This window comes from Balaenoptera acutorostrata, chromosome 4 (genome assembly GCF_949987535.1).
Source record: "Balaenoptera acutorostrata chromosome 4, mBalAcu1.1, whole genome shotgun sequence".
Classification (NCBI taxonomy): Eukaryota; Metazoa; Chordata; class Mammalia; order Artiodactyla; family Balaenopteridae; genus Balaenoptera; species Balaenoptera acutorostrata.
Genome location: NC_080067.1, coordinates 82,982,630 through 83,054,569, shown reverse-complemented (window position 1 = coordinate 83,054,569; position 71,940 = coordinate 82,982,630). Strand labels below are relative to the sequence as shown.

Here is a 71,940-nt window from a genome sequence, read left to right as displayed (position 1 = left end):
ATGGCATTTGTTTAGATAAATGATTTCATTTTTCTTGGGTAAAAACCTAAGAGTGAGACTGCTGGGTCATATAGTAAGTACATGTTTAACTTTACAAGAAATTGTCCAACTGTTTTCCAAAGTGGCTGTAACATCATGCATTCCTATCACCAATTTATTATAGCTCCAGTCGTGTCATAGTATTGAGATATATATATATTTTTTAAATCACATCTAAGTACCACCCATCCATATCTATTTTACTGAAGTTTTAAAAACCTGAAATGTGTGTTGAATTAGATCAAATGCCTTTTTGGCAGTTATTAAAATGGTCACTGTTTATCCCCTTTGACATATTAAATATGGTGATATATTAATACACTTAATAGTCAATGATTTTTGACTCTTGGAATAAACACACTTGGTCACAGTGTATCATTCTTTTTAACTCTATCTGTTAGTTATCTTTTTTTTGTTTTACATTATTTTAAATTTTATTTAATTAATATACATTAAAATTGACTCGTTTTGTATACAGTTCTATAAATTTAACACATGTATAAATTTGTTCAGCCATCACCACAATGAAGATACAACTGTTCCATCACCTCAGAAAACTCCCTTGTGATATAATTTTGTAGTCACACTCTCCCCAACCTTTAACTCCCAGCAACCATGGATCTTTTTTCCATCACTACAGCTTTGTCTTTTTGAGATCATCGTACTAATGGAATCAAACAGTATATAACTTTTTAAGACTGACTTCTTTCCCTCAGAAAAATGCCAAGTTGTTTCATGTTAATAATCTATTCCCTTTTATTGCAAAGTAGTTTTCTATTGTAGACTTGGACCTTTTTTTGGATATCATAAGTAGAGAAGATATGAACATTGATGTCCAGGTTGTTGTATGAAGATGAATTATCATAGCCTAAGCAGGAGTGGCATGCCTCAGCCACACGGCAAATATATGTTTTAAATTGATATTTTTTTAAAAACCTGCCAAATTGTTTTCAGATTGTCTATACTCTTTTGCATTTCTACCAGTAATGCATGGGATTTCCAGCCTCTCTGCATCCTCAGCAGCATTTGGTATTTTTATTTTAGCCATTCTAACAGGTTGTATAATGGTATCTTGCGGCTTTAATTTCCATTTCGCTGATGGCTAATGATGATGAACATCTTTTTATGTGCTTATTTGTCACCCATATATTTTCTTTGGTTAAACATTTGTTCAATCCTTTCGCCTACTTTTTGATTGTTTTCTTATTGGTGAGTTTTGAGAGTTCTTATATATTCTGAATATAAGTACATTATGAGATAAGTGATTTTTAAATATTCTTGCAGCCTATAGCTTGCCTCTTCATTCTCTTCATAATATCTTTCACAAATTAAATATTTTAATTTTGATAAAGTCCGATTTATTATTTTTATTTATCTTTTATGCTTTTGGTGTCACATCTGAAAACTCTTTTCTAACTCAGGTCATCAATATTTTCTCCTACATTTTCCTCTAAAAGTTTTACGGCCTTAACATTTTACATGTACATCTACGAGCTATTTTGAATTAATTTTTGTTTAAGGTGTGAGGTTTGGGTCAAGTTTCAGTCTTTTGCATATGCATGTTCAAGTGTATCAACACCATTTTTGTTGTGTTTTTCCCAGCTTTATTCAAATACAATGGACAAATAAAAACTGTACATATTTAAGGTATATAATGTGATGATTTGATATACGTATACATTGTGAAATGATTACCATAATCAAGCTATTTAAATTATCTATAACATCACATAGTCTTCTCTTTTTTGTGGTGTGAACACTTAAAATATATTCTCTTAGAAAACTTCAAATATACAATACGGTATTATTTGTTATAGTGTCCACGATGCACATTAGACCCCCAGAACTTACTCATTTTATAACTGAAAGTACGTACCCTTTCACATCTCAGTTTTCCTCCCCCTCAGTCTCTGGCACCCACCATTCTACTCTTTGCTTCTGTGAGTTCAACTCTTTTATGTTCCACATATAAGTGAGATCATACAGTATTTTTCTCTGTCTGATTTATCACCTACCATAGTGACCTCGAGGTCTATTTATACTGTTAAAAAGGCAGGATTTTCGTATTTCTATGGCTGAATAATACTCTATTTTACATTTATGCCACATTTTCTTTACCCTTCCATCCATCTATAGACACTTAGATTATTTCCTTGTCTTTGTTATATCGTGAATAATGTTGCAATGACATGGGAGTGCAACTCTCTCTATGAGATAACTGATTTCCTTTGGATATACGGCCAAAAGTGGAAGAGCTGTATCATACAGCAGTTCTAATTTTAATTATTTGACAAAAGTTCATACTGTTTTCCATAGTAAGCTGCACTAATTAACATTCCCACCAACAGTACAAGAGAGATCCCTTTTCTTCATATCTTTGTCAGCACTTATTATCTTCTGTCTTTTTGATAAAAGATCTGTGGGCTTCTCAGATATGGCCTTTATTATGTTAACATACATTCCTACTACACCTAATTTGTTGAGAGTTTTTATCATGAAAGGATGTTGAATTTTTGTCAGATGCTTTTTCTGCATCTATTGAGATGATCATGACATTTATCCTTCGTTCTGTTCATGTAGTGTATCACATTTATTGATTTGAATGTTGAGCCATCCTTGTACCCCAAGGATAAATCCCACTTGCCTCATTGCGTATGACTTTTTTTTTTTCTAACATCTTTATTGGAATATAATTGCTTTACAATGGTGTGTTAGTTTCTGCTTTATAACAAAGTGAATCAGCTATACATATACATATATCCGAATATCTCTTCCCTCTTGCAGTCTCCCTCCCTCCCACCCTCCCTTTCCCAACCCTCTAGGTGGTCACAAAGCAGGGAGCTGATCTCCCTGTGCTATGCGGCTGCTTCCCATTAGCTATCTATTTTACATTTGGTAGTGTATGTATGTCCATGCCACTCTCTCTCACTTTGTCCCAGCTTACCCTTCCCCCTCCCCGTATCCTCAAGTCCATTCTCTAGTAGGTCTGCGTCTTTATTCCTGTCCTGCCCCTAGGTTCTTCATGACCTTCTTCTTCTTTTTTTTTTTTAGATTCCATATATATGTGTTAGCATACGGTATTTGTTTTTCTCTTTCTGACTTACTTCACTCTGTATTACAGACTCTAGGTCCATCCACCTCACTACAAATACCTCCATTTCATTTCTTTTTATGGCTGAGTAATATTCCATTGTACATATGTGCCACATCTTCTTTATCCATTCATCTGTCGATGGACACTTAGGTTGCTTCCATGTCCTGGCTGTTGTAAATAGAGCTGCAATGAACAATGTGGTACATGACTCTTTTTGAATTATGGTTTTCTCAGCATATATGCCCAGTAGTGGGATTGTTGGGTCGTATGGTAGTTCTATTTTTAGTTTTTTAAGGAACCTCCATAGTGTTCTCCATAGTGGCTGTATCAATTTACATTCCCACCAACAGTGCAAGAGGATTCCCTTTTCTCCACACCCTCTTCAGCATTTATTGTTTGTAGATTTTTTGATGATGGCCATTCTGACCAGTGTGAGGTGATATCTCATTGTGGAGATTTTTGCATATGTGTTCCTCGAGGATAATGGCCTGTATTTTTTTTCTTATACTGTCCTTATCTGGCTTTACTTTTTTTAATAGTCACAGTGTATCATTCTTTTTAATTCTGTTAGTTTTCTTAAAAATTTCTAAATCACTATCCATACATAAGATTGATTATTTAATAAAATACCCTCCTCTTTGGGGGTAGGGGTGGATATTGTATTTGTCACATGATTCCAATTTTATGACATTCTGGAAGAGGCAAAACTATGGAGAGTTAAAAGATCAGCGGTTGCCAGGGGTTTAAGGGATGAATAGCAGAGCACAGAGGATTTTGGAGGCAGTGAAACTATTCTGTTGGACTATAATGGCCGATACATGTCAGTATACATTTGTCAAAACCCACAGAATGAATGTACAACTCCAAGAATGAACCCAAATGTAAACTATGGGCTTTGGGTGATAATGATGTGTCAGTGTTGGTTGGATTATAAGAAATGTACCACTCTGGTGGAAATGTCAATGGTGGGGGCACTGGGTGTACAGGGGTAGGGAGTAGATGGGAACACAGCAGTTTCCATTCAATTTTGCTGTGAACCTAAAATTGCTCTAACAAACAAAGTCAATATTTAAAAAAAAAAATCAAAGATTTCTTCTCTGATATTCATAAATGAGACCGGGTTCCCCTCTTAGCAGGAGAAAGAGATTATATTTGCCAAGTGGGAGAGCTTTTTGAAAAACAGACACCTCAACTGTCCTTCCAAAGAGTTTGATTAATAGGTCTGAGGCAAACACGAGGTCTCTAGTGTTGTTTTTTCTTTTAAAGATTCCCAAGTGAATTCTGAGATGCATCTGCATGCAACTGAAAATCACTATAGCAGAGCAAAAGTTTTATCAGAAAATAATGCAAAATACAGCTGAAATGTAGGCTTAAGTTGGATTGAAGAGAGCTTAGATAACAAATGAAATAAAATCTATAGAGGTTTATGATTTTAAAAAAACATGTAATAGTATGAGAAAATTATATTTATCCTAAACAAATATTTTTAGGATATTATCACCTAAGTGATTAATTGAAAAACTTAAGTTATTGTCAATAACTTTTCACTCTCTCAGGAAGCAGAAGCCTTTAAAATTAAAGCCATTATGCCCCATTTTCCTCTTGTTTTCTAGGGAAATAAAGCCAAAAAAGCAATAAAGTTAAAAACAAGATGCAATACTGGTGGTAAAATAGAAATGTACTCTACTCTTCCAAAATGAAATCTCCCAATTTCCCCTTCATGTCTATTTAGTTAAAATTATCAAATTTTGCTTACTATTCCATCCAGAATGATTTTATCTATTCCTATCTATTCACACTGCCACCAGTCTGATCCAGGTCCCTGTCATCCTACAGCTAGATAACTGCAACAGCTCTAACCACCCTTCCTTAACCTCAGTCTCTTTGCTCTTCAATTCATCCTTCACACAGCTCTCAGACTAATCTCAACACCTTTTTCACTATATAACTTCAATGCCTAAGGACCTAAAATGAGTTTTTAGCACTACTTAGATCAAATCTGAACTTCTTTGTCCTACAAGTTCCCTTCGCTTTGATACTCTTTCCATTCTTCATCAATCTATACCCAAAACACACTGAGTGTAGATCTTTTTATATTTTTATTATATTCAAGATGGTATATATATTCAGTGTGCTGAGTCAATCCAAGCAGTCAGTAAGCCCCTAACCATTGTGAATATTTAACATTCACAATATTCTTTGTGCAACACTATAAAATGTTAGTATACTTAATTCCATCATATAAATTGAGTATAATTTTATTAGAAAACATGATGTGTATTTAATATTAAAAAAACCAAAAACCACAAGAAAGTATGACTACAAAAAAAGCAAGTTACAGGTTTATAAATTTAAGCATAAATGAATTTTAAGTATAAAAAATTTTCAGTTCAGTTGTGAATATTTTTTGAACCTATTTTTTCATTAGAGAATGGAGAGGTGTGAGCCTGCACCCCAGAGCACATGCTCTCCCATTTGTAAATATTAATTACTCATCTACTGTTAACTTCTAGTCAAGTAGTAGTGGGTCCCTTTAAAATATTTTAATAAAAATTAGGAAAGAAAAAGGAAATTTAAAATATCCTACCCATTTCTTCCCAGTAAAATTATTAGAGTACCTTTATTTTAGTGACAACATTCTTGCGTTCAATGGAGGCAAGGTTTGAAAAACCCTGCAATAAGCCTCCTCTGTGAGAAGTCAACGCTACAGATATGATTCGTAGGTGCTCACCTCTGATTACATCTCATAGCTCTAACTCCATTAACCTAATAGAAATCCCTACTTTCTTTCATGTCCCAGCTTCAGACCTTCTTCCACTGAGACGTTTACTATAACCTTTGACCCTGAATTCTGACCTCACCTTCCAGTATCTACGGGTTCCCAACATGCAAGGTTCCCCAGAGACATTCTCAATATCCAAACATTTAAAGGAAAATATTTACCAAAGATTTGGAGAATTCACACCCCAAGATTCAGTAATTCCACTTTTGGAATGTACACTAAGGCAATAAAATCAGCAGCATGTAGAAGAATATTCACAGCAGCATGACCGTTACAGCGAAAACTGTAAACCTAAAAATTCCATAGCACAGGGAGATCAGCTCGGTGCTTTGTGACCACCTAGAGGGGTGGGATGGGGAGGGTGGGAGGGAGGGAGATGCAAGAGGGAAGAGAAATGGGAACATATTGTATATGTATAACAGATTCACTTTGTTATAAAGCAGATGCTAACACACTATTGTAAGGCAATTATACTTCAATAAAGATGTTTGAAAAAAAAAAAAAGAACACCTGCTATGTTCCCTTCAAAACAGTCAAGTGATCCCATTAAACAGGGAAGTGAGATGAAAAAAAAAAAAAAAAAAATGTATATCTCAGAAATAACTAATAAAAAAAAAAAAAAAAAAAAAAAAAAATTCCAAAACGGGGGCTTGGCTATGGGACATAATCATAACATACTGCGAATTAAGAAAAACAGAACATTAACACATGAAAAATCGGGGTGGTAGGAACAAAACCCCAATTTATACTATTCTCTATACTTTTAAAAATATTTTATAACTTAGAATACAAAAATCTTAAGTGGAAATTAATATTCTTCTTTATCTTCCAAATTTTCTACAGTAAGCAATATACTACTTATACAATGAGAAAAACTTTCAAAAAGTAAAGCTGGAAGCATATATTATATTTACTACAATGAGACTTCCCAGCCTAACTAAAACCTTAAATTTCTTTACTTTTGGCTAGAATTTTATCAACTCAACATGCTGTTATTTCATCAAAGTTCTAATTGAATACTTCAGGTCTTTATGAAAGGGAAAAACTACTTCCCCCTTATAGCTGGATATTTTTAGAGAGAAATCTTTCCCCAAAAATGGCATAAAGGACTCCTTCATGGGGAAAAAAAAAAAGCGCAAACTTGCCTTTATCCAATTCATATTCATTACTGAATCTAATATATCTATTACATGTACACTTATAAAGGTTTTAATGTTTTACATTAAGATTTAGCACCTACAGGATGTATGTGCTTTCCTCCCAAAACATATTAACAACTTAAAGCTCAGAAATTTAATTTTAATCTTCAATACTAAACAAAGTACTGAGCGTACAACACTCAAATGCCATGGAAAGAATGAACAGACCAGAAATAAAGAGTTCACGTAAAGAAATAAAATGATGGATTTGGTAGATTAATCCATACCAAAATTATAACTTTTTTAAAAAAAGGATGAACTACAAAGATAGAACACAAAAGGAGAGAATCAGAGGTGACAGATGAGATGTCAAAAACTTTTTAGAAGCCTTAAAACAGATGGCCCTGGGACTTCCCTGGTGGTCCAGTGGTTAAGAATCCATCTTGCGGGCTTCCCTAGTGGCGCAGTGGTTGGGAGTCTGCCTGCTAATGCAGGGGACGCGGGTTCGAGCCCTGGTCTGGGAAGATCCCACATGCCGCAGAGCGGCTGGGCCCGTGAGCCACAATTACTGAGCCTGCGCGTCTGGAGCTGTGCTCCGCAACAGGAGGGGCCGCGATGGTGAGAGGCCCGCGCACCGTGATGAGGAGTGGCCCCCGCTTGCCACAACTAGAGAAGGCCCTAGCACAGAAACGAAGACCCAACATAGCAATCAATCAATCAATCAATTAATCAATAAAAAAATAAATCTTTAAAAAAAAAAAAAAAAAGAATCCATCTTGCAATGCAGGGAACACGGGTTCGATCCCTGGTCGGGGCACTAAGATCCCACATGCCGCAGGGAAACGAAGCCCGCATGCCACAACTACTGAGCCCGTGCGTTCTGGAGCCCGCTCACTGCAAGGAAAGATCCCGCACGCTGCAGCAAAGATCCCATGTGCCGCAACTAAGACCCAACGTAGCCAAATAAATAAATTTTTAAAAAAGATGGTCTAATGATATTTTACTAGTGAAGTGGAGAACTCTGAAGCCTAAGCACCTGTACAGAAGCTGATTCACACTGCCCACAAGCAGGAGGCTTCATAGACAGGAGCACCCCCCCCACCCCACCCCACCCCAGGCATCTCTGAATGTAGAGTGAGGAACAGGACTAAAAACTAGAAGATTAGTTGAAAGTCTACAAAACAGTCATCACATTCAGACTTCCTCCTCCGTTGTGCACAGCCAGGCAACAGTCCATCCCCAAGCCCCTATGGATGTTGAGAGCATTACTCTGAAGAAACTAAACTAGAAAGACTCTAAAATGAGGGACTCCAGTGTAGGTGATGTGCTATACAAAAGACAGGATTACATGAACACAATTAACAGTGAGAACGCCAGCTTCTTTTCTAAGATGAGTTCTCAGAACATGGCATCCAGGTGTATATCCTCCAGGCAAGACTGGAGGCTCTCTTTTACTTTTTTTTTTTTAATTTTATTGAAGCATAGTTGATTTACAATGTTGTTAGTTGGAGGCTCTCTTTCTCAAGGAAATTGACAAGCCCAAGAGAAAAGAACTATGAGAGTTCCCTCCCCCCATAAATGGCCACCAGATACCCTGTCCACCCTTTTAACAAGCCACACCTATAGTTTCCAATTCAGTTTTTAGCACTTCACTCTTAAATAGGAATGGACAACCGTAAGTTTACCAGACATCCAGGGAAAGCCTCTACAGAGAAAGACTGCAATGGAAACAAAGGAACTTTGAAGAAACAGAGCAATGAGGGGGTACAAAACTTTAAAAAAAAAAAAAAAACTATCATTAATACTGTCCTCAAGAGGACTATAGTGTCTATAAAATAATATATAGATATCATAAGAATGAGCTCTAAGAAATTAAAATATGGATAGGAATTAAAAATTCAATAGAAGGGCTGTAAGATAACATTAAAGAAATCTCTCAGGAAACAGAACAAAAAGACTAAGTGATGGAAAACAGGAAGGAAAAGAAAATTAAAAGAACCACCTAAGAATTCTAATACCCAAATAATACAAATTCCAAGAAAGACAAAAAAATCAAATGAAAAAGAGATTATCAAAGAAACAATGCATTAAATTTAGAGTATTCATTCAATGAAAGACACCATGGACAAAACTAACAGAAAGATGACAGGCCTATAAAAGATATTTTCCAATCCTAAAACCAACAGACCTCCACAAGGAACTCCTGCAAACCAAAAAAAAAGACAGGAGGAGTTCCCTGGTGGCCTAGTGGTTAGGATTCCGGGCTTTCACTGTTGTGGCCTGGGTTCAATCCCTGGTCAGGGAACTGAGATCCCACAAGCTGCGCAGCACAGCACGGCCAAAACAAACAAACAAACAAAAAAAGACAGGGACCGGAAAGGAAAGATAGACAAAGGACAAAACAGACAATTAACAAAAGGGAAAACCTGAATGGATACAAGAGACGCTCGAATTCATTAATTATCAGAGAATGTAAATTAAAACAATGAGATACCACTTTATACCCGACTAGCAAAAATTAAGAAGTTGGATAAAACCAAGTACTGTCAAAGATGGGGGCAAACAAGAAAACTCCTCACTGCTAGCAGGCACATAAACTAGTTCTCCTATTCTATGACCCAGGAAACCCACTCCCGGGCATACATCCCAGAGAACTTCTCACACAGGTCCACAAGGATGTACAAGTAAGAGTATATTTACCACAGTGTACTTGTGATGCCAGAGAGGCAACTCAGGTGTCAGTGATTAGGGAATAAAAAGTAAAATGTGGTAGATGCACATTATGGAATTCTACATTATACACAACTATATGTACACACAACGAAACAGAAAAGGTCTCCAAACAATGCTGAGTAAAAAGAGTAAGAAACAGAACAAAGTCTATAACACAATATATAAACTAAATACACAAAACGCACTACATATTTCACAATGATTCACATATAATCAAGGAATGTATCAGCCACAATGCAGTGGGTGCCTACTAGAAAGGGTAATGGAAGTAGGGCTCAGAAATGAAAGAGAAAAATTTAAAGGACCCTGTATAGTTTGATGATAGTGTCAAGAACTGGGAAGCATAATTAACTCTAAAACTCTTTTTACCTAAGGCCCCAATAATAATAATAATTAATAAATAAATTTCCCAAAACTAAAGGACACAAATCCCCAGCTTGTAAGGGTCCATCCAGTGCCCTTAAATGAAAAAAAAACAAACAAACAATCAAATCTAGGGACATTATGGAATTTCAGGGGTTAAAAATAATACCCTAAAAGCTTCTGGAGATTGGAGAAAAGACAGGGAAGGTCACATACAAATGAAGAATGAGAACGCCTTTGGACTTCAACAGCAACATTAGAACGCAGAACGCAGAAAACAATGGAGCTATGACTTCCAAACTTTTTAAGCCTAGGTTTTTATACCCAGCCAGATTACTGATGAAATGTTAAGGTAGAATATAGATTTTTTTCAATCATGCAAGATCACAGAAAGTTTTCGCTTCCCAGGTACCCTTTCTCTGTAAGTTAAGAAAATACGGGAAACAGGAGATCCAATACAGGAGAAGGGCAAAGAGAATTTTAAGGGCGACATAAAGAAAAGTTCCAGGATAACAGCTGTGAAGTAGACCTAGAAAGTAACCAGTCCAGATTGCATTAAAAGGACAAAAGGTTCCAGGACAGCTATCTCATGGAAACGGAAGTGGGAAAAAAAAGTATTACTCCTGGAAAAACAAAAATTGGTTAAGAGAAGAAATGATATCATAATATACTACATGGTTCAGCTATAAACATTTACATAGTTATAACTGAACGTTGACTTAATAAACACCTGTGATAACTATATTAAAAGGATGGGAGAGGCAGTGTGTAAATGTGGAGGTAAGTCAATAGATAATGTCTAAAACTGCTGTATCAAGAAATAGCAATAGAAGCAAGTTATTTATAAATATGAAAGAGGAAACAGCTAAAAGAAAGAAATTGGTGGCCTCTAAAGTGCAGAGGCTAGGACAGGGGACAGTTGTTTTCAGAGAATATTCTAATTTAAAAATTGTATTTTTTAATGGCAGTAAAGCAAGGATCTCCAATAGCCCTTCAGCTTTTAGTAAATTAGATCTTCACAATGTCATTTCATGATGTTAAACAAACTGCATCTAGTTTGTTCTGCTGGAGACTGCACTGCAAACCAAGACAAAAATCAAGCTTTAATGACTGATGTGAACATAGTACAAATAGCCCTGTGATTGAATACCAGCTCCACCACTTATTCTGTGAAGTAAGGCAAGTTACCTAACCATCCTGTACGTGTAGCCACTTTCTCAAAGTGGTTTTGCAACGGTAATTAAGTGAAAACACCTGATGCAGTGCTTGAGCCATCAATAGATGTTAGTACTTTTTGCTTGTCTTTCTGCTCCCTAGCTAAACACCCCCATTTTGACCCCAAGCTGCCTTGCTGGTCACAGAATACGGAGACTCATGGGCAACTCAGCACATATCCCTCCTCATGCTGAAAAATCAATCATGATGAGTAAGCAGACTTATCTTTGTATATGAAGAGCAGCATTATTCTTGTTATGTGAAGGAGATTATCCCCATTATCCACATTTTGGATTATTGCCTGCTTTCAAGAACTGTCCCAATTAGTCTACTACACTAGATCAGAACCATTTTGTCACTAAGGTCTGTCGTGTAGGGTCGTTATCATCTTTAAAAACAAACAAACAAAAAACTGTACGTTCCACGAGTCTTCATCCCTGCTCTTCCACTGCAAGGACTTAAAATTTCCTAATGAAGGTCCTATCTGGTCCCTCACTGTCCTGGGGCCACCTCCTGCTCACTGCAGCAAAAATAGAGGCAAATCAGCCCCAATCAGCTAATTGAATTGTTTACCATTTCCAATGTTTTCTTCCATTATTATGGCTGAATTCAGAATACCTTGCAAAGTACAGAAACCTTAAAACAAAGAGATTAACAGGGAATTATCTTTATCATCACTATGTCAGTCACCTTTACTTGCATGGCCAAAAGTCTTAGTTGATTTTATACAAAGCATACATACTTCTAAAAACAATCTGACAAGACTTAAAAACACTAAATCATAAATCACCAAGACTTTACCATTAATTCAACAAACACTATGCTAAAATACTAGAGATAAAAATAATATATAATCCCTACTTTCAAACGAGAGGGAAAACGTAAAGACAAAATCAAGAGCAACAGAGAATAAACAGTCCAGGAAACAACTGAGAGCAGTAATTCCAGACTACCTGGTATAGTTTATAACAGTTGAGGCTAAGGAAAATTATGAAAACTATGAAAGCTGAACACAGCTCTGAGCCTCCTGATAGCCAAAGTACAAAGAGAAACAGGATAGCTTACAAATACAAATGATCTAATAAAAGCAGTCATTTGTTTAAATTAAAAAAAAAAAAGCAAAGGAAGAAAAAAAGGCCTATCACTGAGGTGTTAAAAGAATTTGTAAGGTTTCTACTTTATAAGGATCAGTAAATAAATTAGAAACGGTGTCTTAGATAGCAATGAAGAGTTCTTTCATGTTGCCTTTTTTCATGTTCCAATCCTAGATAAAAGTCAAGGTACAAAATATTATTAATTCATAGTTCTGTGAAGAAACTTCTATGAGGATCTAAAGTAACATAATGCAAGTATACTGACTTCAGGTGAAGTGTTAATTTCTATCATTTAGCTTAGTCTAAGTTTTTATAAATGTATGTTTTGTTTCCCTACTAGACTGTACACTCCTCAAGGCTTATGTTGTCTGATTCCATTTGAACTTCCTTTGCTATTTAGTACAGTTTCTGCTCAATTATGACTGATAAAATGTCATGCAGTCAGTATTTTTACTCATTATTTGTTAGTCTTCCCTGCAACACTATAAATTCCATGACACAAGAACAGTGTCTTCTAGGGGCAGGACAGGAATAAAGATGCAGATGTAGAGAATGGACTTGAGGACACGGGGAGGGGGAAGGGTAAGCTGGGATGAAGTGAGAGAGTGGCATGGACATATAGACACTACCAAATGTAAAACCCATAGCTAGTGGGAAGCAGCTGCATAGCACAGGGAGATCAGCTCGGTGCTTTGTGTCCACCTAGAGGGGTGGGATAGGGAAGGTGGGAGAGAGACGCAAGAGGGAGGAGATGTGGGGATATATGTATACATATAGCTGATTCACTTTGTTATACAGCAGAAACTAACACACCATTGTAAAGCAATTATATTCCAATAAAGATGTTTAAAAAAAAAGAAGTGTCTTGATCATGTCTACATCCCCAGTCTCAAGGCCTATGAACACTCCAAGTATTCGCTGAATTAATGGACCAAATAAAGTAAACACAACCAAGAAGTATGAAAGGAGAGGAGAAATAATTCCTAAATTAGCAGTGATTCTGGTTCTAAGGCTGGTTCTAACAAGAGCCGGAACACCTTAGATAAGTTACCTAACTTCTCTGACCCTCGAAGCTTTAATCTGTAGGAAAGGAAAAAATATACTTCAGAGTTACTGTAAGCATTAACGTTTTACTGTACAAAAAGTATCTAGCACAATATCTGGAAAGGAGCTTAATAAATGTTAATTCCTTTACCTTTCCTCATGTTCTCCACCTTAAAATCCGGTATTACACATAAAAGTGCCTTCCAAGAATAAATTATTTCAGTAAAAGTACACTAGAGTTCATTCTCCCTTTGCTTTGAAAAGTTAAAATTTCATCTCTTCAATCTTTAAAATGGAGGGGGACTAGCTTGTGAATTACTTTCAAAATATCACAAACGCAAGAACAAGTTAAGAAAAAAACAATGTCAAGAATGAGCCTTGAAGCAACGTGGGGGGGCGGCGGGGCGGGGAATAACTTACTCAACTACTGCGAATAGGGGTTTTTAAGAAAGTGCTCACTAAAGGAAAAAAGGCTTGAAAAAGGTAGAAACGTTATTTAATAGTATGTTTTAGAAAAAAAATACTTCCCAACTGTTTATTCTGAATTTAAACCTTAAAAATCAATTATTTTGACATCGTGAGCTTAAAAGTGGAACATTAAATATACTTCCATTCAAACCTAAGACATTCCTTCATGACGACTTCCCAGACTCCAGTCATCCTTCAGTTTCATCCTCCCATTTTGAGCTTAATCGAATACCTCGCCGCTTCCCTCGCATCACCACTGACACACGCTGTGTGCAGATGAAGTTCTGTCATTCCTATAATTACCACACCCCTGTCAGACGCTTCAGGCCCATGTTGTTATGACATCTGTAAACTGCAGTCCTCCGTCTGTCTCCACCCGCACCGCCCCCCCACCCGCGCTTCCAAGCCACCGGCTCCGGCTCGGGCTGTAACTTATGAATTCCCGAGACGGTCCCCTCCAGCCTCGGTTAGGATTTTTACACGCCCCCTACCCCTTGCTCTTTCCTGCCTCAGTCGCCGCACTCTGCGCGGCCCACCCACACCCCCGGCTCGCTCGCGCCGGGCCGCGGCGCTGGCTCCGCACTCCCTCCTCTCCGCCCCGCTGCCTCGGCGCCCCGCAGTCCCCGACGCTGCTTCCAGCCCCGCTGCCGCGCCGCCCCGCCCCGCCTCGCCTCGCCTCCACCGGCGTTCCCGATGGCGAACCAGTGCTCCCCACCCCCACCCCCACCCTCCTCTCCGCCGGCCGCGCGGCCGTTGGGACTGCCTGGCCCGTGACGCACGGACGCGCAGCGAGCGCCCAGGCCCCGGAACCCGAGCTCGAGCACGGCCGGCGGCCAGCCCTCACCGCGGGGCCTCCCCCGCACACAACCGGATCCACCGGATCCCCCGGCGGGAGGGGGAGGGGCCGGGGGCCGCCGGGGCCCCGAACTCACCAAGCTCAAGGCAGCCGATCCCGGTGCCACTGCTGGGGTGAGCCTCTGGCTCGCTCGCTCGCCTGCCGTGCCTCTCCCGCACACAACCTCGAAGACCCAGCTCGCGCCTCGGCGGTGCTCACCAGGCCTCGCTCGCCGACACCGCCGCGCACCCAGCACAGCGAGACCCAGCTCAGCCGGCGTTCGCAGTACGCCTGCGCGCGGGGGCCGGCCCGCGCGCCTGCGCGCGCCTCTCCACACCCTGCTGCAGAGGCTGCCGGGAGATGTAGTCTTCCAACCGTCCTCCTCGCGAAGCGCTAGCGGTTAGCCGGGAACCAGTGGAGAGTCCGGAGTCGGTAAGGAGGTCCGGTTGACAAGGTTCGCAGTTAGTGGCAAAGGTTAGAGAGTCATGCTGGAGTGACAATGAAACGGTACTTCTTAGGCTGAATTGAAAAGTTATGTCTACAAACTTGTCTTCGAAGCTCTTCCAGGGCGGATCGATCCTTGCTCACCTCTGTCTATAGCCTCTGACAGGGTTGTTACCTAATACACGTTTACTGAATAAATAATGGAATGAATGAAGCCTGAGGGATTACTAAAAAAGAGTTATAAGTCACCGCTTCATGTCTAAGGCATTCACATGCAGCATGTTTGAGAAACTTCTGGGTATTTCCTTTTTTAGTTCTCTCCCGTCCCCTTTGCCTCATAATGTATATAAGCAGTATCAAAAATCATTAAGAAATTAAATGAAACACAAATGCTTGCTTTACTCTCAATAAATGCTCTCAAACGAAAATTTGGGACAAATAGTTGTTACTGTTAAATCTGATGGAATTCTCTTTGAGCTTAATCGAATTCTTTTTGAGCAGTGGCTTCAAAAGAAGAAAGACTGAAGCCAGACAAGCAGAGGTCACAGAATACAATGGCTCACATGCGACCAGGTTTATCAAATCAATCTAAACACCCACGGAGAAGCAAGGTGAAAGAAATGGGGTAGCTCTATAACGTAAGTGTGGGAGAGAGGACCTCACTGCCTGAATCCTAGGCTATGCGATGTTCATTTGTTCTGGATCTCTTTCTGCCACGTCAGTATTCCCCACTAACGGTGCGTTTTCTAGGATGAGCTGAGTTTGAGCAAGGGCACTGGGGAAAGGGAATGTGTTCTAAGGGAGAGACTTGGAGGCAAGTGTGCGTGACCGCAGCTAAGCTGAGGACAGATCACTTTATTCCAATCAGGAGCTAATATTATTCAGAGCTGGACTTTAGTGTTTGTGAAAACTAGTTTCTTTCCAGTTCACCCTTACTCCTAGTTAGGGACCAAAAGTCTTGGGTATTTACTAGGGCCTCTCTTCCTTGACCCAACCTCTTCAGCCCCATGAGACAGTCAAAAGCTCTACTCAGTTTTTCAGCCACTGCTTTCAGAATTAGCAATCACTTCAAGTGGAAAAGTAACAGCAAACATCAGGCTCACCTCTCACGGGTTCCCTTTCTTTTCTTCCAGATCTTGGACCCACAGATTCTCACTGCTGTGGTAGCTCTTTAGTGCCTTAATGTTTTCTATATTTTGTCCGGCTATTCTCTGTGGTGGGAGGATTTGTTCAAGACAACAACAGTAGCTCATTGCTGAAGCAGAATTCCTATATATGTGTTACTTTTAGAAAAATGTTATCATACCATACATGGTGTTTTGTTAGCTAATGTCTCTCTGACTATATCTTTTTGTATTAAATTTTTTTTTAATTTTAAATTATAGAACAGTAGTTTTGCTATTACAAACAACACTGCTGTGAACGTTCTTGTACGTATCTTTGTGTGTACAGGGAAACTGCTAGATCCTAAGACATTGCATCTTTAACCTTACGAGATGTGATAGGCAGAATTCTCAGATGGCCCCCATGATCTTTGCCCCTTGCTGTTACCCTGTATAATCCCTACCCCTTGAGTGTGGGTGGGAGCTTTGACTTACTTCTGGCCAATAGAATATGGCAAGGATGATTACATTTCACTATAAGTCTCTGTCTTAGCAGACCGGAGCTAGACACTCTCCTGCTGGCCTTGAAGAAGCGAGCTTTCATGTTGAGAACTGCCTATGGAGAGGGCCACGTGGCAGGGAACTGCAGATGGTTTCTAGCACCTGGGTGCAGCCTCCAACTGACAGCCAGTAAGAAGCCAGGGCCCTCAGCCCTACAACCACAAGGAAATGAATTCTGCCAGCAACCTGAGACGGCTTGGAAGTGGATTCTTCCCCAGGCAAGCCTCCAGATGAGAAGACAACGTGACTTACACCTTGATTGCAGCTTTGTGAGACCCTGAGCAGAGGAACCAGCTCAGCTGTGCCCGTAATCCTGGCCCACAGAAACTGTGAGATAATAACTGTGTTTTAAGACACTAGGTTTCTGGTAGTTTGTTCCACAGCGATGGAAAAGTAATATACTAGATATTGCCAGATTATTTCACAAAGTGGTTGTGCCAGCTTATGCTCCACAAGCAGCTGATAAGGTTTTCTTTTCTAAACAACCTTGCTAACATTTGGAAATGTCTTTTTCATTTTTGCCAAATGGATGGGTGTGAAAATACATAATAATTAGACACATATATTAACATAAAAACACGAAAAATAAGTTTTTACTTGCAATGATGTATTCCCTTGTATTTTTTTCTGTTGCATAAATGCTATTACTTACAATAGCAATAGGACTCATTAAAAGTGGCAACTAATAATAATTAATAGAAGGACTAATTAAGAAAATAATTTGTGAGAAAAATACAACCTTTTATAGCATAATATATATATATATTTAAACATCTTTATTGGACTATAATTGCTTTACAATGGTGTGTTAGTTTCTGTGTATAACAAAGTGAATCAGCTATACATATACATACATTCCCATATCTCCTCCCTCTTGCGTCTCCCTCCCACTCTCTCTATCCCACCCCTCTAGGTGGTCACAAAGCACCGAGCTGATCTCCCTGTGCTATACAGCATAATATTTTTATGTTTCTTTCTGTCCTCTGGTTCAGCAACTTATTTTAACTCTTTCTTAAACTCTTTATCACATATTCAAATTTTGTAGGCTATATTATTCTATATTCTATATGTATATTAAGATACATAAATTAGGAATTTTATGAAGGAGAGTATAAATACAGTAGAACTAGTTAAACAGATATTACTCCTATTACAGTTTTAAAGAATGATGTGTTTCTGTCCCATGATACAGTGGGATATTTTTTATTCTTTTTGTTTCCTTTTTCATCAATATTTCTCTGAACTGCCTGGAGCCTTTAAGACATCTTTTCTTTTATGTAATGGTAAAACCAAATACAGCCAAATATAAAATTAGTTTTGACTTGCAGCTCTGTTCCTCAGCCTGCATTGCACTGATTCTTGTTGTTGGCACAGATGACATCAAGCTAAACATTCCCTCAACAAAAGTGTTTGAGCATCGAATAGTTAGGATTTTAATTACTAATGCAGCAGGTTTTTAAACTTGTAGGAATTTGTTTCTGGTTCTCCAAAATGTCCACCCATTTTGTATCTACAGACTTGCTTTGGTAAACCAACTGTTTGTCAATCAGGTCCTTTGCATATATAAATTAACCATTTCTGTATCTAAAATGCCCATTGTTTTTAAAACATTCTGAAGCACATTGTATGTTATCATAAGTTAAACCTCTCTTCCCCAGCAAAAATGGTTTTAAAGCATAGAGGTAATTTGAACTTGTGAAATTGAAGTTAGATTCCAAATAAATTTACAGTTTTAGTGAAGAAATTCAGAAAGTCCTGTTTAATTTGGTTACTTTTTTCTAGGGACATTTTTTTTTAAGTTCTGAAACAGTCTTATTTCCAAAAATTAGTCTTTTTTTTTCTGTTTGAAGTTTTTGTCGCAACCTGCATATAACATTGAATAATTGAGATTCAGATGGTTCATCCTTTTCTAGACTTCTTACGACCTCTTCAAGGATTATCAGACAGTTTTGGAGAACCAGCATGTTTATTTCTGTTTCACTGTAATTCTTCTCTCCGTTCTCATCCTCAATGTATTTCCAAATTGGAGCAGGACATTCTTCTTGTTCCACGCTTTGAAAATATGATTTTATGGCAGGCTGACATTATAACGTCTTTTCTATGGCTGGCAACAATGATCGCCATCTTGTAGGTACATGTTTAAGGAAGCTGTCTCCTGCCATTTCTATAGTCAAAAATGTCGTTAAATGCTTCCGCACATTTTGAGGAAACTGAAATGCCCAAACACTTTCATTATGAAAACTTCTGTATCGCAGGTAAGCAAACCACACCCCTCTTTAAACAGTGTTCTGTATAAGATGTTTAGCCGATGAGATCGTTTCATTTTCTTTGATAAGAAGTTTAGAGAGTGAATAGAATTTGTCAAAATTAACATTTGCCCTGAAAGCAAATAAATAAGCCAAGTCTACTTTGTCTTTGGACAGATATAACACACTTTGTTTTATGTGTTTGTGGTTTCGTTAAAATCTTAGACATCAAGAAGTCAATTTGAAACTCCATTTTTCAAGTCAAATTACCTTAAGAGCTAGGGGAGACATTTTCTGAATCAGGAAATAAAACCTTACTCTGTTCGGTAGAGCAATGAAAGGCACGATACAATAATGCATATTGGTTCATGTGATACGCCCAAGATAATTCAGCAGCCACTATTTTCAACTGAGCATTGGTGTCTTTGGGAGAAATTAAACAAACTTTTGATTGATTTTGAAGTACTCGTCTGTCTCATCCTGGACTTGTAAATTTCAGTCTCCATATGTGCTTTTTTTTTTTTTTTTCCATATGTGCTTTTACGTCCCCTTCTCCGCCATACCCATCTCAAACTCTTTTCTGCATATTGCACAGTATGCTCTGTTTTTGTTATTTACCTTCATAATCAGTTACATTGTCCTTCCATATGTAATTAATATTACACAGTCGTTGAGCTTTCTTTCAGTGATGTCATCATGCTGTTGCTGGTATTATAATCACTTTCTTATAAAACATGATCATCACACTCATAATGTTAAAATATTTAACTTGTATGAGGCACAATGGTTAGTCCGTAGGCAAAGCCAAAGATGTATTGCTAATGTTTATGATTACAATACACTTAAACTGCACACTTTGGTCGCATCCCTCAGAATGATGCAACAATGGATGATCATTACTGTGAACTGCAAATCATGGTTACCAATATCAGTGAACAGGGGAAAAAAAACAATGACAGAGACTATAGAAGTCGAATAATCTGTGCTGTAGCCATTTGACACAATAAGCAGTGTTGCTTTCAGCCTCTATTTTTGGGGATGTATGGTTTTGTACTTTTCCCCCAACTTCCCAGACCCATCATAAAAGATCAGGATTTTTTTGTGTGTCCTGGGAGGTTTCCCAGGATGTAGGAATTTCAGTGCTAAAACCCAGAAGGTCAGGCAAATCAGAACAGTTTGTCCCTCTTTCCCACCTGTACTGGCCAAATGTATTCCATTCATCTGGCCAGTACACCCATTCCCCTACCTGCTGTGAGTGCTGGCTGATAACTTTCAGCTGCCCCCTTCTCTGAAGAATTGCAGGGCTAACAGGAGCCAGCTTGCTAGAAGGCTCCCACTCCTTTCCCCAAGGACAAACCTCAGCCAATAACTGACATCAGAGTAAAAAAAGGCCAACCATTGCTACAGTGTGCGACTTACTCTAATGGTACTATGTGTGCTCTGGAGCCTCCCCATGTAATCAGACTGAAGCTAGTCTTCAACTGAGACAGCACTCTTACTAGCTTTTCCCCCTGCCTTAGACTGTCTCCTTTATTCCCACATTCCTGAGAGCACTCTCCCAATAAGTCACTTGAACAAGAATCCCCATCTCAGGCTCTGCATCTAGGGAACCCTCCCTAGGCCATGATCCTAATGTGCTGTTTTCCATTTCCTTAATCAGTTGTCCAAGACCACTTACTGAGGTTGGTCCATTGTTTTCCCAGAGATCTGCAATTTTACCTCTCTCATTCATATATATATACACACTCAGGGCTCCACATTGAGAAGAGTATGCATATAGTCACGTGATACTCAGAAAATAAAAAGAACCAGTGAGCAAAAATTCAAGAAACAAATAGTTTAGACTTGAACATGGAAACTTGAATAAGAAATCAATTGTATTCTTTATCACATAAATTCTGATTTCTAAATGGTACTTAGCTTCTAATTGCAAATATTTACTGAAAATATTTTAATGCATCATGAAAGTATTGACACCGTAAAACCTGCAGTGTGAAAAAGTGCATCATAAATTTGCAGAATTTTTTATATATTTATAAAATTTATATAGTATATATAAACTTGAGAGATATATATCGCGACTATACAAATATATAAATGTACTATATAAATTTATGTATTTTGGGGGGTATTCAATACATATATATTTGATATATATATTCGAGATACATATATTCTCAAGTTTCCATATAGGCACAGGTCTGTTTTGGAGCTTTCTATTTAGTTGGTCTGTTTGTCTATCCCTACCCCAATAACACATCTTAATTACTGTAATTGTATAATAAGTCATAATATGTTGTAGGTCAAGTCACCTCCACTTTGTTTTTCTTCTTTAAATTGCTTTGGTTCTTCTTAGACCTTTTTGTTTGATATGTTTTATAACTACTCCATCAGTTTCTATGAAGAAAATCTCCTCTGATTTTTTTTTTTTTTTTAATGTCTGAAACATTTATATTAACATATTTCCATACATATTTCCATACAAATACAAATATAAGATTTTTAGAAATTTCATGTAATGTCTGAAACATTTATATTAACATATCTCCATACATATTTCCATACAAATACAAATATAAGATTTTTAGAAATTTCATGTAATGTCTGAAACATTTATATTAACATATCTCCATACATATTTCCATACAAATACAAATATAAGATTTTTAGAAATTTCATGTACTGTCTGAAACATTTATATTAACATATTTCCATACATATTTCCATACAAATACAAATATAATATTTTTAGAAATTTCATGTAATGTCTGAAACATTTATATTAACATATTTCCATACAAATAACCCAATGAAAGTTTAGTATTAGTTGTTTTGTTTGTTTTTTTATACTGCAGGTTCTTATTAGGCATCAGTTTTATACACATCAGTGTATACATGTCAATCCCAATCGCCCAATTCAGCACATCACCATCCCCACCTCATCACAGTTTTCTCCTCTGATTTTGATTGAAACTATATTGAATTGATAAGATTAATTTTTGGAGAACAGACATTGCTAGTATATTGTCTTCCTCTCAGTGAGGATATAGTATATCTCTCCAGTATTTAGGTCTTCTCTAATGCCTTTCAATGATGTTTTGTCATTTTTTCCGGGAAGTTTTTGTACATCTTTTGTTAAATTTAATTCTAGTTACCTTATTTTTTTGCTGTTGCTATTATATTGGTTAAAAAAAAAAGCCTTTACATTTATTGTTTTTCATGCATAGAAATGAAATTGATTTATATAAATTTCTATTTAGAATCTTGCAGAGTGCTTTTACTAATTCTAATAATTTGTCTCCAGATTTTCTTGGATTTTCTATAGATAATCATATTTTCTGTGATTTAATGACATTTTTGTATCTCCATTTTGTATCTCCATTTTTTATGTTTTATGTTTGTTTGACAGGAGCTCTAATACACTGCTGAAGGTGAGGTGATAGGAAGCATCCAGTGTCTCATTCCTGATTTTGTAGGGAATCACTCTAATGTTTTACCATGAAATACGATTCTTGCTCTAGGTTTTTGGTAGATATCCTTTTATGAATTCTTTACCAAATGATTTCTCTATATATATTGAAATGAGCATACCCTTTAATATATTTATATGGTAAGTTACATTTTAGGTTTTCTAAAGTTAAACTATCTTTGCATTTCTGAGATAAACCCAACTTGACCATGATTTATTTATACAGAGCTGAATTACATTTATTAATACTTTGATTAGAATTTGTGCATCTATTAACATAAAAGAATCAGTCTGTACTTTTCCTATCTTGTACTGTTGTCTATTTTTGGTATCAAAGTTAAACTAGCTCTGAAAAATTTGTTGGGGAGGGTTCCCTATTTCTGTTCTCCAGAAGATTTTATGTTTATAATTCCAGAAGATTGGAATTATCTGTTCTTTGAAGATTTGGGAGAACTCACTAGTTAAATCATCTTAGCCTGTTGTATTTACTTGTTTACTTGTTAGGAAAAATTTTAATTACTAATTTAGCTTATTTAATAGATATTAGGAAATTCAGGATTTCCAGTTCTTCAGTCAATTTTGGTAAGTTGTTTTTTCTAAGAAAATCTATATTGTGTCTAAATTTTCAATGTATTAGCATTAAATTGTTTTGTCTATTTTTTTTAATTTTTGCAAAGAAACTGCTATTGACTTTATTACTTTTCTCTGTTGTATGTTTTTGTTTTTATTTAATTATTTTCTGTTTTTATTCAAGTTTATTTTCTTTTTTTTTAACTTTTTAAAAATTTATTTATTTTATTTATTTATTTTTGGCTGTGTTGGGTCTTTGTTGCTGCATGTGGGCTTTCTCTAGTTGCGGTGAGCGGGGGCTACTCTTTGTTGTGGTGTGCAGGCTTCTCATTGTCGAGGCTTCTCTTGTTGCAGAGCACAGGCTCTAGGCACACGGGCTTCAATAGTTGTGGCATGCAGGCTCAGTAGTTGTGGCACACGGGCTTAGTTGCTCCGCTGCATGTGGGGTCTTCCCAGACCAGGGCTCAAACCCATGTCCCCTGCATTGGCAGGTGGATTCTTAACCACTGCGCCACGAGGGAAGCCCCTGATTTTCTTTTCTTACCTTAAATTGGTTACTTAACTAATTAATTTCTGCCTGTAGATTTTCTTAATATAAGCTTTAAGGTTCTATAACTTAAGTACTATTTTAGTTTTATGTCAAAAATTGTATTAGTAATATTTTCATTAACATTCAGTTCTAAATATTTTCCAATTTCTGTTAAGTTTTCATGACCCATGAGATGTTATTTTGAAGTGTATATCTTATTTCCAAATGTATTTATTTTTAAGCTATTGTGGTTTTTTTTATTGATTTCTAAGTTAATTACATGATGGATGATGGTCAGAGAACACAGTCCAATAGAGAATATCTTAAAACTGTTGAACTTAGAATATGGCCAATATGTATAACTGTTCTGTGTATACTTGAGAAGAATATATATTCTCTAATTGCTGGGTGGAGGGTTCTGTTTATGTTCATTAGGTTAAAACTGTGTTCTTCAAATCTTCTATAGTCTTGCTAATTTTTTTAACTGAGTGTCTACTAGGTCCTGAGAGAGCTGTGTTAAATCTCTAAGATAGTGGATTTGTCAGTTTTGCCAGTAATTCTGTCAGTTTGTGCTTTATATAGTGTGAGGCTATGTTATTACCTCAATTACCATCATTATATGCCTATCATTATATCTATTCCCAGTTAACTGAATCTTTTGTTATTGAGTAGTCATTTATCCCTAATAACATTCTTTAACTTAAGGTTAAACTTTGGGATTTGTTTGTTCTTATTTTTCTAATTCCTTTAGGTGTAAGTTTAGATTGTTTGAGATTTTTCTTGTTTACTGAGGTAGGCTTGTATCACTATAAACTTCCCTTTTAGAACTGCTTTTGCTGTGTCCCATAGATTTTGGATCATTGTTTTCATTTTCATTTGTCTCCAGGCATTTTAAAATTTCCTCTTTGATTTCTTCAGTGACCTATTGGTTGTTTAGTAGCCTATTATTTAGCCTCGATATGTTTGTGTTTTTGGCAGTTTTTCCCTTGTAATTGACTTCTAGTCTGTCTCATACCATTTTGGTTGGAAAAGGTGCTCAGTATGATTTCAATCTTCTTAAATTTACCGAGACTTGTTTCATGGCCTAGCACATGATCTATCCTGGAGAATGTTCCATGTACACTTGAAAAGAATGTATAGTCTGCTGCTTTTGGATGGAATGTTCTATATATATCTATTAATTCCATCTTGTTTAATGTGTCAATTAAGGCCAATGTTTCCTTACTGATTTTCTGTCTGGATGATCTGTCCAGTGATGTAAGTAGGGTGTTAAAAGTCCCCTACTATTATTGTACTACTGTCAATTTGCTTTATGTATTTAGGTGCTCTGTAGTTGGATTTTTAAAATCCAATCTATCTGTGACTTAACTAGCAAGTTTAGTTCAAATTACACATATTATGATCACTTACGTATTTGGAACTATTTCTTCCATTTTGTGTTTTCTCACTTTTTTTCCCTCTGATTCTTTTTTTCCATCTTCCCTGATTTGCCTTTTTTGGATTTTTTAATTCTTTTTTTTTTTTAATTTAAAAATTTTTGGTCTACTGTTTAGAAGTTAGGTATTTTACTTCTCTTCTTTTAGTGGCTGCCCTTAATAATGCTAATCTCTTGAATGACACAAGGACTTTAAATCCCTTTAATATTTAACTATATGCATTAATCCAATATTTTACATGGTTCATTTTTTCAGTATTTTATTTGTCTTATTTTATTCCACAAATTATTAGTTGTTTATAAAGACAGTGATTGTTTACCATTTACACATTTACCATTTTTTTGTTTACCATGCCTTCTTGAAGCTTAGATTTTTCTTTGTTTTTTCCCTCCTCCCTAAATTATATCCTTTAAATTTTAAATTCCTTACGTAAGAGTTTATCTTTTGTTGGTAAATTCAGTCTTCAGTGGTCTGAGAGTGTCTTTATTTAAGAATTAAGGCAAAATAAAAGCTTAGCTAATTACAGAATTCTAGGTTAACAGTTCATTTTTCTCAGCCCTTTGAATATATTATGCAAATGCCTTCAGGCTTCAGTATTAGTTTTCTATTACTGCCATAACGAATTACCACAACTTTAGTGACTTAAAAAAGCACAACTATACTGTCTCACAGTTCTATAGGTCAGAAGTCAGGCATAGGTCTCACTGGGCTAAAATCAAAGTGTTGGCAGGCTTCACTCCTTTCTGGAAGCTTTTGAGTCCATTTCCTTGTTCACTCCAGGTGTTGGCAGAATTCAGTTCCATGCAGTTAAAGAACTGAGTTCTCACTTTCTTCACTGGTTGTCAGCTAGAGGCCACCCTTAGCTCCTAGAAGCTTCTCACTGGTCCTTGCATCTCAGAACAAGCACAGGGCATCAAATTTTTCTCATGCTGCCACCTCTTATGTGATTAGATTGGGCCCACCTGGATAATCCTGGTTAATCTTCCCATATGAAGGGTAACTATTTTTTTTTTAACTTTTTATTTTATATTGAGGTATAGCCAATTAACAATGTTGTGATAGTTTCAGGTGCACAGCAAAGTGACTCAGCCATACATATACATGTATCCATTCTCCCCCAAACTCCCCTCCCATCCAAGATGCCACATAACATCGAGCAGAGTTCCCTGTGCTATACAGTACGTCCTTGTTGGTTATCCATCTTAAATATTGCAGTGTGTATATGTCGATCCCAAACTCCCTAATTATCCCTTCCCCTGACCCTGAAGGGTAACTTTAATCACATCTGCAAAATGCCTTTTAAAAAAAAAAAAAAAAAGCCTTTTGCCTTGTAAGGTAATATATTCGCAGATTCAGGAGGTTAAGGTGTGGACATCTTTGCAATGAGCAGAGGGAGGACATTATACTGCCTACAACAAGAAATATGTTGTCAGTCTAATTGTCATTCTTTTGTAGATAGCTTGACTGTTCCCTCTGCCTGCTTTTAAGATCACCTCTTTGGTGGCCTACAGTTTCATTATGTTTCTTGGTATGCGTTGTTTCTTTTCTTATCCTTGTGAACACTGCCTCTCCTCCATTATCTTTTGACATCTCTATTAAACATACGCTAGATTTTTCAAATCAGTCCTCTCACCCTCAGCTCTGTACCACAGCCTCATGCACAGGCGTGTGAACACCTCAGCCCTCATGTCCAAGCTCCATCCCTGAAAACAGTCACCCCATGGCCATTCTTGATGCAGACTGTGGCATAGTCTACCCTTGGGAGAGAGACCCAAGGAAGAGTCCTGGAAGTAGACTTGGAGCTGTGTAGGCAGGAAATTAGAGTTTCCAGGTACCTAGTGGGTGGCTTAGAAGTGAGGTGTGCAGGTTCCAAATGGACACATTCTCTTGATCTTGTGCATTCCTCACCTTGCGGAGATGGGCATGGCCAGAGGAAGGTGAGAGTGAGACCCTCTCAAACCAGAAGTCCAAGGCGGGACTCCTCTTGCCCATATTCAAGGGCAGTAACACATGAGACAATAAACATGCTTCTTTTAAGATGAAGAATGCTGGCTAAGGTGAGATGAGGAGGAGGAAGTATTCTAGACAAGAGGTTGAAGATGTGAAGGTCAGGGAAGTTTGGAAGTATAGAGAGATACTGATTTCAGAATAGGAAAGAGATGCATGCTGAGATTAGCTGGCCACTACATTGCAGAAATCGGAAGTCAAATATGGCCACAGTCACAGTAGATTCAGCCTTTTTAAGAGCTCTCTGCACAGAATACTCTTCCAACTCTGTTCCCAATGTGCTGCGTCCCTAATTCGCCTATCTTAAAAATTCTTCAGGTCTCAACTTGAGTTTCACTTTTTTTTAAAAGGACTTCCTCCCAACCCCAGATTAATTTATCCCTCTCCTCCTTAAATTTTTCCAAAGAATCTGTAATTCCTCTTTTGTTATACCGAGTCACACTTGTTAAGTTGTCCATAGCTGCCTTTCTGATTATTTCGGCTGAAAGCTTTAGGAAGACATTTGTCTTGTCCAGCATCGTATCCCCAGCACTGAGAAAGTGACTGAAATACATACATCTGGTGACCAAGATATATTTGGTGAATTAATAATTTAGCCTCATGGTGCCTGAGTGGCATTACTTGAAATAGCTGAATCCAAAAGGGGTAGCAGTAGAATATCGGCTGTCTGGTGTCCTTCCACTGCAAGTAAGTTCATTTTACACATAATTTGCGGAGCCAGTTACTTTGACAAAGGTGATTTATTTTGATATATAAAGCACTTTATAAGATTCTCTGGAAAATCTAAAATCATCTTGCCGTCTTAATATGTTACACTATCATCATTTTACAAAATAAAAGGATTGGATTATGTACTGCAAAATCTCTTCATTACATGTAAAACATTTCTGCTATTACCTATGGTAAAGAAGATAAAATGACAACTTGAAGGAGAGGGAGAGGTCCTAAGAGTGTTTTAGTTGTTATCTACCCACCCCAACCCCAAGAGAGGAAGACAAAGATGAAGGCACTAAGATGATAGTTTATTTGACATATTCAAACCACTCTGAGTCACTGATGGTGATTATTTGGTTAGTTCCTCCAAAGCAAGGTCATACTTGTTGTTAAAATGATGTGGAGGTTAATCAACAGAGCTGCCACTTGAGAGTTTCCTCCAAGGCTGCTGTGGAGAGAGCATCATTTGTCCTGAGTAATCCTGTACATGATCTTGGATGCAAGTCCACAAATACTGGGGCACAGCCTGTGTGTCATTAAAAACGACAAAGGTTTCAGGGCTGGAAACATTGTCAACCACACTGTCATGGCAATCTACAGCTCCAGGATGCAATGGTGGGGGAACAATATTTAACTGATGACCCTTGCAGAAGGAGCCTGTGAGTACTTCAGCCTCAAACACATAGATCAGCTTATCTGTGGCAGATGTTTTCTTGATCTGGTGTGCTATGTTTTTGAGGTTCTTGGTGAAGTATATTCCAGCTCCATATTTTGGGTCTGATAAGAGAAAAAAAAATTAAAGATGATTATGATCTGACAAATCACATTGCCTATTTAGGTACTAATATGTATTCACTCCCTAGTCCTCCAAATAATCACCACTTCCTGCTCTCAAGTCCCTGTGTCTGTAGCAAAGACACCCAAAGTTGTTCACTTGTGGCAAATTAACACTAATATCACGAAAATAATGATAGCTTACATCTTAATATACCCTTCGAGTTTATAGAGGAGTCTATGATATACAAAGCATTTTTACATTGATTATCTTCAATTAATATGTGATTTGGGTAGGATCTCCATATTGCATGAAAAATCTGAGGTTCAGTGAGAGTATGACTTAAGTCAACTTACCAGCCGAGCATCTAATAAAGACAGCATAATGTAGGGAAGGTTCTGTTTCTATTAGAACATGGCCTGACTTCTACAAGCTACAAATAAGGATATGTCTAGAACTCTTGAGAATAGAGCTAGTGAAAAAAGCATGTAAGAAAGGCAAAGTGTCTTCCAAATTCATGGACAGCATTACAAGAAAAATATGTCAAAATAAGGGGAATGCTGAGCATATGAAGTAACGTTAGTGTGCATGCTACATTGTTCAGGAGGAGACACGCTGGATTTTGGGGACACAGACATCTGGTTACTAGAGGGATATTCTCTACTGTGGGGCAGGGATAGCTGTGGTAATACCAACCTCAAAGAGGAGGCAAAGATGAGACTTGGTTCCTCATCTACTGGCGCCTAGTCTAGGGATTTTTCCCTGTTCCAAAAGCTAATCCAAATAGATGAATCTCTAACTGAGGGATGTCAGTATTGACCAGACAGATGGAAGGAGCATTTGGAGGGTTCTAGCAGCTTCCCTGGTGTCCCGAAATCACACCATGTAATCATTCACCTGCTCCATTAGTTCTGGCCCTTGAGACACACCCCAGTGAGGAACAGAAACCTCTCTAGATCTGCAGCTTAAAGTCACTTTACTGGGTATGAGCAAGTGTCCTGGGCCTGGACACAATGCGGGGCGCTAAAACCCTGCCCGCCTGTTAGAGAGCATGGCTGAATATTAGAGAAAGAAAAGGTGTGTCCAGCTCCCTGAACCTCAGCCACAGTTGGAGGCTGACCCCGTCACATCCCAACCCCTCAGCCTGACTTCAGACCAAGCCCTGAGGCAGTTACTGAATGAACCCTGTCACAGAAAGACTCCTAAGGCTGGACTGAGCCTAGAACAGTCTGGGCTCTGGTCCATGTTCTCCCCTCCCTACACCCCAGCCCACAGTGGCCTGTAACCTGGGAACTCTGCATCCATACACATAGCCAGGTCCTGGTTTGGGGGTGGCATCAGTGGGGCCATGGACACTGAGAATGGCTATCAGGCTTGGGGCCAGTCCCAGAGCAGGTCAGTGGGGTGCAGGGAACCACTGAGAAGCAGCATGAAGGCTGGGGCCAACAGAAATAGGCAGTGATCACCCAAAGCATGAGCCTGGCAAAATAGCCCACAGAGAATTTCTACATGCTTTTGATCTAGGTCCACGCTCACCAGGAAGTTTTCCATTGATCAGGCATCCTTAATACTGTGATACAAGGAGGATGTGCCCTATTTCAGCCACTGGAGATGAATATTCTCCACACTGATATACATGCTTGTCGTCTGTCTTCTCTTCTCTGGAATATTAAGAACTCTCAGGAAGCTGAGGGCCAAACTCTGGTCCTCAAGGTAATAATCCCTGCTTAATGCCCTCTCTACCCCTACTTAGAGGGGAAAAAAAATGAAAACTTCTTTGAGGCCATATTCTCTCTCCCTCCTTCCCTTCCATTCTTCCCTCTCTCTTTCTTTACATTTACTTGGGACATAACCAAACACTGTTTCAGGTTCTAGAGCAGCACTGAACAACAGAAATGTAATGGAAGCCACATATGTAATTTTAAATTTTCTAGTCGCTGCAATAAAAAAGGTAAAGTTAATAATATATTTTTAACCTATTATATCTAAAATGTTATCATTTCAACATGTAATCAACATAAAAATTACTGAGATATTTTACATTCTTCTCTTTGGCAGTGGTCTTTAAAATCCAGTATGTATTTGATACTTACAGCACATCTCAATTCAGATTAACCACATTTTAAGTGCTCAATATCCACATGTGGCCAGTGGCTACCATGATGGACTTGAGCTTCAAAAGTGGCTAAGAGGGCTTCCCTGGTGGCGCAGTGGTTGAGAATCTGCCTGCCAATGCAGGGGACATGGGTTCGAGCCGTGATCTGGGAAGATCCCACATGCCGCGGAGCAACTGGGCCCGTGAGCCACAACTACTGAGCCTGCGCACCTGGAGCCTGTGCTCCACAACAAGAGAGGCCGCGATAGTGAGAGGCCCGTGCACCGCGATGAAGAGTGGCCCCCACTCGCCGCAACTAGAGAAAGCCCTCGCACAGAAACGAAGACCCAACACAGCCATAAATAAATAAATAAATAAATAAATAAATTTATTTATTTTTTAAAAAAAGTGGCTAAGACATGTTCACAAAGAGAACTCCCCACATGTAAACAGATAAAATACAGTACAATTTTATGTGGCAAGAAAATATTTTGAGATAAAATTCGAAGATTTCTTTTTTGGGGGTTTCTTCTTGCGCCTCGTTCCTCTACCCATTGAGTTCTTGCTACTTATCGCCTCAGAGGCAAAAAGAATAAAATTTAGAACAAACTCAATTGAATATACATATATATGATATATACATGTATGTATACATAAATGACAAAATTATTTTTAATCAAGCAGAGAATATAGTCATAAAAGTCTGGCTTTCCGAGTTAGGAGTTTTTTTGAACCAAAAAAGGAGAGAAAAAGGAGTTTTTTTGAACCAAAAGGCTAAAAGCCTGAAGGATTTAGAGCATGGAGTTTATACCATATATGAGAGAGAAAAGAATACAAGATATTCTAAAGCAGTTTTCTCACTTCAAGATAAAAGTTTTGGGCTTCCGTGGTGGCGCAGTGGTTAAGAATCCGCCTGCCAATGCAGGGGACACGGGTTTGAGCCCTGGTCCAGGAAGATCCCACATGCTGCAGAGCAACTAAGCCGTGTACCACAACTACTGAGTCTGCGCTCTAGAGCCCGCGAGCCACAACTACTGAGCCCACATGCCACAACTACTGAAGTCTACACGCCTAGAGCCTGTGCTCCGCAACAAGAGAAGCCACCGCAATGAGAAGGCTGCGTGCCACAAGGAAGAGTAGCCCCTGCTCGCTGCAACTAGAGAAAGCCTGCACGCAGCAACAAAGACCCAACTCAGCCAAAAATAAATAAATAAGTTAATTAAAAAAAAAAAAAGATACAAGTTTTTCCTTCTACCTGGTGGGAAGAGAAGAATCAGGGAGGACATGACTAGAACTCCTGGGGACTCTGAGAACTTGCTCACTTTACTGCCCCACTCCCTTGAAAGAGCCCTGGGAGCTAAGATGGAGCAGAATAATAGAAATCTCAGAAAAACTGGGGGGACTTCCACAGCAGAAGGGACCATTGCCTGACCCCGCTGAATGCAGCCCCTCACCCAGCCTGGCACTTGAGTGGAAAATAGCAATGGCTGGGAAGGTGTCCAGAACAGGTGAGGACAGCCCCCGCAAGAGCCCGCATTTCAGCTTGGAGGATGAGCACACTCAAAAGTTTCCTGTGCTGCAGGAGGGGCACAGACCTGGCCTGGAAAGGATTTCCCCTGGCATGAGAAACAGAGCAGTCTGTGTAGACACTACCTAAGAGCAAAGGGCATTGGAAATTTAAGTCTGGGAAGGTGCTAATGACCAAAGCCCAGCGTGGTTTACCTACCAGAGGACACTGGGGGCAGAGGACAGATGGGGGGCCATAAGCCAGACCACCCTCCCCACAATGCCTGTCCCACCATCTAGAGCAATCTCAGGGATATTAGGAGAAGAAAGGGCAAAGCCTTGCAGGAACTGAGTTTAAACACCAAATGGGGACTTCCCTGGTGGTCCAGCGGCTGACTCCGTGCTCCCAATGCAGGGGGCCTGGGTTCAATCCCTGGTCAGGGAACTAGATCCCACATGCCACAAGTAAGAGTTCGCATGCTGCAACTAAAAGATCCCACATGCCGCAACTAAGACCCGATGCAGCTCAATAAATAAATAAATAAATATTTTTTAAAAACCAACCCAAATGGACTAAGAAAACTCTGAAAATGACTGAGTTCATCCTGAACTGTCAAGATGGAGTTTTCCATATCTGTGGACATGGGCGCATGAAAGCTAAAGTTCAATTATAGAACGATAAAGAAAACAAGTCCCGCACCTGAGATGTGTGGGACTGTAAATTTTTGTACTTGTTAGATTTACAGATGTAACAAAGAAATGAAGGAAGTACAGGAGCACACAGGGAAGCAACTTGCTGGGCCTGCAGGAGTTGCAGAAGGTGTCAAACAGGAGATTCCATTTGAACTATATCTTGAAGAAGGAAGAGGAGTTCGCAGGACTAGAAAGGGTGAGGACGGAAGGCATTCCACATGGAAAGGCACAGAGGCATGAAAGCATACAGCACATATTTAGGAAGCTCTAAGAAGTTCACAGCTAGTGTGTTGAGGAATATAGTAAGTGATAAGCTGGTGAAATAACGTGGGTCCAAGGCCTTAAATGCTCTGCTAAGGAGTTTGGGTTTTTTACCTTGTAGGCAACTAAAATTGTAGATGTTAAACGGGTGTGTAATTTTTTAGCATGCTAATTCTGGTAACAGAGTAAAGGATAGGTCAGATGGGGTGGTTTTGAGGCAAGGAAAGGACCAGGCAACGGTCTAGGCTTAGGGGAAGATGAACTAAAGCAGTAGGAACAGAGAGGTAAGTCTGGACTGAGAATTTTATTGAGAATCACTAGAACTGCATGACTGCCTCAATATGAGAGTGAGGGAAAGGAAGGAATGGAGGATGATAAAGTTTCCAGCCTAGGAGACCTGGTAGATGGATGGGGGTATTAGCCAGGTTAGGGAGTATGAGGGTGGGGTGGGGGGAGCCTATTTCTTAAGGAAAAGTATGGCCAAGAAAAGCGTTCAGTTTGAGGTGGCTATGGGACATCTAGGTAGAGATGTCCAAAAGACAGAAATATGAGCCTGCGGGTCCGGAGAAACATAGGGGGTTAGAGTTACAAATTTGCAAGTCATCACCATAGAGGTAGGAGTTGAAGTCATGGGAATAGGTATAATCACGCGGGGGGACATTGTAGAGGAAAAAGAGCGAAGGTTCCTTCAGAACTCCAGAAAATACCAACATTTAAAAAAAGGACAACAGATGGACTCACTAGATTATAAATTATAAGGGCAGGAACTCTGTATTTTGTTTCACCGTTGTATCCCTCCCACCTAGCACAGGGCCTGACTCTTAGAATGGTTTTCAATAAATACTTATGGAATGAATGAATGAATCCAATAAAAAAAACTGCAAGCATGCAGGCACATTCTTGCTGCATTCATCCAAGTCTTACAAGCAAGAGATGAATTCAGAATAGAACTGGCTAGAATGCAAGACAGATAGAAAAAAATAAATAAAGCTTTGTTAATAGAAGCCCCCTCTACCAACACATGGCATCTAAGTTTACTGAGAGTCCCATAATTCAGAGCCATGCAGGTGTGAAAAAGCCAGGAGCCTTTACACTCCAAATGAAAACTAGGTTAAAAAAAATGAGTTGCAAACAACTTCAGTGGTGACAAAATTGATGTCTCCAGGGTTTCTCAGGCACGTTCAGTTAAACGTTCTCACCAGACACATTGGCACAAGTCACATTATGAGAACTATCTCCCCACTGAGTCTGAATTGCCTGAATTCCCTCAAGGCAGTAGCTGTTAAGCTAAAGGCTAGGGAAGTGGGCACAGCACAGAGGCCAGAAGGTAAAAGACCAGAATCTTGAGGCTTAAAGACTAGATGGAGACAAGATATTTGGCTGGGTTAAAAAGACACAAACTTGACCAGAAACAAACAGGCCTCATGCTGCTTAGTTTTTAAAGGAATCGTATGGCTGAAAAAAACTACAAGTCCAGCTATCAGTAGCCTGGGAGCATTCTAGATCCCTAGGGCAATCCATAGACCCCTGGTAGGCAGTTCACCTAGAAATGACCAAGAGCGGCAATACATAAGGAAGATTTTTCCCAGAGTGCAAAACGAGGGTCTTACTCCACTCCCAGAATAGAATACTATTCCGGTCCAGCAGCACGTGGTTAGTGGTATAGACCAGTGACTTGTGTGTTTTCCTTTCTCCCCTTTTGAACTGGGAGTTTTTATTGCGGTTTTCCTGCTCTCTCTCATATCGTTGTATAATGAAAGTATTAGGACAATTACCTTGCCTTTAAGCTTTAAGAAAGGACTGTCTGGACTTGAGGCTGATGATAAGCCAAGATGAGACTTTGGGACAGTCTTCCTTGGGAGGATGGTGTGTGTCTTAGCTACTTGGGGAAGAAATATGTGCACAGATGTTAGGTAGGCAATTAACAGTGTCTGCCACAGAACTGAAAAGAGGGCAGTCACTGGATTTGAAAAATATGAGGATTGTAATGTTCTTAGAGTAGTTTAAGTCAAATAGAAGGGGCAGGGGTGGACTGCAGAGATGCCAGTTACAATGGGTTTAGGAGCAAATGGAAGTCGTGAATTTTTAAGATTTTGCCAGTGAAAGGATCACACTGATCATCACTTTCCTGGTTACACTTCCAAGACTTCTTGGTGGGGATTCATTTATCAATTTTTACCCCCAGGTGAAAAATTGTTCATGTCCAATTTTTACCCTGGGTATTGCTTATGTTTTCTCTGGGGCAAAGAGATGATTTCCAGACCCTTTGCTTTCCAGAAATCAAGCCTTGGAGTAGGCTCTACAGCAAGGATCATGCTATGTATTTGAAAGGTGAGAATCAAAAGCCACATATTTAATGGACCAGGCAAAATCAAGCTGCCTCGCTAGTATCCTCCATGATGATTACTAAACTTCTTAGCTTCTTATGGAGAGATTTAAGAGAGAAAATATAGCAGTAAAGTATGCAATATTTTTGTACAACTGAGACATAGAAGCTACTACACATAGAACCCCCATAACTGAGATGATGCCTAATTCATTCGCTGGCAGCTACTGGAAATGAAGAGGATGGAAGAGAAAAGACCAACTTTATTATATTCAGGAAAATGCTCTTTTAATTAAGGGAGGAAGGTGGTTTGGTAGTGTTGATAATAATTTCGTTGAGATAAGAAAAAAAAAAGCTCCAGGGTGCTCTCAGCAGATAGGACACAAACACAGAAAGGGGAAAAACAGTGAACTGTAGCTCTTACTGCAAACACTTTCATCAACATAAAAGCCACCAGCCACAATATACGTGAAGGAAAAATTTGAAATATGACCCTTTCCAAATAACTTTACCACTAAATCCCAGTTGTAAATGACCCCCTTACCAAAGCAACAAATGCTATTAGTGGTGAGTCATCTGCTGATGTCTGCTCACCAACTCCTACATAGAGTAACCCCAATTGTGAGGGGCTGACACCTACCGCAGGGCACCGAGTACATTCTGTGAAAGCCGACTCTGCATACCATTTTGCAGAACTGGTGTGGGACTTGCTGAAACAACCTGTGGCTCACAGGTTTCCCATGGGTTCTGTCTTCCATCATTTTCTTCCTTCTTTGGAAGGCAGCCATGAGAAGCGCATTGTCTATCTTCTCCACCTACAGCCCAAGGAAATGAAAAACTGAAAAAGAAACTGAAGAACTGCTACTTAAATTGCCTGCTACTCTGCTTCAAAAAAAAGGCACTATGTGCATATTACTTTGCATGTGATTTGCTTTTCATATAAAGTTGCCTAAGAGTCTCTCCTGGCCCCAACCCTCTCCTATTTTGACTTCTATCTCTTCAAAATTCCCCGTCCCTTCTTCGATAATAATTCCCTGAGCAATCACTATGGGATTGCTGGTAATGAAATGGTCAACTGCAGACACAGTCTTTGCCCTCTTAAAGCTCATAGTTTAGTGAGAGCTAAAAATAGGTAAATAATTATAAGTGTGATAAATGCTATTGCATTTTTTATTTTGCTTCAAGATAGGCAGATAGCTTCTCTCTGAGTCTTGATCTATGCTTCTGTACATCCTGACATCATTTCTACCACTTGATTCCAATTATACCTCTCATACCTGCCCATCCCTGCCCTCCTTTCAGACTAATTCCTAGGATTCCAGGTCATTGAGCAGCTAGCTTAGAGTCATTAGCAGGTGAGTTTTTCTTTTGGCTGCAGAACCAAGTGATAGCAGATAAGTCAAATTCTTCCCTTAATTAAGTATACCTTTATAACCCGCAAACCACAGTCTTCAAACTGTTTCTTTTGATCCTGAATTTCTCGAGCTGAAAGCTTTAGGCATTTCAAAAATGCATTTTCCTTCATTTGATTCTGGTTTTCTGGTTGCTGATCAGTCTGCTGCCCTAAAAATGAGTAATATAAAACTTTGTCTCAGTGCTCTGTGAGAGAGAAAGGCTTGTAAGGAAATTGAATGAGGGAATTCCCTGGCGGTCCAGTGGTTAGGACTCAGTGCTTTCACTGCCGGGGCCTGGGTTCGATCCCTGGTCACAGAACTAAGATCCTGCAAGCCGTGCCACATGGCCAAATAAGTAAATAAATAAATAAACAGAAATTAAATGAAACAAATTATAAAAATTTGGAGGAATATATAAGCAGTTTAACTTGTATGCCTCATATGTTTAGGACATGCAAGGACAGCTGTAATACCATGAGAAGTCATAGGATAAAATAAGGGGTTAATAAATTTGTCCTCAGGACTTCCTTGGTGGTCCAGTGGTTAAGACTCCACGCTTCCACTGCAGGGCACTCAGGTTTGATCCCTGGTCCAGGAAGTTCCAGATGCCGCGGGTTGCGGCCAAATAAATAAATAAATAAATTAATTAAATAATAGAGCTCAAGAAAAAAAGTTACATCCCATGGGAGGCAGAATCTCCCACAGAATAAATAAATAAATAAGTAAGTAGTAAATAAATTTGTCCTCAGATGATTTGGATTATGAAGCTGAGGGGATAAGAGAAAAAAGAGCATGAATATATACTCCCCCCATCAATGCTGTAATGATGATATATAGTTGTATTGCTAATAGGAAATGTTTGTATTTCTAGCCAGGATGCCAATCAACAAAAAAACATAAGTATAAGAAAATGTTAAGGGGTGATGGAAAATGGTATGACATTTATGTAACACTTCAAAGTTTTCAAAACAGTTTTGTATCTCTACCTCATTTGGGTATTACAAACCGCCACTGAAATAATTAACACAGTTTTACAAATAGGGAAATTGAAACTCAGAGAAGTTAAGTGACTTGCTCAATATCACAAAGCTAATAAGTACAGATCCAAGATTATAAACCTGGCTTTCACCAGTGCTTTCTGTAAGGGGCAAGGCAGAATATTTAGTATATATGTTATTCATAGGCCACCCAACCAAGAAGAACAAAATTTGGAGATTAATAGTTTATGGTGTCATGTCTTTCCTCCCTTCCTTCCTTTTCCCTCTTTTTCTTCCTTCTTTCCTTCCTTAACTTCTTTCCTTCTTTCCTATTTTACATTCAAGGGACAACATTTTATTGCCCAAAGGAGCTCCTTACTGGACTAAATACACAGGTGGACATATGAAAACCCCAAAAAAGGCTTCTTTTCTTTCAGTTTACTTTCCATTTGACTTAAGACCAAGTATACTAAAATGACCTAATCCCTAGCACATTATCTAATTGAGTGGGCTCAATTTAACCACAAAAAGCAGATGATTAATTCAGAGAAACTTATAGAGGGCCAAGTTGTAAATCCGGAAAGCAGGAAAGCAGGAGGAACATAACTCCATAGCAGAGGAACACCAAAGCCAAGACATTTCAAAGGAAGAGACTGTAAATTAAATCTGGAGAGCAATAGCTCACATTTATAAAGTACAGTATTAGAGTTCAGTTCTCTTGAGTTCAGCAAACATTTACTGAGCTCCTATTACATGCCAGGCACTGAGCTGGGCACCAGAAACTCAAAGATCCACAAAGTCCTGCTATCAGAAACACTCACCAGGAAGGATTAAAAGAGAACCATAAAAGAGGAGAAGCCTAACTTCTATTATTTAAAACGTACTGTTCTGGTGGATAGCTGATGTTCCCTGTAGTAATAACTCATTTCAAAATTATCCATTTTGTTAATGTAGATCTTAACCTGATTAAGAGGGGGTGAGTCTCTATGAACCTCTGAAACGCTGCTGTAGAATAATATGCTTAGTCATCAACTGCCAAAAAATGCCACCTTGCAGCAGAGCAAGGGACTTACATGACTAAATTGCCAACAGCTAGGAGAATGGGCCAACTTTACGAATGCAGTTAAAGTAATGCCACAAGCTTTACAGGAGATCAGTGTTATTTTCTATCTTGTTCTCTTGAGAAGTGTCAATGTCAGTTTAAAGACCCACATTCACTACATTTTAAGAGCTAAGTAGAAATTATAATCTTGGGTCTCATTCTTGAGTATTATTATTAATTTTTTTTAAACATCTTTATTGAAGTATAATTGCTTCACAATGGTGTGTTAGTTTCTGCTTTATAACAAAGTGAATCAGCTACACATATACACACGTTCCCATATCTTTGAGTATTATTTTTGTCCATGTTTTTTGACACTGGGTTTTCTGTGGACTATGGATACAACATTTATTGCAAACTCCCACTCACTTTGACCATATCTGCCTGAACTATTTTTACAAACACATGGTGAAAATAAGGCGTTCTCTGAAGTTTTACATCTGAATTTTTCCACTAAATTCACTCTCCATGTTACAACCAGTGATCTTTCTAAAATACAAGTCTGACCTTGTCTTTGCTTAAAATCATTCAAGGCTCTCCACCTATTTCAAGAAAAACTCTGAATACTTTCATGTGATTTACAAAGTCTTGCATAACCTAGGCCCAGCTATGGTCTGATTTCTTTAAAGTTTCTTTCTTTGCCTTACTAACTCCTACCTATTCTTCACTTCTCCATTTGTGACACATCCCCTGAGAAGCTTTCCCCTTACCTCCCAAGTCTGGGTTGGGTGCCTCACCTAGTTGTTTCCAGAGCACTTTCACCTTCCTGTTCATAACTAACCTGCTTACCTCTCAGTTTCCCCAGTTAGATTTTGAGTGGGAACAATGTTCATCTTATCACTGTACCCCAAGCACCTAGCACAATGCTTCACATAACACGGATGCAATACACATTAGTTGAATAGATGAAAGAAATAAACCTCAATTTCCCAAGGCAGTATTTTCAATGGTATGATTTCCCAGTTAGCTCTAGGGCTAAGTTAAAAGGATCTCTCCAGACCCAAATTCCCACAGTCATCCCGATGGATTTTGCCCCATTGAATGAGTGATACTTGAGTGGACCTCACAGTACCAATGAAATTTACTCTGATGGGAAGGCTCAAAGTAATTTTAGGGCTCCTAACGCTGCCAGCAATAAATAATTGCAATAAAACTCAATTAAAGAAATGAATTAAGTAAGTGGAATGTGTCTGCATTTGAATGCTCCATCTGCAGAATTAGGGATGTACTTTTTTTCCCTAGAGCCTGGGCTTGGGTTATCCTGGGCTTTCCTCATAATTGCCTCTTAGGCAATCCATGTCATCATCAGTAAACCCAATCGTGTGTGTGTGTGTGTGTGTGTTTTCATTCACTAATAATTAACCCTGCTGGTAGAAAGAGCCAAAAAACGGTTATAAAAGTTATGGCCTAACAGACCCAGCATGGTTTGCTCTCTCTCCTCTTCCATTCTATCTCTCACGCACTTACACACATGCACGCTCACGCCCAAAAGTTGGAAGGGCTGACTTTCCAACTTAATTGAAAGTTACTCACCTGACAAGCTCCAAAGGAATCGCTCCTTTTTTCTTGCCATTTCCTCTTGAACTTCACACAGCATATGTTCAATGTTCATAACTGCCTTAATGAGGTCAGCCTGGGCTCCTTTAATCTCTAAATGTGCCTTTCCCGGGCTGATCATCTCTGAGATAGAGACCCATGAGGTTTTCTGAAGCTGAGACAAATAGTCATGTTTCTTTTTCCCGAGGTAGAGGATATGCATATCCTCAATGATGTGGTAGTCCTGGAGGGTCAGTATCCTCTGGATCCATGCTTGGGCCTCATCTATCTTTTCCTGATTGGGTCCCATCAGATTGAGGACAGGAAATCTATTTTCTCTCTTCTCTCTGGTCCCCTGGGGGACTGAAAACACTATCGTAAGCAACCACAGAAGGCAGGTGGGTTTTAAACCGGTACAGAACAGAACACCACAGCCACTGTTTGCCCTCAGCATCCTTGGCAGTAGCAGCTTCAATTACGTACCTATCTCTGAGAGCTTTGCTGGGTACAAAGAAAATCTAAATGTATAGTTTACAGTCTCTTTGGGGACACAGAGTTTAGCTTATCATGTCTTGCCCCTGCTGTGTTGCATGTGTCAGTTTACAGATGAATTCACCTTGTAATCTCATCCTGGATGCTAACCAACTATTATTTCTTGCTGGATGGGATTTTCCTTAAACTCTTGTTACCACCAGGTTTAAAATCAAATATCTCTGAAGGCCACAGGTAAAACCAATTTTTGAAAAATTGGAAATTATCATAGTATAATGAAACAAAGAAATACCCATAATTTCACTACCTGGGATTCCTTTTTATATCTTATCTGTATATGACAGGACATTTTGCACCTCCACAACCAACACTTGGAGTTCAGTGCTGCTAAACAATGGAGTATTATAGCAATGAAAAGGAGTAAACTTTAACTACACGGATAAATCTCAGAAACATATTTTGAGGGGAAAAAGTAAGTTGAACACTTAATATTTCTAGGCATTATTCTAAGTGCTTTACATGTATTATTTTATTCAATTCTCACAATCCTATGAAATACGTACTATTAGTAGGACCCATATTACAAATGAGGAAACTGATTCAGAAAGTTATCAAGTAACATGCCCATAGTTACAGGACTTGTAAGTGGTGGCCAGGGAGCTGGTAGGTGTGTGGGTAACCTGACTCCAGTGCTCATACAATTCTGCTTCCCAGTGAGTGATCTCAGGACAGTAGTGGTCATTAGCATCTTTTCCCCTGATATAGCAGTTGGGTGGTACCAGGAGCTATGAAAAAGTACCAGGACATACCTAAAAGTAGGAGGGGGAGAATGGCCTCCCTCTGGTAACAATAAAAGCCAAAGTTTTAGACAACAGTAAGAAGTGACAGAGGTTCTTATATTGATGACATACTTTTTTAAAAAACGCTTGTTCTGCCTGGGAGCTTATATTATTTTTAGGAGAAAATAAAAACAATGCATGGTGATATTTCATTTATCCATCATTATTAGGAAAGAAGAGTTGTTCTTCTAGGTAACTAAATTATTGAAATCACTAAAGGAGTCTCTTCTAGCACCAAAACATAATTAACTTTAACTATTTATTAGTTAAATACTTATAATGGAAACATAACTTCCCTGCCTTCCTAAATAGTTTAACTTTTCCTTAATAATCTGAGATCATCATCATTAATCATTATTAATGTCTGTTACTGTCCTGTACTATAATTTCTTTATCGATGTCCTCAAAAATTACTGAAGTAAATGGCACCGCCTGGCCCCATTTTTCAGATTAATGATATAGGGACATTTGTATGTTCCTCTTGCATATTATCCTCTCCTAAAACTCCTCCTATCTAACTTCCTTAGAGTCATTGTGGTTTCCCAAACATGCAGTGCATTTGTTTGCTTCTGTGAGTTTTCTTCACTTTGGGTGCCCTACCCCCACCAACTCTGGCCATTGAAAATCTTGCCATCCTCAAAGCCCAACTTAGAACCGTCTTGTCCGTGAAGCCATTCTTGCTCCCTTCCAGTCAAAGGGCATCTCTCCCTCTTCTAGGCCACCTGGGGAGTCTGGCCATCCTCTCATTCATTATTTATCCTCTGGCATTTGTTTAATGCTTCGTAATTTACAGAACATTTTTACATACATAATCTCCAGTTATCCTCACAACCATCTGTCATTATCACCATTTTACAGATAGATAAATAGGCTCATAAGAGGTGCAGTCATAGGCCAGAGCTCTTCAAGTTCCCTCTTCATCATTTCCAACACTGCTGGACACTGAATGTCCAAAAGTGAACTCTTCTAATAAAGGGTATAAGCAAATCATTTCGACCCTAATAGAAAATATCCTAATAGTTTCTATTGCTGGTTGAATGTCTGGTGTTCTTAACATCTATAGAACACTGTGGATTAAAAGACTATTTCAGAAGTACACATCCTAGTTGTCATGACACAATTCCATCTCAGTCCACTCAAACTCCTCTACAGGAATGGAGTTATAAGACAAAGTTAATCCTTCTCCAACAACTACCAGGATTGGTTTAGTCCAGTGATCCCCAGACCTGGTTCTGCAGCAAAACTGACCAGGAAGCACTGAAAAGTATACATGTTTGGCCCAGACCCAAAGTTCCTGAATCAGAATCTGTAGGGTTGGGCCATACATATTTTTGTTTGTTTGTTTGTTTTAAAGTTTCCATCACAATCCCAATGATTACTCAGGTTTGGGTAGCATTGGTTTAATCCACTTATCATTATCTGGTATTACTGATATGTATTTTCTATGATATTACTAATAAGTAACTCCATTTAGATGGCACTCCATTCAAATCAGAAAGAGTAACTGGCTTAGTAAGCTTATGAAAAAAAAATATAGACATCTATTTGTGAATGAACTACCCACACTGTGGATTACCTACTTCAACTTAGCTTCTCTCTGTTCATATCATGAAACTAGACTGAGCAAAAATAGAATCATGGTCAGGTATAGAGCACATTGGTATCCAGGCAGGAGCACAATGAAACATGTTTGGCTTATTTATTCATCTTCTCCCCTCCATTAGTTCGGATGATCAAGAATAAAATGAGCCTATGGTGGTAGACTCTATTTCTAGATCCGTGAGTTTCTTACTCACCACCAGGGTAATTGTTGAGACCCTGCAGCTTCAACTTATTCTTTTCCATTTCAGTGCTGAAAACCTACGAGAAGCAAAACAGAGCAGAGAGTCCTAAGTGGGGCTTTTAGACACTGTCATCAAAATCCCTCTCTCTACCTACACTCACATACTTGACCTCATCCACTCTGTCATCCCCCATTTCCACTGCCACAAATCTAAAGCAGCCTTTAGGAAAGTCCTCGGGAACCGCAAGTGCAGCACTACAATCTATTAGAACATGTAGGGGAAACAAGTATAGGAAAAATAGAAAAAGAAAAAAAACCACCTTAAAATCTGGCATAAAAAAAAGGAGAATGTACATCCCAAGGCAAAATATCATTCATTCATTCATTCATTCATAGATATTAATGCCCTGCTAATTGCATATTAGGCACTGAACTAAAGCTGTGGATATGTCACTGAAGAAGACAAACAGAGGCAGATGCTCTTGTAATCAATAAAACAAATTCATTTTAAAAAGTTATACGCACACCATGCTTTGTTTGTAGATTAAATAAATGATCAATTCCTGTAAAGTGCTTATAATTGTACCCAGCATATTATAAATATTCAATATGTTAGCCATTGTTATAATTATTAGTATGTGACAGTCTACACACAAAGATTTATGTATATTGCCAGGTAGCTCCTTTAACATAGTATCTACTTGAAAAAACTCATCTCTCCTAGGGTTTGGAACCACCACGCCCAGGGTCTTCCTTGTTTAAAGTTGATGCAATTGGCAGTAATTCTTCATTGAAAAAGATGGTAAATAATGAGGTAAAGACTAGATTTTCATTGCGTCTGAACTTTAATAATGAAGTTTCTTAATTCATAAATTATATTTGCAGCTGCTATTTACAGAGCAAAAAAGCCCTCAATCTTACCATGCTTATTTAGTACCTGGAGAGGTCATAACAGGGAGGAACTTCCCTGCCCTCCAAAACAAATGACATAACATTATCTGCTGATAAACAGACTAATAACAGCTGCCAAACACAACATGGATAAAAATCAGCTCTCTTCCAAAGTCACTTAAAGGTCAGTATGTGTCGCAGGGTTAGAAATCATTTAGGCAAGGCTTTTGAACTGAATGTGAAAGAAAACTGTACCTTAATCAGTATCAATAACATAGAGGGTGTGGATAACAAGCAGACAGTCTGCAAGCAGTCTGGAAAAGTAGATCCAAATGGCAAGAATTTGGCAGTTTTTCCAGCTCTGTTCACGAATGACTAACACCTCATGTGAGGAATGTGAGGAGTGTTCCTAGTAAGGAGTTCCTTATTCTGAGACGTGATGTCTGGCACAAGGTAGATATGCAATACATATTTGTTAAATAACCAAATGAATGACTGTTCATTGCCTTTTACAGATACTCAGTGGCACCTAGGACCCTTATCATCATGAAATACTAGTGAACACAGTATTTCAGTCAGCTGGGGAGTTATTTACTCATTGTCATCCATGAACTGGAAATTCATGAGTGTGTGAACATAAGTATCACTTTATTGTGAGCTCAGTAATTGGTTGGTCTTCCTGAGTCAGGTCCACTCTAGATGCCTGACAGATCCATTTTCTGGAGTGTAGGGACCTTGCCAAGGTAATGCCCCCTGTGAAGAACTGTGTAAGTTGCCCTCTGATCTTTCTGAACATACACCCCTCACTGAAAGACTTATTTAGGAAGAAAAGATGTGCTTAGCAGAAGACCAGAGGTGTACACATATGTGTACGTGCACGTCATACTTCCACATGGATATAATGTAGTGTTAACATTGAAAAAAGCCTGAAGGAATGGTCAATGTTCAGGGTATAGCATAAATTACTTTGTAAGATAATCTTCTCCTTTGAGTTACAAAACTGAAAGCTGTATCATCTTTCAAGTTATTTTTTCCGTATTTTTGCTTAGTGGTTCAGAACACAGGCTTTGGGGTCAGACCAACAGACACAGGTTGAAATCTTGGCTCAGCCACTGGATTGGTGTGTACATATCAACCTCTGGTCCCATTTGTAAAATGGAGATGACAGTAGTGGCTTCATCATAGGACTGAGGGGAGAATGAAGAGAGACAGCTTCTTCTTGGCACAGTACCTGGCTGATGCAACTCATGGCAACTACTGTTATTATTAGCCTCTGGGGAAGCCCTCAGACTGTGGTTGATCTTTTCTGTACTGTTGAACCGCCATTTACATTTTTGTTTGTATGTTGAAGAGAATGAGAGTCTTCTTTTCTAGTTGTGGTTAATTCCTCTTACAGGGATGTGGTGCTTTATGGACAGTCCAGAGATGTACTCAGGGCACCTATCTGGGCCCAGTAACAGTCCTCTGCTAGGGGCGGGGAGGGACTGGTGAACTTCATTCGAATGACAGGATGTTTAATTTTGTCAATAAGGTAAGCTACTTCATTGGGTAATTCACCTATCTTTCAGGTCAGCTGTGGATGAGACAGTGGTGTACTGGAGCTGGCTTACACTGGCTCATGAGACCCCACTGTGAACACCTCTTTCCAATTCCTTCTTCAATGATGTAACATGGATAGCTTGACGTCAGCAATGGAAATCAGTAAACACTACAAACCTCCCTGTGTCTAGTGAGGCAGCAAGAGGAATAAGAACCTTTACACTTGTTCCAGAAAAGAACAAGATAGAACAAATCTGTTTCCTTGTAGGGAGAGAGAAAATGGCAACCACCCCCCACATGGAGACAGCCTGGGAGGTGGGAAAGAGAAGGGGAAGGAGTAGAGGACCCCATAAAACTAGGAGGTTGCTTACCTTTAAGGAGCAGAGGGAAGAATAAATGCCAACAAAGGACAAGAGAGAAGCTAGGTAGTGGGGTAAACATGGCTTGTACAATGACATTCTTTACTAGGTCAGAAGTGAGCAACTTATAAAAATTAAATTTCACCAAGTTAGACCATCACCATGCTGTACAGCACTTAACAGGCCCCATGTCTTACTTTGGAGATACTAAACAGATGTTGTTGAGTGAATGAATGAACAAACGAACTGCAGGACATTTCTAAGACATTAACTTACCTTATATAACTGCCGTTCTTTTGGGAAGATCACAAACTTTACAGTTAATGGTTGCAAATGGTGTCTGGCAAATACTAAAACTTCATTAAACATAATCTCTGCTGCTGCAGAGATTCCAGTCCCAAGGGCAGGAAAGGAAATGGAAGTTATATTTAGCTCAAGGCATTTTTCCAAGCATTTCTTCATTGCAGTTTCCAATGTCTGCAGGAAAAACACAAATTCAACATCAGCCTTGAGTCAAAAATAAGACTTCACTTACCCCTTAATCCTGCCCATATTTTACAATGCCAGCCTCCACTATTCCTCAGGGCCATGTCCATCCCTCCTCAGAGAACAGGAAAGGTACCACTCCATAGGGGACCCATTATAGCTATAAGGTTAGATGATGAGAAATGAAAGGGCTGAGAAACTGAAGTAATTGAGTGGTCCATTTCGTGCCATTCAGGACGCCTGAGCATCGTGATTTCCCTCAGTTTATGTAGCCTTCTCCACAGGTTAGGGAGCCAACCTTCAGTTTATCCCCACTTCCCTGACACTTCTGGGTCAACATAAAGAGCTTTAATAAAGGAGGTAGAGGTTAAAGTAAGTAAGCAACATTTATTTAATGTCATTAAGATCTGTTATGTAATTTTTTTGGGCAGATTTACACTTCCATCAATGTTTCAACATTCAAACTGAATACTAATGTAGGAAGGTTATCTAATAACCTTCCTACATTATACTAATATACTAGTATATTAGTTGTACTAATGTAGGAAGGTTTTACTAATGTAGAAGGACCTTGAAAAACTGAGGGGTAGAGAGTGACTGGAGGACCAATTTGGGATTTGAGGGCTCTCTAAACAAGAGAAGACCAGAAATGGAGACAAAATAAAGATAGACAAAGGTAGAAAAGGGGACTAAGTTTCCCTCTCTCCACTTGTCAGTAGGTTCCCCCTATTCTTTAATGCATGTAATTTATGTCCCTCAGTTGTAGAGTCAGGCAGAAAGCTAAGCTCCACCACAGGCACAGACACCACAGGCAATAGATTTGACTGGAATGGTATTGGACGGGAGATCCCAGGTCCTCCTGGAGTTTAACAGATGGCAGGAGATATGGAGAGGCTGAACCCCAGGCCCACGTAGGAAAAGGCCTACAGGGTCACTGGGTGCGGTGAGGTGAACAAGTGTGCAGACTGAGGGAGCCCTGATGTTTCTGTGTCTATCTGCGGTATGTCCACTTAAAATTTAGACATGGGTTAGGTGATATTTTAAATTAAACTTATGATAACTTGTGACAACAATACCTGTTTAGTATTTCAGGTATTCACAGGAGTAGTAGAGAATGGGGATTATTCCACTTGACAATAACATTTCATGAATGTAATGATAGGATGGAAATTCAACAGACTACATAGACTCTGGAGATACAGAAAGATAAATTTATTTTGACCTTACCAGTTTTTGTTCAGAACATCTTGAAGGCCACAACACATGGTATACGTATTTGCAGGGCAATTTAAATCCTTTTGTGACCAGTACCAACTGGGAATCTAGTGGTGTTTTAGTCATATTTTGGCTAAATTCCCTTTCTATTTCATCTCCTGCTGCTTGTAGAATTGATTTTGACACAGATGTAGCTCTAAGACCACCATGTGGATATACAAAATTAACAATTACATTCGTCTGGAAAGGGAAAAAAATGAACAAGATTCAGTGTTAAATTACTTTTTCTTAAATGACTAATTTAAATCTTTATTTCCCTGAAGAGCTTTGAAAACTACATTTGAAGATCCTAAATCCACAGAAATATCACTTAATAATGGATATAAAATTTCCAAAGCATGATCATTTGACTGCCATGAATCTGTCTGTCCTAGTCAGAAATTAGGTGAAGTATGTAGATGATACAATTTTTATTGCAAACATCTGTCAGCCCCTTGCTGGCTTATACCCCCAATATCCCAGATTCACAGCGTTCTCTATGATTTGTTTTAAGCTTTATCAATAAGTGGTTTCACTCTCTGCCCCACTGTCATCACTTTTTGCTGTTTCTGTGTGAATTTTCATTTTGTCTTACAGAGTGGAAATAAAATTTCTCAGGCAATTTCTATCCCCTAAAGTTTGTGTTTTTTAAGGTAAGTAGTACATGGTGAAACAAAGCACAAATGAGACAAAAAAGTCTTCGGTGGGAAGTAGGCCTCCTTCTTGGTGGGGTCCCCAGATCCCCCTAATTCATCCTGATGGCTTTGGCTCCCTTTGGGGGTAACTTCGGTACTTCTCATGAATGTTAATGAATGTGTCACTTTGAAAGTGAAATCAGAATTTGCAAGTCGGGGGCATTGGCATCCTTTACAAATTTTAAAGTTCCTTGTGTTGGCAATAATTAAATACAATAAAATTTTAGTTAAAGGGATAAGTCATTCAACCAGGATGTTTCCACTTTAATTTTAAATTGGCATATTAATGACTTATCAAATAAATATTTCATCTCATGCCGTCCCCTCAGTCTTCTTTCTAATTGTCTTGCAGGCAATAAATGGCATTTTTTCACTTGTGATTAGGTCTATTTGATTGTGGCCGTAGGAGAGTCACAGATCCAGGGGAAAAATAGATAATATAGCCTTATATCCTTTCTCTCTCTTCCTCTGTTGCAGCCCTTGCTCCCTGCTGCCCCCTTCAGTTACTCATCAGTAATTTGTTGAACAGCCAGATGCATGCCCAGAGACCAGTCCCAGGGCTACAGAGATGAACAAGCCACAATTCCCACCTTCGAGGTGCTCTCTGCCTGGCAGAGAAGCTGCACTAATCTAGAAATACCTAGGTTCACTGTTACCCTGACTCTCTCCCCTCCCTGTCAGGGTCCTCACCTTTGTGCCCTATGATCCCTGGCTAAATGCTAAGTTACACTTTGTATCCTCCTCAACTCCTGGCACAGAGCCATATACTCAGAATACGATTTACAGCTCCGCTTAGGTCTCCTGACTGGTCCAGCCTACCACTTTTGATCTGTCAATTCCTCTGTATCTCTCTGATCTGTCATTTTAACCACCCAGGCCTCTTCTCCTGCCAATTCATAACTATCATAACTTGAGATCAGATTTAAAACTCACATCTTCTGAAGTAATCCTTCTTGAGCTACTACACTCCACTCTTGTCACAAATGTATATACTCTTAAATACGAATTCACTTTGTATTAAGACTTTTTTGTTTATTATTGCTAGGTTGCTTTAGAAATGTTCAGATGGTTTGTCTCCCCAACGAGATTTTTCAAATAGAGAATCTTTTTACATAAAAAGAATAAAATAGATTTTAAGTTCCTCGGAATCAAAGATTGTTCTATTTCCTCATGGTGCCTAAGAATAATGGCAATAATAATTATAAATACTTATCACATGCCAAGTTTTATTCTAAGCAGTTTATGTGTATTGATTCCAACTCTAAGATATAAGTGCTATTATTATCCTTATTTTACAGATGAGGAAACTGAGGATCAAAAGGTAAAGTAATTTGATTCAGGTCACCCAGTTAGTAAGTGGCAAAGCTAGTATTGAAATCCAAATGGTCTGGCTCTGAAATCCATACTCTTAACCTTACTTAACAAGATGCTTTCTAAACCGTGTTTGAAATAGTATATGCTCAAAACATACTTGATAGGTAATAAACAGTTCAGGGATCCCCTTTGGTAGTGCAAGAGAATAAAACAAAGACTTACTTCCTGCATTTCAGTGAGGCCCTGGACAATCTGGAGAGTCAGGTTGTTCACAACCATAGTATTGAAAAGGTGGCTGGCTTCTTGACTCATCCGGGACCCCAGCTCGTTCCTCCCTAGGATGACTTCTGAAGCAGTTTTAAAGGCAGCAACAGTACGGTCCTCATTGCTTACCAAGTGAATTTCTTTCAAATTACTGGCTAGTTGCATGTTTTGGAAGTAACACTTGATAGTTTCCACAATGACCTGTGTACACAAATCCAGAGGGAACTGGAAAATCCCAGAGCTCAGGGCTGGAATCGCTACTGTCTCAGTGTACACTTCACTATTGACAAAATCCAAAATATTTGTAATGGCTCTTTTCAGCTTACCGATACATTCCTGTCTATCCATTAACCCCCACCGAGGCCCAACAGCATGGATAATGAGTTTGCAGGGAAGCTTCCCTGCTCTTGTGATAGCTATGTCACCAGTTGGAATTTTGCCATATAAGGAAATATATCTTCTGCTCTCCTCTTGGATTTCAAGGCCGCCAGCTTTCACAAGGGCCTGGGCCAGGCCTCCCCCATGCATGAGGTCTTCATTGGCTGCATTCACCACAGCGTCAACAGCATGTCTGGTGAGGTCATCCTTCCAGACAGATAACTCTAGCCTGGGCATCAGCATTTTTCTGAAGACTTGTCGAGACTCACTGTTACCTTCCTGGGCTGGAGAGACTAGGCTAAAGATACAGCTAAATTTATTCTGGAGGACTTCCCACAGCCGACTCTCATTATTTTTTAAAATTTTGAAGTCATTGTGATTAATGGAAATTTGCCGACTGTAGTTTTCTCTGAGAGTATCAATCTCTGGAAAAGGAGAGAAGATAAAAAATAAAGAAATGAGCAAGAGTTCCTTTGAAAAGAATGTAATTCTACTTCACACCAGGAGACTGAGCTTCTTCTGTGCAAAAGGAAAGATGAGCTTCCTCTAGGTCCCTTCCTGATTCTCCCTCTCACCTAGACCTGTAATTAGACCAAAGATATCCAAGAGTTTTCAATGGTAAGTCACCATAAAGTGCTTAGTTGTGTGCCTGGCATACAGTAAATATTCAATAAGTGGTAGCTACTATGATACAATGATAGTGGTTTAAAACTGTGCATATCAGGGCTCATAGATTTAAAAAAATCTACATAAAAATGGCAAGTTTGGGAAGACCCATGCTTAAGGCACAAGTATTAGAAAGGACTTACTTATGAGTCAAAAATATGTGGAGGCTTTATTCATAACTCGTTTGCCTTTGTCAGTGTCTTGGCTTGGGTTCTCCTAGAAGCTGGTTCTGAGGCAGGGGTTTGAGTGTAAGTTTATTTGGGAGGTTATCCCAGAAAACACCAGGGGTGTGGGATGGCAAGAGGAGAGTGGCAAAGTGAGACAGGGAAAGGAAAGAAATGAATAAAGGGGGTGTTACAAAGCAAATGAAGCTTAACTCCACAGGGGGACAGTTTAGACCATGTGTCTCAGCATTATATCACCAGAGGGGTAAAGGAGCTGGGATATTTATTCAGTTTTTATCAGTCATTGGTCGAGGATGCTCCTGGGTGCATAGTCCAGCACATGGGCGGAGCACTGACAATATAACGGTAAATAATTCTTCACCATACTCTAGTTTTTTGTTTTTTGTTTTTTTTTTTATAAATTTATTTATTTTTGGCTGCATTGGGTCTTCGTTGCAGTGCGCGGGCTTCTCATTGTGGTGGCTTCTCTTGTTGTGGAGCACGGGCTCTAGGCGCGTGGGCTTCAGTAGTTGTGGCACGTGGGCTCAGTAGTTGTGGCACACGGGCTTAGTTGCTCCGCGGCATGTGGGATCTTCCCGGACCAGGGCTCGAACCCATGTCCCCTGCGTTGGCAGGCAGATTCTTAATCACTGCGCCACCAGGGAAGTCCCATACTCTAGTTTTGTAGCGCAATTTTGGTGGAATTAAAACTGATGGGCTAAAAATTATTTACTGCATGTGGCAGCAAGAAGATGTGCTGCTCAGATCCCCCTTCAGTGAAGGGGGCAGTATGGTTAGCTGACAGCCTCCAGGTGTTACTCCCTCAGGGCCCATCTCAGCCTTCCAACCCAGGTCACGCTATTCTCAGTGTGGCTCCCATCAATGGCTGAACAAGGCCATTGATGTCCAACGTGGGACTCCGCCAGTGAGCAACCTCAGGCTGGCAGAGTTTTTTTTTTTTTTTTAATTAATTAATTAATTAATTAATTTTTGGCTGCATTGGGCCTTAGTCGCTGCACGTGGGCTTTTCTCTAGTTGCGGCAAGCAGGGGGCTACTCTTCGTTGTGGTACGCAGGCTTCTCACTGCAGTGGCTTCTTTTGTTGCAGAGCATGGGCTCTAGGCACACGGGCTTCAGTAGTTGTGGCTCGCGGGCTCTAGAGCGCAGGTTCAGTAGTTGTGGCGCGCAGGCTTAGCTGCTCCACAGCATGTGGGATCTTCCTGGACCAGGGCTCGAACCTGTGTCCCCTGCGTTGGCAGGCGGATTCTTAACCACTGCGCCACCAGGGAAGCCCGGGCTGGCAGAGCTTTGCCAGGTTTTCATTACAGTCTGATGGCTCCACCTGCCCAATCCAGTTTCTTCTCTTTTCCTTTTGCCTTCTGCATTCCTAACTCCATCTCAGTTTCCGCGTCCTGGAGAACCCGACCTGTGACAGTGCATTTCATGGGGTCTAAGGCATCATTATTACATGCCACTGAGAAAGGAAAAACGATGCCAACTAAACCTATCAGTGGGTAGAGAGTAGCCTTATTTCAGAGATGTAAAAAAAATGTGTGCCCTAAAATAGATTATAGTGTAGTAATTAATTATTTTTTACTTCAATTCCCATTTCTAATCTGAGCCACCTAGAAAGACCTCTGGTGGCCTCAATTACAATTACCTAAAAGCAGCAGCACATGAGTAGTCAGAGCCAACAGGCTTGTGCTTTGGTTGAAAATCTCAAGTGGGCCACCCAAGTTTAGGCAGGTTCCGTTTTGGCTCTTACAAGCCTTGTTGAGCAAGGAGACAATCAGTGGGTCACCTCTTATGAACAGTTTCAGCTCTAGGGCTGTGGTCAGAAGGGTCTCACATCTTGTGGGCAAAGGATAGGATCAACGGGAGCCCTAAGGAAACACATCTGCTGGTGCCACACTGCTTCCAAAGCAGTCCCCCTTCTGAGGCCTATGCCCGGTCCCCACACGGTCCTGCAGTCACGCACCTGAGCATCTGTGGGGGAGATAGTCTCCTCTGTACTCCCCTTTCTCCACTGAGGAAAGATAGGAGCAAAGATTTTCTGAGACAAGAGTGAGAGTGAGGTGATCCTACCTGATTTCTCATTGTAAGCTGCTGCTCCAACACCCTGTGAAAAGGGAGAGTGGTTTAAAAAAAATTGAGACTGAATGATTTACAGATTACTGATGACAAATACCGTTTCATAAACACAAAGCAACAGAAACCTTCCTAAGAACACTGGGTTTGAGGGGGAAGGGGAACACGTTTGTTTGTTTAATCAGTGTGCCTGAAATACTTGAAATACTAAATGTTCCAGCCAACACTGACTCTACCCCGCTTCCCTAGAGGCCAATGCACTCTTAATTCTGGATAGGATGAAGGGCTGGAGATTACCACTTGAAAAGGCTCAAAGGTCACAGACCAAAATGACCCAAAACTCTCAGGCAGGACTCCAATCTCCAAAGGTTTGTGGGGTTTCTCTAGACAGAACAGAAGACATAGGGACCTGAGCCTCATCAGCTACACCTCACCATCTACCACTTTCAATTGCTTATTTCGTGATACAAGCCTGAATGTGGAACTTTCAGGATAAACAAATGAGGTGCCTTTTCCCTAGTCCCTTATTTTTATTCCTCCTCCATCCTCCTCCTTCCCGCATTCTGCAAAAGCAGAATTGCTGAATGAGTAGAGAGAATAAAAATGATACTGAGGCGACATTTTACAAAAAATCACCCATGCTCATGTTGACTCTGTTGATTATACTAGCATATTCTTGAGTCCCCGTCTCTCGCATGGGGCAAGGAGAAAACTTTTACTGGGAGAGTAAAACCAAATAAGAATGCCAGTTATAACTGAAGACCCCAGATTTTATGCTGTTACAGGAAGAACTATTCACGTGCTGATCAAAGTTTATTACTTATACACATTTATGCTTTTTACCTTGGAAAAGTCCATCCTCCAGGTCTCTGGGGTCTTTCAATGTTTACTCTGTTTTGCGTTTCCCAAATGTGGCGGCCCCCTTCTAGGAATGAATAGAAGGATGTAATATGATGAGCATCTTAGGGAATTTGGTGAGAACACACAACAGGAAGACTAAACAAGATTTCTGATCTTGAGTGATTTTTAATTTCATTGGTGAAGATGCACACATTGCTTTTGCTGCTGTTGTTACTGTTTACCCTCTATCCTTTACAGAGAGATTCAAAGAAGGGAAAAAACTGTATGGGCTACAGCAGGGAAAGCTTTATGAGGAAGGTGAGGCTAGAGCCAGGCCTTAAAGGACGAAGCAGGCTTTTACATATTTAGAAGAGGAGGATGATACCAAATGGTAAAACTAAGCACAGCATTCAAAGAGCAATGAGGAAAAACCAGCCTATGAGTGAGTGAAGACCCCTGGAAGGGGTCCAAAGAGAGGGAACTGTGCTTATGCCTGTGGAAGATGTACGTTACTGAGTTTGTGATAAATAGCTCTGATCGAATTAGAAAGGGGATTGTCTGGATAAAAATCAGAGACCATGGGAAAACACATTTTAATAATTTTTCCTTCTAACAGGTAGGAATTAAAGACTGTGAATTTTGAGGAGAATAATAATAAAAATGCTTAAAGACACCGTTGCCCACACTTGTTTCCACATAGTCGCCTCTAGGCCTCTGAAATGATTTCTGATGCCTTTGCAATAGGAAAATTTTGTGCGACTCTCTACAGCATCAGAACACTATCATTCTTTCTTTTTTTTTCTCTCGGTAATATTTATTTATTTTATTTTTGGCTGCTTTGGTTCTTCATTGCTGCGCACGGGCTTTCTCTAGTTGCGGCCAGCAGTGGCTACTCTTCGTTGTGGTGCGCGGGCTTCTCAATGCAGTGGCTTCTCTTGTTGTGGAGCACGGGCTCTAGGCGTCTGGGGTCAGTAGTTGTCGCTCACGGTCTTAGTTGCTCCGCAGCACGTGGGATCTTCCTGGACCAGGGCTCGAACCCATGTGACCTGCATTGGCAGGAGGATTATTCTTACGTGTCAGGAAAAGCTGCAAGTCCAAGTATAATCCAAAAATGCAGGGAGAAGATGCATTTTTGCCTCCAGAGGGCACTGCTGTTTTCACAAAAGAAGGAAAACTGCCGCATCTGCTCCCACTGTGGGCTTCCAGGGGGGTTTTCTTTAGATGATGTTGCACTTGTTTCCTTTTTTCTTTTTTTTTTTTCATTATTAATTTTTATTGGAGTATGGTTGCTTTACAATGTTGTGTTAGCCTCCACTGAACAATGGAATGAATCAGCCATACACATACAGACATCCCCTCCCTTTTGTACTTCCCTCCCATTTAGGTTACCACAGTGTATTAGGTAGAGTTCCCTGTGCTATACAGTATGTTCCCAGCAATTGTCTATTTTTTACATGGTATCAATAATGTATAGGTGTCAATCCCAGTCTCCCAAGCCCTCCCTCCCCACCCCTTTCCCCCTTGGTATCCATACATTTGTTCTCTATGTCTATGTCTCTATTTCTGCTTTGCAAATAAGATCATCTATACCATTTTTCTAGATTCCACATATATGCTTTATTATACGGTATTTGCTTTTCTCTTTCTGACTTAATTCACTCTGTATGACACTCTCTGGATCCATCCATGTCTCTACAAATGACCCAATTTTGTTCCTTTTTATGGCTGAGTAATATTCCATTCTATATATGTACCACATCTTCTTTTTCATTCCTCTGTTGATGGTAGGTTGCTTCCATGTCCTGGCTATTGTAAATAGTGTTGATATGAACATAGGGTGCATGTGTTTTTTTGAATTATGGTTTTCTCTGAGTATATTCTCGTTCAGACCAAGCTTCAAGGGCTCTGGGATAGACTTGGCAGTGGGGGATGACACTCTTTTAACCCCAAAGAAATTAGAAACAAGGAGCATATTGTCCAAAACATTCAATCTCTTCTATTTTATTTTAACAACAACAATAGCAACAAAAGCCTTCCCAGCTTTCCATCACTGGTTCCTACTATGTTCCTTTCTCTTCATGGGCAGCATGAAGGAGTTGGCTCTCCGTCCATCTGCCTGCTCAGCCCACTGCAGTCTGACTCCCAGCTCATCCCCAGCCCCCTCTGAAACTGCTCGTCAGTGTCTTCCACGTGGCTAACCCCAGTGGACTCTCTTCTGTCCTAATCTTTATTTGACCTCTCTCTATAGTTTCATTCTTCATTTCATTCCCTGATTCCTGAACCTCTGCTTTTTGGCTTCTCCTATACCATCTTCCCTTGGTTCTTTTGTTACCTCTCACTTTGCCTTTACAGACCTTTCCCCTGGATTCAGCCTCAGTCAACTATCCCAGGATTTTGTCGAGAGGCACGTCTCAGCTCATTCTGTACACCCTCAAATGGTGATCTCATTCACTCTCACGACTTCAACTCACCAGCTGCAAATATGACTCCCACATCTGTATCTCTAGGCTATGGCTCTCCTAAGCCTCACTTTTCAAGACTACCTGAACGTCCCGTAGTCCCCTCAAACACAGCCTCTGCAAAACTGGACCCATAGTCTCCTCATCTCCACTCCCCGCACTGCTACCTACCCTCACCCAACCACCTCCAAAATCCATGCTTTATCTCCTGGATTCCACAGCTTGGTAAATGATACACCATTTATCCACTCAAGTCAGAAATCTAGAATCTTCTGTCCCATATTCAACTCATCACTGGGTCCCGTCCACCTAAATCACTTTCAAATACAGCCCTACCCTCCTTGCCCATTGATACCACTTCACTTCAGGGCCTCAGGACCTCTTGCCTGAGCTATGGCAATACATTCTTTTCAAACATTTAAATGTACTTAATTTTATGTTTTATTGTTTGAATTGTTCAAATTTCGAAAGTATAAAAGGCTCCCTCCTACTCCCCTCACTAAATTCCCTTCCCAGAGGCAATCACTGTTATTAGCTTCTCCTGTGTCCTTCCAGAAGCATTTTTACACAAAAGAAGCATCTTTTTTTCCTCACAAAGAAGGCATTTATTTGAAAAGCACTCTCTGCTCAAAACCTTCAGCAGATTCCATCACCTATGGTAAAGATCAAGCTCTTCAGCCTGGCATTCAAGGGTCTCTCTGTCATATCAGTTTCCCAGCCTCCCCTTTACATACCCAATGCTCCGGTGGAATTACAGTGCTGCGAAATGGCACTACTCGATGTTCTCCAAACTCTCCTTCACCTCTGGGTCTTTGCCCTCATGGGGAGGAAGCTCTGGGACATCACCTTGGTCAGAGTGCTCTTCAGAGCCTGTGCCCATGCTCAAAAGGTAGCATGTTATACACACTGTTCTGCATCTTCCCTTTTCCATTTAATGTATTCTAGAGATCTTTCCATGTTAGCACATAGAGAGGGTCTTCCTTCTTTCTACTGCTCATTGCATTCCATTGCATAGATGCACTATAAGTTATTCAACTGCTAGTACCCCCTTTTATGGACACAAGGAGTTTCTAATCTTTTACTATTATAAAAAAGGCTGTAAAGAACAACTTAGTACATAGGTCACTACACACAGGTGCTAATCAATAAATGGGACAAATTCCTAGAAGTGGAACTGCAGAATAGGGATGTATATGCAGTCATAATTCTGATAGCACTGGCAAATTGCTCTTCATAAAGACTCACCCATTTCCAGTCTTACCAGTCACGTGCAAAAAAATCTTACCTCTGGCCTCTCCACCTCCATTCATCCCTGCATGGAAATGTGTCCTTCACATGATTGTCAACACCAACTTTCTAAAATGCACATCTGACATGTCACTCTCCTGCTTGCCCTGCCTACGAGCCTTCCATATCTCGTTACGATCTTGAAGACTTTTCACCGTCTAGAACTGTGCGGTCCAGTGTGGGTCATTAGCCACATGTAGCTCTTGAGCACTTGAAATGTGGCTAATCACAACTGAAAGGTGACGTAAATGTGAGATAAACACTGGATTGCAACGACTCAGGATGACAAAAAAGAATGCAAAATATCTCATTAATAAGTTTTTAACATTGATTACATGCCTAACTGGTTAATTTAGGCTATAGTGAGCTAAATAACATAAAATTAAAATTAATTTCACCTGTTTGTACTTTAAAAATTATAGCTACTAAAAAAAATTAATATGTAGCTCACATTATATTTCTATTGGACAGCACTGATCTAGACCCTTCCTCTGTCATCTCCCTTACTCATCACAGCTTCCCAAGGCCTCAGTGTCCCCTCTGTGCTTCAGATACAGTGGTCTCTGTGCCTTTGATGCTCCCCATCCCTCCCTCTCCTCTCTTTTAAGATTCTTGTTCAAACTTCCTCTCGAGGCCTTCAAGAGATTTTGCTTCTTTAGTCACAAGTCTACCTCACCCTACCAGCAGGTGAGGTCAGGTGCCTCCCCTTTCACCTTTATTCCCTAGTACACAGGGCACAGCATGGAGTTCAGTATTGTTGGCCAAATCGAGAAATGAGAGCAGAAAAGCCCCAAGAGCCAGTCTAAAGCATAGCGTTAGAGAAGGTAACATGTGCTGTGTCACAACGCAGGTGAACAAATTCAAATTTTAAAAAAGTGTAGGTAAGTTTAACCTGAATTCAGAATGTGAATTACATTTCAGCTGCAAATAATAGTAACAACAGTAAGAGTTAAAAGGAAAAAAAAAAAAAAGGAATCACAAACTCAGGAGAAACTTTCTTTGACTTGAGCATCTGCCCAGCCTCCATCCTCACCAGGGGAGGCTTGGCCCTGGGCGCGTCTCTCGACCGCTTCTCCCCTGCCCGAGTCCGCAGGAGAGGAGACCCGGGCGCCTCGGCGCCCCACCGCCCCGGGAACAGTGGACAGGACCTACTCACCCGGCAGTCCGCGGCAGGGAGGGCAGCGAAGAGAGGAGCGGGTGCGGCTCTGCCGGGAACCGAGAGTGATCTCCGGAAAAGCGAAACTGAAACTTTGCGCTCCAGGGCGGCGGGGCCGGACGCACCCCTGCCCGGGCCCGGCACAGCGGCGTCGCGAGTCGCGGCGCCATCCCCATGCGGAGAGCCATGGCTTCGAACCTCTGCCCGCCGTCCCCGCTGCTCGTGCGGGTGTCGCATCCCGGCACCCGCCTTACATGGAAGCTGGAAAAGTACTTCCAGAGCCGGGAGTCGGGCGGCGGGGAGTGCACCGTGCAGGCCCTGGACCGCAACGACCCCAACTCGGACACCTTCCGGGTGCAGTTCGTGCAAAGGGCGAGTGAGCTGCGGGCCCGGGCTGGGGGGCAACCACCGTCCCTGGGAAGAGGGGAGGGGTGGGGGGCTCCATGCAGACCCAGTTCAAGCTGACCTAGGAGAGAGGGCGGGAGAAAGTCTGGTGGGGGACAGGAACCTGGGGGTCCTGCTGGCAAGAGGCGCAGCCCCAGAGAGGAGGACAGTGCTCACAAGTCCCCAGTCTCTGACCTGGGCCGACTGCGCCTGAAAGTTGATACTTCGCAGTCTCCACGCCGTGACTCCTATTTCTCAGCTCTCAGAACACGCTTGCCACCCCCAGACGCCTGTCAGCCCTTGTCACTTAGGAATTTCACTTTTATGTTTTATATAATTATTCCACTGATTTGTTTTTGAGAATTCGAAAAGTTATATATGCTCACTATGGAAAAGGGAGAAAAGAATAAAGAAGAAAACCACCTGGAGAGAAACAATGTGAACATTTTGCTATATTTCCTCCCAGCCTTTTCCTCTGGATGTCAGTAAACACATAGTAGCTGTAAAACTGAGTCTACACTTCTGATTCCTGCTGTTTTCACTTAACTCATAATGAGTGTCATTGAAATGGGGAACTGGCAACAGTTTCAGGAACATGACTTTCCTGAAACTGTTAATGAGTGGACGATATTCCATTATCATTAAGCTTTCCTTTCTACAGTAGAACTTCAGCTGCCTACTTTAGAGTTTGGAATAGCTCCCTCACCTTATCACCAACCCACCATTCCAGGACGCAGGGAGCTGCCCTTCCTGGGAGGGTGCTGGGGCAAGGTACAGATGCATGAGTAAGAGGATTATTTGAAATTGCTCCCATTTCTATGTGTATGTATATATTTAATGTCTCCACTGAAGGTAAGGAGGGAGTGTTGAAGAAAGGAAAGCACCAAATTGTGGTTGCCGACAAACCTGTGACTGTTTTCCTGGAACCCAATGAAAATGCAGTAGAGAAGAACACCAGGATGTCTTCTTTGACACAGTCACGAAAAGGGGCGAGGCCTGGTGAGAAGCATCCAAATGAAAAGGACATTTCTAGCATTGTGGATTCCTGTGTCCAGAAGGTGAGTATTGAAGGAGCTAGGTATGTTCCTGCAACTTCCTCTCCAGTCCAAGGACCATTTGCTGAGGATTTATTATGAGCCTGGCACTGTTGTAGACATTGGGACACAGAGGTGAACACAACAGACAGGTCCCTGCTGGGGATGGAGAGGTACATAGAAAGATAATAAGCAAGAAAACAAAATAAATAAAACCATTTCAGAGAGTGATACGTGCTAAGGAGAAAATATAATGGGGTTTTGCCTTAGAGAGTGACAGGGCCAGGGCAAGGAAGGAGAAGGAATCTGTGTTATTTCTGACCAGAAGTCAGAGTCTCTGAGGAGGTGACATTTGGCCTGAGACTTGAATGATGAGCAGGGGCCAGCCATGCAGAGTCATTCGACAAATCAGTATCAACTGCCTGCTGTGTGCCAGGCACTGTCACAGGAGCTGAAGATCAGCCAGGAACACAGCAGACCCTGCCCTCAGGGACCTTACATTCTAGTGAGGGAACCAGACAATAATACTAAACATATAGATACGGAATAAAATATCTGCCAGTGATAAATATCTGCTAGGAAGAAGAATAAAGCAGGATAAATGATAGTAACAGGACTACTATTTTAAATAGGATATCAGGAAAAACCTCTCAAATGAGGTGACCTCTGAGTAGAGACACAAATGAAGTAAGGGAGCTAGCTAAGTGGATTTCTAGGGGAAGAAGGTTCTAGGCAGAGGGAAAAAAACAAGTGTAAAGCTGACACCCCCCCTCCCCCCCTCCCCACACACATCCAGACAGGAGCTCACATCCTGAGCCCAAGAGCTTCAAAGAGGGAGACCAGCATGGCTGGAGGGCAGAGAGCAAGAGAGAGAGTGAGAGAGGAACTTGGAGAGGTACCTAGAAGTCAGGTCTTTGAGGGATAAAGGTTAGGACTTTGGATTTTAACTTAAATGTTAAGAGATTCCTTAGATGGTTTTAAGCAAGGGAATAGAGTGATCTGGTTCACACTTCTGCAGGATCACTCTGGCTGCTGTGTGGAGAACAGAACCTAGGAAGAGGCTGAAGTGGAAGGTCAGAGTCCAGTTAGGAGGGGTTGCAGTGAGCCAGGTGCAAGATGACAATGGCTTGGACTCTGGGTGGTCCTGATGGAGGTGTGAGAAGTGGCTGGATTCAGGAAACATTTTGAAGATCTAGAGGAAGGATGTTATATGCAGAGGAAATAGCTTGTGCAAAGACCTCGAGGGAGAACAAAACATTAGGAATCTTGCTTTTATATTACATTCAATTTGCCTCTGTCCTTTTTCGCCTAATCTGCTGTTTGTCTTATACTTGAGCTTCTAAAGGCCAGGGTTTAGAGGGCCCAGCAACACTGCATGCAGTTAGGGGGTTAGTTTTGTTTTGTTTTTTAAAAAGAGAAAAAAAGAAAGAAGGATGAGGGCAGAAGAGAAAAAACAATAATAGGAAAAAACATCACCCTCAGATTTATGGCTCCCTCCCAGGCTCACACTCTTCAGTGAGAAACATAGCAGTTTACCCAGAAAGTCGAACGAAGTGCCTTCCCTCTGCCCTACTCCCCAAGGTCAAAGCAATAGTGGCAGCTCTAGAATCCAGACTTCCTGTCCATGGAAGTTTTTTTTTATTTAATAAATTTATTTATTTATTTATGGCTGCATTGGGTCTTCGATGCTGCACGTGGGCTTTCTCTAGTTGCGGCGAGCGGGGGCTACTCTTCATTGCGGTGTGTGGGCTTCTCATTGCGGTGGCTTCTCTGTTGCGGAGCACAGGCTCTAGACGCGCAGGCTTCAGTAGCTGTGGCACGTGGGCTCAGTAGCTGTGGCTTGCAGGCTCTAGAGCGCAGGCTTAGTAGTTGTGGCACACGGGCTTAGTTGCTCCGTGGCATGTGGGATCTTCCCGGACCAGGGCTCAAACCCGTGTCCCCTGCATTGGCAGGCGGATTCTTACCCACTGCGCCACCAGGGAAGCCCCATGGAACTTTTAAAAATGTTAGTGCCCAGGCTCTACATTTACATCAGAATCTCTGGAGATGTGCTTGGGCCTTGGTTTTTTTTGTGTTTTTTTTTTTCTCCCCAGGCCATTCTAATGTACAGACAGGGCTGGGTGCCTCTGGGTTGTAGTACATTCATTGCATGCTTTGCAAAAAGGATTTGAAAGAAGTCACGGCGGTTATTTCTCTAGTCTCTAGACATTCTCCTGAGAGGAACGTAGACCTGGATGTCTAATAGATTTTATTTGTTCCCTTTTAAAATTTCAGATCTTTCTTACTGTCACGGCTGACCTGAACTGTCACCTGTTCTCTGAAGAGCAGAGGGAACACATCGCCATTCTCTGCCCCAATGTCGAACGAGTGAAGGGCCATGAAGGAATTGAGAAAGTGCGCGGTGACTTCAGAGATATTGAAAAAATACATGGCTTCTTGAGTGAACACCTCCTGGAAAAGGAGCAGAAACGAGAATCTTCCCCTTTGACAACAGAGAGGGAGCCACTCGATCAGCAGGACGGGAACAGCGGTGTTTCTCCCTCTGAACCAAAAACCAGGTCGGAAGAAAAAAACAACCGTTTTGAAGTTCCCTTGGCTCTCTTTGAATACTTCACATACACCTGCCCTGGTAAAATATACTCAATAGAGAAAAGATTTGGTACAAAAATAAAAACTCTGAAGAGTTCTCTGAATATGGTCTATTTAGACTTCACCTCAAGTCAATCAGGTAACCTCGAAGCAGCTCGCGAGTCTTTTGTCAGAGCATTTCAGAAGAGTGTGGAGACGCTGAAGCAGGAATGCGTTGCTCTGGCAGACAGTGAGCAGGCACACAAAATCAAACAGGAATTAAATCACCAGTTTACAAAGCTCCTCATAAAGGAGAAGGGAGGAGAATTAACTCTCCTTGGGACCGCAGATGACATTTCAGCTGCCAAACATTTTCTTGCCTCACAAATCTCTGAAAGTCTTCCCAAGGCGACTGTGAAAATAGTGACTCCCAAGCACATGATGAATGGAATTGAGGTTGACACTGCTCACTATAAGCTTTTAGAAGCAGAGTTACTCCAGGAGATATCACAGATAGAAAAAAAGTATGACACTCAAAGTAAGGTTTTGAGAACAAGTCAGAAAATCTGCATTCTATTTGAACCTAAAACCAAGGAGTTAGATCTATCTGTGCATGCTTATTCAAGTTTCATCGATGCCTATCAACATGTCTCATGTCAGATTGTGAGAGAAGTTCTTTTGCTGAAACTTTTGGGCAAGGAGACAAAGCACTTACATGGGACCAAGTTCTCTGATGACTTTCGAAAAAGGCATCCAGATATAGACTTTGTGCTAAATCAAGAGTCAATGACTTTGATTGGGTTGCCAAATCACCTTACAAAGGCAAAACAGTATGTCTTAAACAGAGGGGGAATGTCTCCATTAGCTAGAGAGAAATGGAATGAAACACCCACGGACACTGATAGTAATGATTCAAAAACAGCTTCACCAACATTGCAGCGCTCTGCCAATTCTGAGGTGTCAGAAGTGGACAAGGAAAAGGACATATGTACCATCTGTTTGAACACCATTAGCAACAGAAAAGTGCTCTCAAAGTGCAAGCATGATTTCTGCAGCCCTTGTATCAACAAAGCCTTGTCATATAAGCCAGTCTGTCCTTTGTGCCAGACTTCCTATGGTGTCCAGAAAGGGAATCAGCCAGATGGAAACATGCATGTCGTTTTCAAAAGAGACTCACTTCCAGGTTATGAATCCTGTGGCACCATTGTGATTACTTACAGTATTGAAGACGGCATACAAACAGTAAGTGTTTCTGAGGTCCATGGGTTTCTTTCCAGTATGCTGGGATTACCAGAGCAACAGGGACTGTTACCAATTAGACAGTGGATTTCCCAGGTAGTTATCTCCATGGTCATATGCAAGGATTTTAAATGCTGATACAGCTAACAATGTTTACGTATAATTTAGGTATCTTTTGTGTCTATTAAGGCAGAGAAAGGGTGGGTGGTGATTGTGCGCTGGAGTGGGGGAAGTCAGGAAGGTGGATAGTGTTCCCAGCATGAAGTTGGGGAAAGAGGAGAAATATGAATTATATGGGGAACGTGAGCAAACCTTGAATACTTTTGTTGATTTTTGTTTGCTCTATATGCATATGAACACATCTACACATATAGTAAAATTCTGACACAATGTTTTCATGTGACATTTTCTTGCCTTCATATAGAAAGAGCACCCAAACCCAGGAGAGAGATTTTCTGGAATATGTCGAACTGCATACTTGCCTGATAACAAGGAAGGAAATGAGGTTTTGCATCTGCTTCGTAGGGCCTTTGACCAAAAACTGATTTTCACAGTGGGAGACTCTCGAGCATTAGGAGTCTCAGATGTCGTTACGTGGAATGATATCCACCACAAAACGTCCAGGTTTGGGGGACCAGAAAGGTGAGAAGCTTTTGAAACAGAATGGCTGCTAAACAGAATTTAGAGGTCGTAAAACATGGTGATTTGAGGATGTGACTGTAAGGAGACAGTTTCTAGCAGTGGGATTGGATGCAGTATTTTGACAGATGCTCATTTGGGGTGATCATCTCAAAGATAGAAAGATTGGTTCCTATGACCTTCTACCCTCCCAACCACAAAGTGTCATACAGTTAAAAAATTTTGCATCAATGGGCAGCAGATCTTCAGACTCCAAGATGAATGGAATCTAAGGTGATTTAATTTGGGGTTTCATGTCTATTTGAAGGGTAGATCCTACGAATGTTATTTACTTCGTCTTCTTTTAAGATCACCCTTTCTTCTACCCTCCCCTCCCATGAGTCCATAGAGATCCTAAATTCACTTGGCTAACAGAACTCTAGAAAAAGTCTTACTTAATGGAGATGGAAGTTGTATTATGGGCAATCCAATTGCTCTTTATGAAATTCAGATAGAATACCTCAGACCCTTAATATTCAAAAAGGAATACATCTTAAGACTTAATTTCCCAAATTTGAAAATCTTCCTGTAGCAAAATGATTACCCTCCATAAAAATATAGTATATTATAACTTTATAAGAGTCATTGCTAACCATGAGCTGAAAATTGAAGTCTTGTTGGAAGGCAGATCCTGGGCAGACAGCTAGGCCTACTCACTAGCGAAATGACTCACATCAGCACACTTACAAATCAGCCTTCAGGATTGCTTGTGAATATTTGCAACACTGAATGTTAATGCCAGGGACCTACTGTACAGATTCTTTAAAACCATCTGTGATGAAGCTAAGGGCCTTTTTCTTCTGCAGGTATGGCTACCCTGATCCTGACTATCTGAAACGAGTCAAACAGGAGCTGAAAGATAAAGGAATTGAGTAAGAAGAGTATTGGAAGGAAAAGTTGAGCCAAGCTTGCAAAAGGCACAGTTGAAGAAGCAGAGTAAATTCTAATCTAAATCCTTATGTAAAAACACCTTTAAAATTGTTTCATCTCAAGAAGTGGTTTGTGGGGAATTCCCCGGTGGTGCAGGGGTTAGGACTCCGAGAGCTTCCACTGCAGGGGGCACAGGTTCGATCCCATGGTTGGGGAACTAAAATCCGGGCTGCACAGCCAGAAAAAAAAAAAAAGACGTGCTTTGTGTAAGAGTAAGAATCTGCTGGTCTGTCATTTCTGGAGTGTTACATTTTCTGGAAGATAAAAGCCCCGGAGATCTGTGTAATCTTGCTGCAGAGGTAGTGTGCCTCATTCTTGTGTCATCCTTGTGGAGGCTAGAGGGGAGGAGTGCTGTGGATCTGAAATCATCTTCTGTGTTGTTCAACTGAAGTACCAGCTGTCAGTGGATCCTCCTTTTATTGCCATCTCTCGGGTAGTCCTTCAGTTTTGTCTGTTTGCTCTTTGACCCCTACCCTAAAAGTAAAACCCTAATGTGAAGGGTGCTCGGGTGGGAGGAGGGCTTTGGTTATGGAAAATTAGAGACCTACGGTCCCCTTCCTGCCCCATGGCCAGAGGAGTGGCCAGGACAGAGCCTGAGCAACCTTGGTAATAAAGGGAATAAGGCTGTTATTTTTGACAACACAGAGCCTGGTGAACAGTTGGTGCTTAATAAATGTTTGCTGCCTGACTCAAGTTGTTAGTAACCCCGCAGAGAAACATGTTCCTTAAATCTTTGGCAGAGGCAGGAGTAAGGAAGACAGCTCTGGAGTCCTCACCACTTATTTGGGAAACGGAGTTTCTTACTCCAGAACTTGTGGCCTCTGAACTCTGACCGGCCTCTAACTTTGTCCTTGCTCCCTGCTGATTCTTATAACCTGCCATATGGTGTGCGCTTCCCCTGCCCTAGTAATGCTACCCATCTCTGAACATTTTTCCCTCTGGATATTATTGTACTTTTATGTGTACCCCACTTGCAGTTTTAACAGATAAATCACAGGAATCTCCACAGACTCTCATTTTCTCATGAGAAAAATGAGAAAAAACCCTTTTCCTCCCTTTTGCTAAGTCCTACCACGTCATGCTTTCTCCCTTAAAATATGTCTCCATAATAATGTCTGGACAGAGAAAAGACTAGAGTCGTGCCTACCATAAGGAATACGGACATGTCAAAATTTACTTTTAAATGGTTCCTCAAGTCGGAAGAAAGTTTTAACAGCAAACTATCTCGTTATCCATGTCCCAGCCTCTCTCCAAAAATGATGAAAGAGATGTCATTTTCTTTTCCTAAAGATACGTGTACACACAGTTTTCTTGGTCAGACAGTAATAGTTAATATTGTATACTTATTTTGTCCCCTTTATAAGAGCTTTATATCTGTGTGATTGATACTATTGGTATCCCCATTTCATAACTGAGAAAACTGATGCACAGAGAGGATAAGTACCTTGACAAAGGTCACATAATTAATAAGCAGAAGTTCTGGGATTCGAAGGAGTTAGTCTGGCTCCAAGGCTTCTGTGCCCTAGAGCTGTACTGTCTCCTACAGGGGTCTTTTCCTCCATGGAGGAAGCTGAGGTGTTCCCATTATTCTGAGCTTCTCTCAGAAATGGATTCCTGCCCAGTGCTCAAGGCAGATTTCCTCTGAGGAATTCCTGTTTGAAGAACTTGAAAAACCAGAATCTTTTTCTTTGTCCGGAGAGTTGAGGAAGTTTAAGGTAAATGATATGTCTTTTTTTAAAAAATCAGATTAGACATTTAGTTTTTGGTGATTCATTAAAGTCTTAGAGTTATGATTGTTTTGTATCTATGGGTATTTTAGCTAAATTTGCTTCAAAAAAGCAAAAGTTTGGTCCCTGCTAAGGGCTGGATCCTTGATTGCAACGTGTACGCAAGTTTCATAGTGTGGTTTGTGAGCCTTTGGATTACTGCTTTTGCTCTGTGGAAGGTATTATCATTGATATCTGCTATAAATAAAGTTATATCCATTTTAGGAACAGATTGCGTTCCTTCCCACTTCTTTTTTCTTTTTCCTTAGGTTTAGATTCTGGGTGTTTCCTACAATACATACAGTGTACAACATACCATGTGGGCAGACGTCTTTGCTTGATTTTGTGTGTAGCTGTTGCTAAACAGTATCACAGTAGAACTTTACTATTGACTTCACTGCTGCCACGTTCAGCTGTAAAAATCACATTTCTTAGTATTTTTCCTCCTTAACACATAGGTTACTACAAAGGTAAAGGTAGACTGCAGGTTTCATCTCTTCTCTCCTTTTAGAGAAAGCATACATAATAACCCATCAAACTACACTTGCCCCTCCTTGCTGCAAGAGTTTTTGTTTCACCTTTCTAGCATTAGTGCTGGATTACTGAAATGGCTCACTAGGCCCCAGCAAATTAGGGCACCTTTTTCTCCAAAGAAAAAGAGAGAATTACAAATAATATTGAGATATTTGATGTCTCCCTAAAGATAGTAAGTTTCTGCATCCAATTTCAACGTGTGGGATTTTCCCCCATACATCCAAGCAATCCAACACCAGCTGAGTGTCCTACAGTTCAACTCAATTCTGACACTTTCTACCTGGGGATAGCACCAGATTCCAGAGGTAAGGGCTCAGCCCCACAAGACTGCCCTCCAGTTCAGGTGCCAATTGCAAGTCCAGATTGTTCCTGTGCTTCTGACCGAATGGCTATAAAATCAGGGGTTCCCATGAACCCCTCCTTGGGTTCAAGTAATTTGCTAGAGCAGCTCACAGAACTCAGGAAACCAGGTTACTCACTAGATTACTGGTTTACTATAAAATGATATAACTCAGGGGCTTCCCTGGTGGCGCAGTGGTTGAGAATCTGCCTGCCAATGCAGGGGACATGGGTTCGAGCCCTGGTCTGGGAAGATCCCACATGCCACGGAGCGACTGGGCCCGTGAGCCACAGTTGATGAGCCTGCCCGTCTGGAGCCTGTGCTCCGCAACAAGAGAGGCCGCGATAGTGAGAGGCCCGCGCACCGCGATGAAGAGTGGCCCCCGCTTGCCACGACTAGAGAAAGCCCTCGCGCAGAGACGAAGACCCAACACAGCCATAAATAAATAAATAATTAATTAATTAAAAAAAAAATGGTATAACTCAGGAACAGCCGTATGGAAGAGATGCACATGGGGAAAGGGCATGGAGCTTCCATGCCTTTTCCAGGTGCTCCACAAAACCGAGCAGAACCCTGTGAGGCTCTCCTGGGTACGAAAGCCTTTCCGTGCCCCCCATTTCTTGTTTGTAGGAAAAAGGTTTCAGCCTCCTAGACCTTCCCTGAGTTCCAAAGGGCAGATTCAAACAGTTACTAATTAGAGGAGTGAGGGAATGCAGAAACAAAGGAAAGGCAGTCAAGAAGCAATAATGCAGCAATGGGCAGGCTCCTGGTTCCTCCTCAAGGGACATACATAACAATCTGATACATATCTCTGTCCACAAAAATAATCAGTAAACAATTTATAATAGGAATAGAAAAGAGTTTTATCTGAGCCAAACTGAGGACTATAGCCCAGAAGACAGCCTCTCAGATAACTCTGAGACCTGCTCTGGAGAAGCATGGTTTTCAGCACAGTTTTATGTCTTGTCAGAACAAAGAACATCAGACAAGTCAGGGATACATTCCTTCAAGGTTTCAAAAACAAAACCAAAAAAATCCAAAAAACAGATCAGGACGTACACAGCAAGTAGTATGGCTTTGGCACCTGGGAAGGTATTCTCATCATCAAAGGAGTACCAGCATTGGCATCCCAGGAAGGGAGGCATTTAATCTTTATTTTTAACATGGGCATTCTTTACTTCTGGTCAATGCACCCTCTTCTTTAATAATTAAAGCAGATGTACAATGTATGTTTGATAGGCCACAAACTGGCTATTCTAGTTAGCATAAAATTCAAGTTAACTCATGTATAAGCCAGAATGACTTCCCTTTACATCAACATGTGAAAATTTCTTTTATCATCTCTGAGTTCTTCTACAGGAACTAAGGTCCCCACCCAGGTGGAGGATGGTAACTTCAGGCTGAAAACAAGCATGTGGACTTCAGACTGGTTGGAACCAGACAGCTGATGATTGAGATTCCAGGAACACCACCCAGTTACCTCCCCACCAAACCATCAGAGGGAGGTCACACACCCTGCAGCTCTCTCCCCAACCCAATTTTGCCTATAAAAACTCTTCCCCAAAAACCATCAGGGAATTCGGGTCTTTTAAGCATGAGCTGTCCATTCTCCTTTCTTGGCCCTGCAATAAACCTTTCTCCATTCCAAACTCCAACATTTCAGTTTGTTTGGCCTCAGTGTGCATCTGGCACATGAACTTCAGTTGGACAACAGCCACTCTCCCCAAATCTCCAAGTGAATTGAACCCCAGAAGCTCTTCAAACCCCGTCCTTTTGGATTTTTATGTAGGCTTAAAAACATAGACATGACTGATTAAGTCGTTGGTCATTGGTGATTGGACTCAATCTCCAGTCCTTCTCCTCTCCCTGGACTGAAAGTTCCAACCCTCTAATCAGGGTTGGTTTCTCTGGCAACCAGCCCCCAACCTTAGGTGCTTCCCAAAAGTCACCTCATTAACATAACAAAAGACACCCTTTTCACTCTCAGCACTGCGGAAATTTCAAGGGTTTTAGGAGCTCAGTGCCAGAAATGGGGATGAAGACCAAACATATATTCTTATTATGAATCACAACATCACAGATAGCATCAAAGCAGGCATTAGGAGAAAAACCAAACTTTTGTTGGACTTCCTTACACTTACGTTTTGGTTTAGTACTGTTTTTGCCTTGATTTCCATATGGGAGTTGGGCACTATTTCCTTTTCTATTAATTGGGACTTGCAGCCTCTAAAACACAGAGCCTTAGGCAAAGAGTAAGAGGCTAACAATTTGTTGGGGAGGTGCACATCAGGTCAGTGAAGGTGAGAACAAACAGGGAAGTGAGGCAAACTAAGATGAAATGCTATGCAATACCATGGGTTCTCACCCCTCACCCCACCCTGTGCCACTGCTTTGCAAGTTAAGATGCATATCAAAGGAATAATTTCAATAATCCACATACATAGAAAAGCACTAAACTATGGATCTTCACTACCTAGGGCCAGTATCCTGTTTTTCTCCATCCTGAATTCCCCTTGGGGTGCACTGTGGGGGTCAGGGGTGGGGGAAGACAGCTGCAGTGGTTGATGGCTTCAGAGCCAAAACATCCTTTCTTCACTGAAATGGCAGGTGACATTCTTTGTCCACACCCATATCCCACAAATCTATTGTCACCAGTCCTGCCTCTCCCTCATTTCAAAGCTCACTGCCCAGTTGGCATCTTCCTTGTTCCCTCACCAGAATCACTGGACTACCCCTAAAGACTCTGTCCCCTTCCCCCTTCTTCCTCCCACCTCAAACTATCTTTTGAAAAAACAGCTCCGATTGCATCACTCCTCTGATGAAGTGCCTTTAGTGACTCCCTGATGCCTAGAGCAGTGCTTCTCAAACTTGATCTTGTGTCAGATCACCTGGAGGGCACAGCAAAACACAGATTGCTAAGACCCACCCCCAGAGCTTCTGACCCAGTAGATGTGAGGTTGGGCC

General features: G+C 40.5%; 3 protein-coding genes and 1 long non-coding RNA gene across 6 annotated transcripts in view; 2 read left to right on the top strand and 2 right to left on the bottom strand.

The window, feature by feature from the left end:
* KPNA1 (karyopherin subunit alpha 1) overlaps nucleotides 1-15,071 on the bottom strand; it is a 74,856-nt gene extending 59,785 nt beyond the window's left edge. The window contains exon 1 of the mRNA XM_057545705.1: nucleotides 14,904-15,071. The gene's annotated coding sequence lies outside the window, so the exon portion shown is untranslated. The remainder of the gene's footprint in view (nucleotides 1-14,903) is intronic.
* Nucleotides 15,072-15,107: 36 nt separating this feature from the next.
* On the top strand, nucleotides 15,108-19,586 carry LOC103002547 (uncharacterized). The gene is made up of 3 exons (XR_450448.2): nucleotides 15,108-15,238; nucleotides 15,752-15,888; nucleotides 16,910-19,586. It is a non-coding gene; the product is annotated as an uncharacterized LOC103002547 (long non-coding RNA).
* Nucleotides 19,587-28,174: 8,588 nt separating this feature from the next.
* PARP9 (poly(ADP-ribose) polymerase family member 9) lies at nucleotides 28,175-59,607 on the bottom strand. 3 transcript variants are annotated; one of them, XM_007175620.2, is made up of 11 exons: nucleotides 59,504-59,607; nucleotides 54,605-54,686; nucleotides 53,759-53,792; nucleotides 50,425-51,269; nucleotides 48,167-48,394; nucleotides 46,730-46,930; nucleotides 43,678-43,741; nucleotides 40,548-40,922; nucleotides 36,968-37,104; nucleotides 36,182-36,356; nucleotides 28,175-28,662 (listed from the first exon to the last, which is right to left on the bottom strand). In XM_007175620.2, the coding sequence occupies exons 2-11, from the start codon at nucleotides 54,617-54,619 to the stop codon at nucleotides 28,292-28,294; spliced, it is 2,445 nt and encodes an 814-aa protein (XP_007175682.1). In that variant the 5' UTR covers nucleotides 54,620-54,686; nucleotides 59,504-59,607; the 3' UTR covers nucleotides 28,175-28,291. The 3 variants fall into 3 exon arrangements, with proteins under 3 accessions (XP_007175682.1, XP_007175683.1, XP_057401777.1); XM_007175621.2 differs by having other exon boundaries at nucleotides 40,548-40,913; XM_057545794.1 differs by having other exon boundaries at nucleotides 54,605-54,683; nucleotides 59,504-59,558.
* Nucleotides 59,608-59,677: 70 nt separating this feature from the next.
* On the top strand, nucleotides 59,678-68,330 carry DTX3L (deltex E3 ubiquitin ligase 3L). The gene is made up of 5 exons (XM_007175619.2): nucleotides 59,678-59,879; nucleotides 60,740-60,945; nucleotides 63,196-64,731; nucleotides 65,153-65,370; nucleotides 66,213-68,330. Exons 1-5 carry the CDS (start codon nucleotides 59,678-59,680, stop codon nucleotides 66,280-66,282), a joined length of 2,232 nt encoding a protein of 743 aa, XP_007175681.2. The 3' UTR covers nucleotides 66,283-68,330.
* The last annotated feature ends 3,610 nt before the right edge of the window (nucleotides 68,331-71,940 follow it).

Excerpts from the sequence above, each read along its gene's own strand:
- PARP9 (XM_007175620.2), bottom strand. Across the intron at positions 51,270-53,758 it reads AGCTTACAATGAGAAATCAG|AGATTGATACTCTCAGAGAA; the intron begins GTAGGATCACCT and ends CTCCTTTTCCAG. Across the intron at positions 37,105-40,547 it reads ATTCCTTTGGAGCTTGTCAG|GGCAGCAGACTGATCAGCAA; the intron begins GTGAGTAACTTT and ends ACTCATTTTTAG.
- DTX3L (XM_007175619.2), top strand. The coding sequence starts at position 59,678 with ATGCGGAGAGCCATGGCTTCGAACCTCTGCCCGCCGTCCCCGCTGCTC. Across the intron at positions 59,880-60,739 it reads GCAGTTCGTGCAAAGGGCGA|GTAAGGAGGGAGTGTTGAAG; the intron begins GTGAGCTGCGGG and ends TCTCCACTGAAG. Across the intron at positions 60,946-63,195 it reads TGGATTCCTGTGTCCAGAAG|ATCTTTCTTACTGTCACGGC; the intron begins GTGAGTATTGAA and ends TTAAAATTTCAG.